Genomic DNA, 72,089 nt, shown 5'->3' with positions numbered 1-72,089 from the left:
CTTGGCAAAATGCTTTGTTTTCATGCACATCAAACAAAGTTTCTTTCATATTTATTTTTGAAAAAGACTTAGACTCTGAGGCTAATATATTGAATATAATTTTTCTCCAATCATTTCAAAACAAGTGAATCTTGAATTAATAATATTATAACAAAAATTTGTTACAAAATAAATAATTTATAAAAAAAATTTACATACATGTCTTGATTTAATTGAACACAACCATTGCTGGTAAAAAAAATGAATAAATTTTTGCTTCAACTCTTTGACTGCTCCATACTTAATTAAATCCTCTTTTTTGAAAATGGAATAAACTCCTGTGTAAGATTAATTATATAAGTTGTCCAAAAAAATTTATTCTTTTCTCATATTTGATTAAAAATATTTATTCAAGCCGCACATTTAGATTTTCTGTTTAATGGGCCACCATGAATTTTGGGCATAAGTTTCTCTGCTTTTGTTTTTTGTTTTTGTTTTTTTTTTAAATCTAACCTACAGTGTTGCCGTTGCCCATTTTGCGCAGAAAATGGGACTGCTTAATATAGACCTTTTTTTTTTCCTTCTAAATACATGTTTTGGACTATTGGGGTCAAATTTTGACCTTTTTTTAAAAAAAAATCAATTAGGATCCTTTGAAATATTGCAATTAAGACCCAAAGCTTTATGAAAATCACTACAAACCCAAGGCCCTCAATTATAGTAAAATTTTGCACGTCAATTACTAAAATACCCATTTTTCATTTTTTTTAACTTGCCACCATTATTGTGGCTAGTGGCTGCCAAATCTCCATTGCCGGCGAGAAGACCACACTACCACCAGAGCTCCGATGCATTGGTCAACTATAGGACCAACATTCAGGTAAAAAGGAAATGGAGCATGAACTTATTGAATTAACAATGTCTTTTAATCATATTGTTCACACACACACACATATATTTTATAGATTTAGTTTCAAAGCCCTTTTTTTTAATAAAAATTGTAAAGTTTAAAAGGGGTTAAGGATTATTCTTGGGAAAAATTACAATAAGATCCCACTCATCAAACTTAAATACTCCTAGATCCCATGAATAAGCCAAATTACTCTGAAATCCCATGGTCCTTAGGGGTAAATAATATTAAAACTAAAAAGACCCATTTGCCCTTGGAATATTAAAAGGGGAGAAAAGAAGGAAAGAGGAAAGAAGACTGGTTTTCGCACGTGATAGAAGCAACAGCAGCTGAGATGCATCTTGCAAGTGTCCTCGGAATGGCATATGGAAAGATCAACTTGTAGCTAGAAGATGAACCCATTCTTGTAATGATCTTTAGTTTGAGGTATGTAGGAGTCTGTGAAGGAAGAGGGCCCACATTCGAACATCCTTGCACCCAAGTTCGAGCTTCAATGAATCTGATATTGTGACCTCACGGAAGTAAATAAATGATGAAATTAGTTTGCATATACTCCCTGTTAATCATTTAATCTAGCATTTTATGGTTTGTTGGTAGAATAGGGTTTCCTCTTTCTCTCCTTATGGGTATATAAGTCATGGATGGTCTCTTTCTCTTTCTCTCTTGGTCGATATATCTGTCATAGGTGGTCATTGGGGTTGTATTAGTAATAGTTTATTCCAGAATCTAGTGCTACTTGGTTGAGTTGATGAGTCTGTCATATGATAGTAAGATATGTTGTTAATAGCTGAAGCATAAGTTGTCAATATGCTATGAATAGTTGTCAATATGTTGTGTGACGTGCAGGTTGAGAATACCTTGTATATATTGTTAATAGATGAAGGTTAAGTTGTTAATATGGCATGGGTAGTTGTCACTATGTTGTGTGCAGCATAGGTTGACAATATCTTGTGTGTGTTGTTAATTGCTAAAGTTTAAGTTGTCAAAATGTAGTAGGTGATTGTCAATATGTTGTGTATGATGCAGGTTGACATGAAAGATAGCTAGTACTTCTAGAAAACATCTATTATGTTTTTTTCATATAGGAGAAAAAATTGCATATGATGGCCAAGGTAGTATGCAATATGTGGGTAGGAGTGTAAGAATAAGAAGTATAAAAGAAGGGACAAGTTATAAAGAGTTGAGAAGAATGTTATCCGCAATTATGGGGTGCGAAAACATTCGAAGTGAGATGAAGTTTATACTCAGTATTGACAGAAGCACACTTATAGATCTTGTTGATGATGATGGAGTAGAACATTTAATTAAGTACAATGAAGAAAGTGAACATGTATATATAGTTGCAAATGAAAATGACACTGCACAAGCTTCAATAGATGACCCAACTGAGTACCAACATGTGTAAGTTGTGTTAATTATTTCTGTTAACATATATAATATTAAAATGTAGAATTACTAATGCGCTCAGATTGTAATTTTCTACAGGATTGATAATTTATTGGGAGGTTCAAAGGGAGGGTCTTTATCTCTACTTAGTTTGTATCTTGAGATTCAAGACTTGCCATTAGAATGTGCTGTACAAATAGTGCCTACACCAATACCTGAAATGAATTCAACGAAATGGAAGGACTTGTTTGTAGGTAAGGGCTAAATGTTTACCGATGCAGTTGCCTTTAAACAAACTTTGTACAAGCATAGTATTAGGCACAAGTTTTTATACAAGTTTAAGAAGAACAATATGAAAAAGGTCATTGCTAAGTGCAAGGTTGAGGGATGTCCATGGAGTATTGTAGCATATTCAATAGGAAAGCATAGTGACTTTTTGAGGGTAACAAAATTCAATGGCAAGCACATCCACAATGCACAAGATAAGCTTATTGTTTCACACCGGGCAAGAGCAGATTTAACTTCACTGATCATTGCTAATGCTTTGAGGTCTACTATAGACAAGAGTACGAATGAAATTAGAAGAGACTTGTATAGAGAGTACGGTATGCGATTGACATACAGTCAAGCATATGGGGGAAGAGAAAAAGCATTACAAGATATACATGGTCTTCCACAAGATTCTTATATGATAATCCCTTAGATTTCTATATATTAAGGGAAACTGATCCGACGACAGTTGCGAAATGGGAAGCCTTTGATAGCAACAGATTTGAGAGGTTATTCATTGCATATGGATTTTGTATTTTGTGTCTTCTAGAAGGTTATCGACACATACTTTATATAAATGGATGCTTTCTAAGCGGTCCATACAAGGGAACAGTGTTGGCAGCTTCTGCTTATGACACGAACAATGACCTATTTCTGCTAGCATATGCTATTGTGAGTGGGGAAACATTTGAAGATTGGTCTTGGTTTCTCGAAAATGTCAAAGATATCATAAGATCAATTGAGATAACATTAGTTTCTGATAGGCATAATGCCATTGTTGGGTTATGCAAGCTATTTCTGGTGGCGAGAGACTTGCATATTACTACTGTCATATGAAGGAAAATTTTAGTGCTGAATATGTAAAAATCAATAGAGGTCAGAGGAGGACATCAAGGAATAGCAAGGAGGCTGCACTGAAATTGCTTGATGCTGTTGCTTATGCTAGGCATGAGGAAGAATTTAATATTGCCATAGGGAACCTTAGATTGTTCAGTCTACAATTGGCACAATGGGTAGAAGCCCAAGGGGATGTAGATCGATGGGCACAATGTAAGTTTCCTTATAAACAATGGGATAACATTACAACAAATCTTGCTGAATTATTTAACGCTTGGATTGTGAAGGAGCAAAAGTACAATATTGATGTTTTAATACATGAGCATCAGGAGAAGTTGGCAAACAAGATGCTAGCATCCAAAATGGCTATGATTAATTGGAAAGATGGGGTAGGACCTAATATAGAGGCAAAACTGATGAAGCAAGTTGTAAGGGCTGAAAATTTGCATGCACAATTTTATGGAGAAAATTAGATATTAGTACAAACCTTTTATTTTAATGGAATAATTCATTTGACTGTAGTTATTGCAAAACACGAGTGCACTTATTTGGCATGGCAAATGAGTGGAATACCTTATGCACATGCATTGCAGCAACAAAGCTGGTTCATGAAAATGTGTACATATTTGTGGATGAATGCTATAAGTTGATATCACAGCAGAAAATTTATGCTCACAGTATGAGGCTTGTGTCCACACATAATATTCCACAGCTAGGTGCACTAACAGTAACAAATATGTTAACCTAAACATTCTTGGAGCCACCGAAGACCAGAAGGCCTCTAGGAAGACCTAAGACGAAAAGACATGAATCTCAATTTCAAAAGAAAAGGCTTTATCATTGTAGAAGATGTCATGAGGCTGGTCATACTTTCAAGACCTACAAGAACCCTAATCCATGCTGATTAATGTTGGCAAGATACAATTTTTTTGATTATGTAGCTGATATTTTGTTGTAACTATATATGGTATTTTTTTGTAAATACATATGGTACTTTTTTATAAATACATCTGAAAGTATAGTATATCCATACAGCTCATGTAGTTATTTTTAGAATAGGTTGTCAATATTATATTAATGCATGGATGATGATGCTTGTACACCTGTTCTACATGTTCAAGTTGTAAATACTGGTGTAAGTCTTGTTGAAAATGAATGAATAGGAAGTTGTCATTCCTCTCACATGACTTGTGAATCCCCCTTTCCCAGTTGTCATTCCCCCTTACCTAGTTGTTAACGATAATTGTCCTAATTAAAAAGGCCCTTGTTATACCTGGAACATAGTGAGTTGTGAATGCACCTCACCTAGTTGTCATTCTCCCTTTCCCAGTTGTCATTCCCCTTTACCCAGATGTCTATTAATAACTATGCATAAGGAAATGACAAGTCAATATGAAGTAACTGACAAGTGCAGACATACACAAGCCTGTGCTAGCTTTTCCTTCACATCTGCTTGTCCTATTTTTTCCTCTTCTTCATAGGAGGCTTCTTGCCCTTTTTAATATTCTCTTCCTCTTTCTTTCTCCACTCATACTCAAAAATACTCACCAATGAATCCAAGACATAGAAGTTCTTTGTCTTGGTCTCAAAGACATAGCACCACCAATAGCCAACAAATAGGGCAAGACCAAAGACGAAGTCACAATCTCCAATATTATATCCCAAGTACTCAGGTAGTATCTCTCTGCTGTTGTCAACAATAGTCTAGGACTAGGGGTTGTTTACCATTTTTCCCATGAACTCTGAACCAAACACGTGCCTCTTAACTTGGCCTTCATTCTCTTTTTGATCTCCAACCAATGTCCTGGCAACCATTGTCATCAACTGAAATTGGAAAAATAGAATTACAAGAGTAGTAAGTTAATATTCGTATAGTGGAAAAATTATTTCATTTACTACAGATTTTATACCTTATCGCTGATCCATTTGGTTCCACCAAGACATTGAAGCTCAGCACGAGTTAAGAAATATCCATACATCTGCACAAAGGTCCTATTGAAGAAAAGAAAAACCATTTGATTAATAACAAAGTTTAGGTGGTGTGTTTTTTGATTAAGTGTGATGACTTACCTCCCTCCCTCGTTTTCATCACACGATATTGTGCACATCTGAAATAAATGCTCCTTCTCAGCTAGTTTCCTCCTCTGACTAGGTCTAACCCAAGGAGACTTCATGGCAGGTCTTTTGTACTTTTTTGATCTTCTACATTCTCTTACTTCTACAATCTGCAGTTCTCTGATCCCTTCTACAGCTTCTTTTTCTTTTGCTTCATCTTCATGTGTACTTAATTCTCCCACTTCCCCCTTCTCTTCTTCCCCTCTTTCATCCATGCTCTCATCTTTCTCTTCACCCAGTTCAGCATTCTCCTCAACTCCTTGCTCATCTCCTTCTTCACTTTCTCCAGAGCTTTTCTTATTAGCCTCTTCGTCCTTTCCTTTGCCTTCTTCATCATCATCAGCCTCTTATGAATTATCTTCATCAGCTTCCTCTTCCTCTTCTTTGTCCTCCTCTTCATAATCCTTATGTACTTCTTCTATTTTGTCACACTCTCCTTCTGTCTTCTCAACATTTTCTGAATCCTGTAGAAGCTTTATTTGTAGGTTCATCAGCTCCTCACCAAGTGTAGACACTACTCTTGCATACATCTTCCTTATTTCCTACAAAACAAATTATATGTCAGCATGGAAAAATTGGTAAATGAATGCAGGATCACATTTTATACATATCAAGTGACTTAAAACACATGTTGGATAAAACTTAGTAGAAGAACTAGCATTTGTACTATTAGGATCATGCAATATGTCACGGATGCTCTTCTTCTTTACCTTTACCCTTTCGACAACCTTCTCCTCATCCCAATATGTGAGGGCATCATCAAGCTTAGGTGCTTCTTCTTAGCCAAGCAGAAAATACTAGAAGCAATAAACCTATATAAACTTTGACACGTTACTTTGAAGATATAATGATCTGTATTCTGTCAAGTTATAAATTACAACCACACACTTACCATGAGGAAATAGATGCATCCTCCAACATTCTTCCTTCCAGTTGTCTTCCCTTTATTGAGTTGTTGCTTCCACATGTCCACTTCATTGCATAGTTCAGTCAACACATACGTTGCCCAATCATATTTACCAATTCCTTTACGTGTTTCATGTACAACCTTCAAAACGCGATCATTAACCCCTATATTTGTTGTTAGACAGAGCAAAGTTCTTAAAGTATACATTAGAAACAACAACTCGAACTGTGTATCCTCTTTTTCGAATGTTATCATTTTCAAAATATTCTTGTAGGGCATTCTAAAGTAAGTTTCCTTCAATTTCTTGAATGATTTATCATTGATATCTACTTCTCCAGTTATCTCTTTGCCTTTACTCTTTATACCTAGCAAATTTTATACATCCTTTGTATTTATTTTTCTTACTTTCCCTCTAATGCATATTTCTTGGGTTGGAGGGTCAAGTGCCCACATCAACTCTCCACAGATATCTCTGTGTATTTTCTTGCATCCTATGCTCAGTAGTTTGTCAAAGCCAATCTTCTCGCACCTTTTTCCTTAATTTGTCCTTTCCCCTAACATATTTTGCAATTTCTGAAAATTGACTGGGAGAGCAACGAGTGTGAAAGGGTACAGTATATTTTATAGCTATCTCTCCTTTCTCTTCCTTTGCTTTCTTTGAGTATTCCTCATTCTTTGCTGGTGACAACTTGTCCCATGCTTTTGTCAAATCTCCCTGTCCTTAACCAATTGATTTATATTTCTCCTTTTTTTTCTTGTAGAATTCTTCTACAAACTTTGCATAACCAGAAATATTGGCCTTCCTTTCTCCCTTCATCTACAATCAATTGAAAATTCACACAATTTAATATTAGTGAAAATTAGAATCACAACATGTATGACACACATTAACCACCTACATGTACAACTATATATACATGCTTGTAAATTTCCTAATACAAGTTGTTAATGTCCTAACCTTACTTGTCATCAACAAATAACCATTCAGTTGTCAATATCTTGTACACTACTTGTCAATTTCCTAAGTCAAGTTGTTATTGTCCTCACCCTACTGTAGACGTGCATCAGGTAACATGGATGAGTCTTTTATGAATCCTACTTGTCGATTCCCTAGATTTTTCTGTGTAAAAGTCATGTGTCATTTTGTATATAGGGCGAGTAAAAAATTTTTAAGGTTCAGTCACCATTTGACCTATGCTTTGTGCTTGTAAATAATGTAGGAGTTGCAAGATAGAGTTTCCAAGGCCAAGGATTCTAATGAAGAACTGGTGACAGTAGAGAGGGAAATAGTAGATTTTCATGGAGAGATGGTTTTGCTAGAGAACTATAGTGCCCTTAATTACACAAGTAATTTTAAAGGGCTCTACATTAGCTTTAAGATATGGATTCTTGTTTTCTTATTGGATGATGAAATCTTTTAATAATGTAAAATCATTTGCAAGGATGCTAAGCACAAATAAGATATATAGCTACATGACTATTAAGGTAATGTGGAGTATACTTTCAAACTTTCATTTCCTACAATATCCTATTGCCTCTTCTGGACAAAAAGTTTTTAGAAGACGATTGGAAGAAAATAACTACTCTGCAACAAGAAGCCAAGTAAATTCATCAACGAGCTTCTTTCTCCTTTGTTTTTCTTAGCATTTCAAACTTAAACAAGGCTACTTGATGGAGAATAAATAATTTCATGATTCAGTTCTATGACTATGGTTATAGTGGTTCAATTGGTATGTAATGTGTTTGTGTGATGTTTTATAAGCATTGACATTTATCATGTTGCTATTTATGTGTCTAGACCAATGTCCCCACTCCATGCTTTAGGTCAGCATGTGTGAGTTGTCAATTTCCTGAGTGAACTTCTTAATGTTCTAAACCTACTTGTCATCAGCAAATAACCACATACTTATCAATGCTCAGTACACTACTTATCAATTTCCTAACCTTACTTGTTATCACCCAACAACCACTCACTTGTTAATGCCCTGTACACTAGTTATCAATTTTCTAAGTAAACTTGTTAATGTCCTGACCCCACTTGTCATCAGTAAATAACGAAAATATCAAACTTTTAACAAAATTAAGTGTTGGAAAGAATATCTCATACAAGTCACTGCAAGCCACAGCAAGAGAATCCACGTTGGGTATTTCAAATTGTTCAATAGTGTTTACTTCAGATATTTCATCAGGCAGACTTCCAACAATTTTTATAAGTGTTATCCTACTTTGAGAGTTTCAAGTTTATCTTTTTTAACTAAAGGTACAGTTAGAAATAAATCTTGCAAGCATTCACACTACAAGATTTTCAAAGCTCAAAATCCCAATCAAACAAGTATAGGAGCACAAGAGGTAAAATTTGCAATATAGATAATTAAATCATACACCCATGCATACAAGATCAACAAGAAGAAAAGTTTAATGCTTATGCTTCTCACCTTAATCAGCGTTCACAGATAAGGGAAGGAAAATAGAGAAGTCGATGGAACAGGGGAGAAGAGAACTCATGAATCAAACTTCCAATAGCGACAAACCACCCCCTATACTCTTCTACGACACACAGATCAAAAAGCGGGAGAGGAAAACTTGATGCATCCACGCAATCAACACTAGAATTCACAATCGAAGAAGAAATGAGGACCTTGAATGGCAAAACGTGCACAGGAATAATGGCGGAAGGTTTCAGTTTCAGCCAAGGTGCGAACGAAAGATGAAAATGGAGGAGAAGATGATGCTTCCTGATCAGAAGGACTTTTCCTAACTAATTTTAGGCAAAGTGGAAAGTTTCAATCATGCCTCAGAATTCAAAATAAGGGCCCCTATCACGTGCAAAAATGGGTTTCTGCTTCCTTTTTCCTTTGTTTTTCCCCTTTAAATTAGCCAAGGGCAAATGAGTCTTTTTAGTTTTAATATTATTTACCCCTAAGGACCATGGGACTTCATGGTAATTTGGCTTATTTATGGGACCTAGGAGTATTTAAGTTTGATGTGTGGGACCTCATTGTAATTTTCCCTTATTTTTGTCCCTAAACTGTATAGGAAATGTCACAAATGCCATTAAACTCAAATATGGATCAATTCTGTCCCTCAACTTTCAAAATGCCACTAGTACAAAATATAAAATTTATGGGGTACTTTTTACATCGGTTGGAAGGAAAACGGTGTAAGAAATAAAGGCGGTGGCATTTTTATAATTATATTGAATTATTTGACACTTTTTACACCAGGTGTCCAGGCACCCGGTGTAAAAAGTGTTTTTTAAAATCCCACTATACTTCCTCCATTCATCAGTTCACTCTCCTCCCTCTCGTGCCCTCCCCCTTGTCTCCCCTTCCCTCGCCGCCACCTCCCCCTCATCTCCTCCCTCGCCGGCCCCCCTCCCCCCCATCCGCCCAGCCCCCTCCCCCTCCCCCTCCCTCTCGTCCCGTCGCCTACCCTCTCCATCTCCCCCTCCCCCTCGTCCCCTTCCCCAAACCCTCCCTCACCGCCCCCTCTCCCTCCCTCTTGCCCCCCCTCAGTGCCTCTGCCCTGTCACCACTCTTCTCCCTTCCTCACTCTCTTAGTGTTGAGCCGTTGCTGCAGCTGCCGCCACCCAGGTATGTGTTGAATATAAAATCTTAAATTTTATAATGCTTAAATTTAGTTTTTAATGATATTGATTGTTGCTGGAAGTGTTGTTAGTGGCTTCATAAGGCCTCAGGTTGTTGCATGTGATCATTTATTTGGTTTGAAATTGTTAATTTTCTCGTGTAAAATTTTCTAAAACTTTTAGGAAGTCCAATTTTTAGGGGAGACTCTATCAAATTTTTTTTTGAATTCATTCTTTCCTCTAATTTGCTTAAATTTAATTTTTAATGATATTGATATTTGCTAGGAGTGCTGTTAGTGGCTTCGTAAGGCCTCAGGTTGTTGCATGTGATCATTTATTTAGTTTAAAATTGTCAATTTTCTCGTGTAAAATTTTCTAAAACTTTTGGAAGTCTAATTTTTAGGGGAAACTCTGTCGAAATTTTTTTTAAATTCATTCTTTCCCTAATTTGCTTAAATTTAGTTTTTAATGATATTGATTATTGCTGGGAGTGCTGTTAGTAGTTTCATAAGGCCTGAGGTTGTTGCATGTGATCATTTATTTGGTTTAAAATTGTCAATTTTCTCTTGTAAATTTTTTTTAAAAGTCTTGGGAGATCCAATTTTCAGGGGAGACTCTACCGAAATTTTTTCAAATCTTAATTTAATTAGGAACTTAGTTTCTTGAAATAGTTTGAAGGTAATAACATTAGTTATATTCTTTAGGAGGTGACACATGGATCGTAGTTAGATGAATGCTAGACGAACGAGTGACGAGTATGATAATGGGGTGAAAGAATTTTTAGAATTTGCTAAGAAAAATGCTGTTGACAATAGTAAAAGGTTCTATTGTTCTTATGTTAATTGTTTCAATGAGAGGAGACTAGGTATTGCCAAAATAAGAGAGCATTTAGTTTGTGATGGGATTTGCAAAAATTATACAATATGGATTTGGCATGGTGAACGATTGAAAAATTATAGTAACATATCTCAATATGTAGGAGTTGATAATCTTGATGATGAAGTAGAAGTGAATGAAGATCGATTAGAGGACATGATCCATGATGTTGGGGAAGAGGCTTTTGAACGAGCACATGTGTATGATAACTTGTCCAATTTGTGAAGAAAGCACAAACTATCATTAACTTCAACATGGAAGGAAGACAGTCTACCTTGGCCATCGGAGGTTTCTTAGACGAGATCACCCATATCGTAGATTGAAGAAAGCTTTTCATGGTCACCAAGAACACAATGATGCTCCGGATGCTTTGACTGGGGATCAAGTGTATGAAGGTGTGAAAAACATTAATATTGTCTTCGGTAAGACTAAAAAGAATACTTGTGCAAAAAGCACATGGAAAAAAAGGTCTATCTTTTTTGACCTCCCATATTGGCGCAATCTTGAAGTAAGGCATTGTATTGATGTTATGCACGTGGAGAAAAACGTGTGTGATAGTATTATTGGAACACTTCTGAACATACCAGGTAAGACTAAGGATGGTGTGAATGCAAGATTGGATTTGAAAGAAATGGGAATACGAGAAGACTTACACACAAGACCAGAAGGTAAACAAACTTATTATCCCCCAGCCTCTCATACATTATGCAAATCTGAGAAAACAAGTTTTTGTGAGTGTTTACATGGAATCAAAGTTCCTTCAGGGTATTCTTTAAATATTATGAAGCTTGTATCTATGAAAGAGTTGAAACTGGTAGGCTTAAAATCTCATGATTACCATGTCTTGATGCAACAGCTATTACCTTTAGCTATTTGAGGCATATTGAAAGAAGATTTAAGACTTACAATAACTAGACTTTGTTTCTTTTTCAATGCTATATGTAGTAAAGTTATTGATCCCCGTAAATTGGAAGAGTTAGAACAAGAAGCTTGTACAATCTTGTGCCAACTTGAGATGCACTTTCTTCCTACATTTTTGACATTATGGTTCACTTAATAGTGCATCTAGTAAGGGAGGTAAAATTGTGTGGCCCTGTTTATTTGCGATGGATGTACCCAGTTGAGAGAAACATGAAAATACTGAAAGAATATGTCAGAAATCCATTTCGACCCGAAGTATCAATAGTTGAGAAATATGTTGCTGAAGAAGCTATGGAGTTTTGTTATGATTACTTGTCAAGTATAGAATCAATTGGACTTCCTAAATCTCGTCATGAGAAAAGGCAATATGGTCAAGGCACACGTGGAGTATCAGTGAAGAGCATGAATCATGATGAATTACAAGAAGTACATTTATATATCTTGAATAATATTGATAAAGTTAAAGATTACATATCTTCTCATAAAGAACTTTTAAAGGCAAAAAATTATCGAATGAGAATGACAGAACAAAAGTTATTGAAAGAGCATAATAGGACTTTTGTGAACTGGTTCAAGCAGAAAATTTTGAATAAAAGTGGTGTTTCTAAAACAGTTAAATGGTTGGCTGGAGGTCTTAACTTTGATGTTATATGTTAGAGTGCCTATGATATTAATGGGTATTCCTTTTATACAAAGTCCTTGGATGAGAAGAGTACGGTGCAAAATAGTGGAGTTATCATAATGGCTGAAGCCGTACACTTCTCTAGTTCAAAAGATAAGAAACCTAAACTAGCATCTAGGACTTACTTTGGGGTTATTGAAGAGAATTGGGAGGTTGATTATACAAAATTTAGAGTTCCTATTTTCAAATGCAAGTGGGTTGACGTCAATAGTATTCGTGATGATAAGTTTGGATTTACAATGGTTGATCTTAAAAAACTAACTTTTGAAGATGAGCCATTTATTATGACAGACCAAGCTAAACAATTTTTCTATGTCACGGATCCAGCAAATAAAAATTGGTCAATAGCACTTAAAGGAAAAAGGATGATTGATAGTAATGACGATCATGAATCAAATTTTGATATTTTTGAAACTCCTAACTTCTCAAGTGAGCTACCAATTTTGGATGTGGTAGATGAAATAGATGATGAACATGCCATAAGAAGTGATCACCATGAAGGGATATGGGAGAATATCCCTATATAAGTTTAGTTTTGAAATTAAAGTATGTTAATTTAGTTTAATTAAATTTATGTTATGGGATTGTTTTTCTTAATTATCTTATCTTTGATTATTTTTTTAATTAATTTCATTTATTTGAATTAATAGGAATATGGAGAATCAAGGTGATGACACTCAGAGCCAGCCCACTACAAGCCAATCAATTGGTGATGTTGCTCCTAGTGGGGTCAGGGCACCCCTAGTGAGGAGCCGAGTCAGAGCCAGTCTGTGAGGAGGGGGAGACGTGGCACACAATTGAGAGATCTGACTTTAAGTAGGAGTACTGGGCGTAGGTTACCAATTCAATTTGACTGGAGATGGAATCCGATAGGGCCACATAAAGCCAAGTTTGTTAGTTTTCTTGGCCTCCTATCGCGTACCAAGCCTCCTATTGTGTTTGAGGACTGGCCTGATGTGCCAGAACATGTGAAGGAACAGATTTGGAAAAGTATTCAGGTAAATAATTAAAAACTAAAATTTTTTATGGTTATATATTATTGGGCAATTATTGATTTTTATCTTATGTCTTCATTGTAGCTCACATACGATGTTCCATCTAATCAAGATTGTCGACACAAGTTGATTTCTTACTGTAGAACATGTTGGAGAAATTTTAAGACTGATCTTACTAGAAGATATACCTTTATCGAGGTGCCAGAGGGTCAGGCTCATCCCAATCCTCTTGATACATACCAGTTCCTTGATGAAGATACTTAGGAAGAATTTATCAGGATTCAAACTTCTGAAAAGGCTATGGTTTGTTGATTTTTAATTTATTTAGATTTACTTCAATTATAAAATCTAAAATTCAATTTATTAACAGGAAAAATGAGCTAAAGGGTGAGAAATTTCTCAGCACAATCAATGCCCCCATACCCTGTCTCGTGGAAGTTATGCTAGAGCTGATGATATACTGATAGCAGAGAAACAGAAGAAGAGAGAAGAAGAAGCCAAGTCCAATCCTTCCATACTCCTTTCTCCACCATCACCTGTCTCTCGAGAGGAGAAATGGAGATATGGACATCAGTACAAGAAAGGAGGCTATACAAGTGAGACAGCACGGGAGATTGCCGAGAGGATTGTAAGTAAAATTATTATTCCTTGTCCCTTTAAATTTCTATACAATTGTATATATTATTAATTAATATTGTTATTTTTATATTATAGGATGCTCTTAAGGAGCAACAAGCCTAAGGAAGCTTCATTTCAGAGGGCAGAAATGATATCTTAACAGTTGCTATAGGCAAGCTAGAGCATCCGAGTCATGTGAGGGGTGTTGGATATGGTGTGGGCATTAAGGACTACTTTGGAGCACCTGCACATCCCAATTCAGGAGGTGTAGTGACTAGAGAAGAGCTTGATACATTAATATCCACTGTGAGGTAGCAGATTAAGGATGAGTTTGAAGCTTCATTTGCAGCTCGGCTTTTACAAATGAAAGAGCAAATGAAGGAGGAGATGATGAGCATGATGAGCTCACGATAGGAGACAACTGCTGAACCAGTTCATACGTCTCCTGCATTTCATAGTACAAAAGGGAGTAATGTTCTTGAGCGTGTGTCAGAGGTTCCTTCTGGTGACAACATTGGTGAACCATGTGAGATATTTCTAGAAGATCTTAATAAACGCTTGGTTGCTCTTGGTAGCATCTACAGCTTGGGGTCAACCATCCACCACAAGCAAATTCAAGATGATCAAGTAAGAGTGGTGGTTGCAAATCTAAAAGTGCCAGATGCTTTGCTTCCATTCCCTACTGATGAGGTGAAGACTGTGGTTAAAGCTATTGGCAATTTTATCCTATGGCCCAAGAGACTTGTGAATCTGGTTCAAGCTGTGGTACGAAATTTCATGAATTTTTATTATGTAGCAACTTCCTAATATATGTTTTTTTATTAACTATTTCTTGCCTTTTTATTATGTAGAAGCTTTCCTTGCCGAATCTCCCAAAGCTTCCACAACCCTCGTTGACTCCGCATTAGCGAATGATCTTAATGGCATATGATTTATCATTCGAATTCAAGAGTTTAGAAATGGATCCGGAGGTTGTGGGTAAGAAAGACATGATAGTGACAATTGAACGGGAAGATTTGGTAAAACTTCTGTCGAATAATCAGCTTACCATACCACACATTGAACTATTTATGATGTAAGTATATTTTTCTTTAATATAATTGCATTGTTGTAAGTAAACTTAATCATCAAATTTAGTAAACTAATATAATTGCATTGTTGTAGGTATCTTCATCATTTATGCATTACATCGGGCAAAGGTAATAAGTTTGGATTCCTTTGCCCTCATCACATGATAGAGAAAGGTAATACTCCAGAGTTAAGCACCACGTACCTCTAACAGAGAATATGTGAAGTCAAAAAGGACGTTTTTATGGCTCCATATGTGCACTCGTAAGGATCAATTTGTAATTAATAGTTTTTTAATATGGATTTACTTTAACTTGTATCATATTTAGCAGGGACCATTGACAGTTATTTGTTCTTTCAATGAAGAGCAACACTGTCATCTTTTTATGCTCCCTCCATTACAAACTTGGGAAAGAAATGAAGAAGACGATAGACTTGTAAGAATACTTTTACTAAACTATTTAATTTAATTTTTTTTGAATATTTTTATTAACTTGGTAATCTTGATCATAGGGCAATGAGAACATATCAAAATGTAGTCTTACAAAAGCATGGACATGAGCTCAAGGATCTCACATGGATTGAGCCAAAGGTGATGCTATACTTTATTAATATGTTCAATTATTAAGATTTCTTACTAATTTTTTATGATTTGTTTTTAACAGAGTCATAGACAACCGGTGAGGATGAACTTGTGCGGTCTATATGTCATGAGACATATGCTCAATATTATCACATTAGGCATGACCGAATTTATAAAAGAGGTAAATATATTTTTAAAAATTTTATTTTATTATGTTATTTGAGATTGATTAATATGCCTATTTTATTAATCAAATTTTAGATGTTCAACAATTCGGATGCATTTTCTAAAGCTAAAATTGAAGACATCCGCATACGTTGGGCAACCTATTTTGTGGAGAACTTGTGAAGTTTTTTGTTACTTTTAGACATGTTTTAATTTTGATAGTTGACACAATTTAGACAATTATTAGTTTTTCTAATAGTTAAATAGTTTTGTATAGTTGATAAATACTTGATAAATAATTGTAAATGAATTGAGCTGTCTGATTTGGCAATTTTTATGCATAGGAATAGCAATTTTGACAATTTTGACAATTATTAGTTTTTTTAATAGTTAAATAGCTTTGTATAGTTGATAAATACTTGATAAACAATTGTAAATTAATTGGGCTGTCTGATTTGGCAATTTTTATGCACAGGAATGGGTAAAATCGATAAAATAAATATAGTATAAAAAAATATTTTTTACACCGGTTATTACCATAACCGTTGTAGAATATAATATTTTTTACACCAATTATGGTAATAACCGGTGTAAAAAGTTAAAGTAATTTTTTTTATTTTCTTGTATATAATTTTCAATATCGGCTCTATAACCGATATAAAAAATTTAATTTTTACATCAGGTTTATAACCGATGTAAAAAGAGGGACTTTCTACATCCCTTGGAACAACATCGCCTCTTTAACCGCTGTAAAAAGTCATTTTTAACTGCTATAAAAAGTCATTTTTGTACTAGTGTGCCTTCCGTCATCACCCTGATGTCTAAAACACTTAACGCCTGTTATTCATCAGTAAGTCCTACTATTTTTTAATATTTTTATTAGGTTAAGAGTCATTTTGCCAATCAACTCAAATATTTTATAATAAAAATATTAAAAATGTGAGGCCCATTAATGGTAAACTAATAGTGAGAAAACGACAAGGTGATAAAAAGGGGAATCTTTATGGTTGAGAGATATAATTAATTCATAGTTGAGTTTATGTGCGTTTATGACCTTTTGTGTACAATTCCGGAGCAAAAATGACCCTTTATCCATTTTAAAAATATTGCTGTCAATTCCTTTTTGTTAAGTTGTCAAAATTGGAAAAATTACTTGTCTATTCAAAGACCTATGCAATAACAATTTTTTCAAATTCAAACTTCAACTTATCAATATTTAAAAATAAATTGTCGAATATAAAGATTAACTTCTTCCATTTTTGCGGTGATTTTTTTAAAAAGCTTTGGGGATCATAATTATGTCTTTTTTAGAGGGCCTGGTTAATGGATATGTTGTCAGTATCGAAAGATCAATTTGTTTGATTTTTACAATGATTTTTTTAGAAAATGTTGAGCCATAATTGCAATTAGGGTGAATTTCATTATAAGACCATGAATGCGACAATATTACAAATGAAGCCCAATTTAATATGAAATTTCACTACAAGATATAAGAGGACTCAAATGAAATAAATTTTATCAGTTAAAATGATCAAAATGCCCTTGATTAAGGGAAAAAAAAAGAGAGACAATGTGAATCATTACTTAAACATGACTTGTTAAATGCATAACATGACTTGTTAAATCACTTACATTACCTATAAATTTATTAGGTCCCAATTAAATATGTAATGGACTTATCAAGTAACGTAAAGAAATTAACAAGTAATGTAACGTTTTTAACAAGTTAAGATAACGGTTTAATAAGTTACATGTATTTAATTAGGGCCTCATAAATTTACAAGTAATGTAAGGAATTTAACAAGTCATATTACACATTTAACAAGTCATGTTAAGCAATTATTCACATTTTCTTTTTTCATTTCTATTAAGAGCACTTTGTTCATTTAATCAAGAAAATTTATTTTATTTCGTTAGTCCTCCTATACTACAATAAAATTTCAGATTTGATTGCGTCTTATTTGTAATAGGTTCTATAATGACATTCGCCCTTGCAATTATATCTCTTTAGAGGGTCTTCTCTCTTTGTTTTTTCTTTTTTTTTTGGAAAAACATCAAGTATATACATGACTTTCACTTTTTAAATCGAGTTGTTCTTGAAAATTTTTATGTTCCATTCAATTTTTTTCCCAAATAATGAAAATTATTTTTGGCAATATTTGAAACTTTTATCTGCCAACGACTATTGAGAGAAACGTTTCATCAACCAAAATGCTGTGTATAATAACATATTTTTTTAATAACATAGGGAGCAAGCTTCACTGACAACATAGATTATCTCCTGGCGAAGCTATTTCAGTTATATTCAATTTATATTCTTTTGGATGTGGTTTATACATAGTTTATCTTGTATCAATATAATAATTTTTTATTTTAATTTTTAATTTCATATCATAAAATGGTTTTCAAAAATTAATTTTCATTCTTATATGTTACATTAATTTGTATTTTGAATTTGATTAATTTACTTAAAATTTTCATAAATCAATCCTTACACTTATGTTTTAAGGCCAAATTTCATTCTTTTATATAGTTTATAAACACAATCTTTTAAATTTTCTACTCGTGTTGCTCACGGAAATTTGAGGACAATTTGGCTCAAGAAATTTAAAGAGGATATCTGCCTTAATTCTCAATTTATCAATGGAAGGCTTGTGAGGAAGTAGTCTCATGCATTTCAGTTTCCTTTCCTTTTTGTGTGCTCATCATGATCTTTTTAATATTGCAGTTCAAATCAATAACATTCATAAACAATATTTTTCTCCGACAGCATTCTTTGGTTATGGTTTCAATACCATCATCTTGGAATAATTTGCCCCATAAGTTTTAACATCACTTTCAAGTGGTTCAAGAAGATTTCTTTTTTTTTTTGGGTATTTAACTTTTCTTATTGATTTTTATTGTAATGCTTGACTTTTTTCAGTAAATTATGTTGATGTTAACTTTTGACTTACTATTTAAAAAAAAAACAAGAGAAAACACCATCTCCCTTGTCCTGCTATCCAAAGTTAAACAGTGTAACGATGAACGTGCGATTGTCCAAGTCAGTACTATGGATAGAGTTGTTGGGTACGCATGCGAAACAAGAGAATTACAGAGAAAAATTAAAATTAATGCTTCTATTTTAATTTTTTATATTTTCAGAGCTAATCATATTTTATAATGTATTATGGTTAAAAAGGATTTTATTGTATAATCATGATAAATAGGCTCATCAAGTAAATTTATATTGAAAAATCCAAAAGTGATGCCTTTTTGCCCGAGGCATCTTTATTTGGTTGCCTTGAATATGTGTGGCGCAAAAAAAAGAAAAGAAAAACCTAAGTCTTCCATTGAAAAAAGAAACTAAGTCGTGTCGAAGACTCGAAGCTGCTGTGAAAACACGTATACTTAAACAGTCTCTGTCTCTCTCTCTTTCTTGTTCCTTCTATAAAGCTGTAAAACGAGTCCATTGTAATGCAAAACGTCGTTCAAGTGAAGATTAAGCTAACAGTGGTTGTGTCGTTCCTTTTGTTATTCTTATTCATCCAAATCGTTTTCACTACCAACGCCACCTCCTTCACTCGAGTCGATCATTTCGCAGTTAACTGTGGTGAATCCATCTGCACTCTGTGGACTCATCGAAACTGGACCGAAGACATTGGCTCTACACTGTTCTCTCTCGTTGAAACCAATAACACAGCCCACTCAGTCAAAGTGCACTCACCAGTTAGGAAAGCAATCCCTTACGGCGTCGGCCAATCTCTCGCTTCGAATTCTCTTACTCATTTCCGGTGACCAACGGCCCAAAGTTCATTCGCCTCCACTTTCACCGATCTTCCTACCAAGACTTTCTTCATTATGATTCTCTCTTCTCCGTCAAAGCAGGATCCCACTGCCTTCTCAAGAACTTTAACACTTCACTTGCCGCCGACCATGCTGGACAAGAAACCATTTCACAAGAGTACGGCGTCAACATTGAACCAGGTCACAGGCTAAACATAACCTTCATGCCTTGACTATCTCATCCAACGGCCTATGCTTTCATCAATGGGATCGAGGTCGTCTCTATGCCCACATTTCTTTATTACATCAACCCAAACAACCCACATGGAATGTTGCTATGTGGTGGCCGGAAGGTTTTGATAAAAAACAACAGTGCTCTCGAAGCTGTGTACAGAATCAACGTTGGTGGGAGGCCGCTGATACCTCCCATTAACAATATTGGCATGTTTCAAAATTGGGACCCGGCTAATCCATACATGGAGATGAAGCGCCCATACAGTGTATCATCAACTTTTGACAATGTACGTAAGTCTAACCTACAAACATGGTCAATTTGCACCAGATGAATTGTATAAGACTATGCGAAGCTACGGGATGAAAGAAACGTCCAAATTTAATGTGACCTGGGAGTTTCGAGTGGACTCAGAGTTTTATTACATGGCAAGATTGCATTTTTGTGAGTTTGACGAAAACATTCAAAATGTTGGAGACAGAGTTTTTCAAATATTCATAGATGATGCTTTGGTTAAACCTGTAGCGGATGTGATGATATGGAGTGGTAAGGAGATTCTGGTTCTTGTCCATAGGGACTACGTGGTTTCCATGCAAGGTGAAGGAAGCTTGAAGAAACTGAATCTTTTAATCAAGTTGCAACTAGACCCATATGCAAGAAGCACTTACAGAGAGGCGGCATTAAATTAAAATAATATTTATTATTTTATTTTTAATTAAATAATTTGAGATAGACGGCATTTTTTTGAGCTGGAAATGCCACCTCTCTCATTCCTAGTTTTAAATATGATTAAATAATTATGACTATTTTTAATATATAATAAATAAATTATCAATAATTATTAAACTATGTTTAATAATATGTATAAAATATTAATATTAATATTAATTATTATTAATTATGTGATATATAATTAATAAATTATGCATAATTGTTAACTATATTTAATATTTGATATTTTTTACATTAATTTTTTATATATATTTATCAAATTATGTATAAATATTAAATTATATTTTATTTGTATTTATCTAAGAGAGGTGGCTTTTGGTGGACCCAAAAATGCCACCTCTCTTAGCTCTATGTTTCTTTTTAATTGTAAGTCTTTAATTTTAATTTTTCATCCCAAAATCTAACAGAGATGACGATTCTTGAGGTCCAATCGCCACCTCTGCGAATTTATTTCTACCCCATTTCAGACAACTTTAATAGTTTTTTGACCGCAGTCTCATTATAGTTGCTTTTAGTATCTATGTCTATGACTAGCTCCCTCCCTCAAACTTTCTTCCTCAAACCCTTTCTTAGATTCATTAGTTCAAAATTAAATTTTAACAACATATATTTCACCACAATTTGTTAAAAAACTATAGTGATATTTGATGCAGTGGCACTTTTGAAAATAACCTAAAAAATGTAGCATTTATGGTGACAATCCTCAACAAAACTGTCGCCAACGAAACAGTAAGAGAAATTAAATAAAATTTAAAAAATTAATTAAGTTAAATTAAACTATTAATTATATTCTTCATTATTTCCAATTAATTGAGTAACATTTAAGCATATTAATTGTGTCTAAAATAATTCATATTAAATGAATTTTATTAATAAAATATACTAATTATTAAAATTAAACTATTAATCAATAAATTTCATTTTAATAGATTTTAAAAAACATAAATTTATTAAACAAATTGGGTTAATGAGCAAATATGACTCTAAACTATTGTTTGAAAATCTTCCTGGACCTTGAACTCTTAAAATATGCAAAATAAATCCTAAACTTTTAAATTCATAACAAAATAAACCATGACCGCTAACTTTTTAACACCGTTACTATCCATGCATGTACTATTTAGGGTTTAATTTCCTATGAATTTAACCTTGACTATTATAGTACCCGCATGGACACTAATGGTGTTAAAGAAGTTAACAGTCAGGGTTTATTTTGCTATGAATTTAAAAGTTTAGAGTTTATTTTGCATATTTTAAGAGTTTAGGGTCTATGGTGATTTTTGAGCAATAGTTCAGGGTCCTATATGCTCATTAATCCAAACAAAGTTAAATAATGTTAAATAATTATGTCAGAATTCAAACATATTAAATATGTTTAAACTCAGACATAATTAAAATATGAAAGAAAAATTGGAACAAGTCATAATAAAAAATTTGAAAATCTTGAAAAAATTTTAATAATTTATTTTAATAATTTAAATTATGTCTGAATTTAGACAAATTCAATTTGTCTGAATTCAGACAACATACACCATGGCGAGAGGCACAAAGGCCCCTGTTGTTGTCATATGTCTAGTTTTACACAAAAACAAAAGTAATGAAAATTAAAAAATATTTTTATTATTTAAATATTAAAAATTTTCAATAATTATGTCATAATTCAGACATATTAAATATGTCTCAATTAAGAAACAATTATAACATGAAGGAAAAATTAAAATATATCTTAAAAAATTCAAAATTCTTTCAAAAAAAATTTAAAAAATTCTAAATATTTTTTTTTTGATAATTTTAATTATGTCTAAATTTAGACAAATAGAATTTGTCTGAATCCAAGGGTGCCTGTCGCCGTATGTCTGGTTTTAGATAAATAATTAATAAAAAATTAAAAGCATTCATTTATTAATTAAATATTAAAAATGTTAAATTATTGTGTTAGAATTCAAACATATTAAATATGTCTCAACTAAGACACACTTATAATATGAAGGACAAATTAAAATATATCTTGATAAAAAAATTTGAAATTCTTGCAAAAATTTTAAAAAAAATTCTAATAATTTATTTTAATATTTTAATTATGTCTGAATTTAGATAAATTTAATTTGTCTAAATTCATACAACATATAGTGACAGGTGTCCTCGGGCCTGCTGCAGTAAGTATGTCACACACTCGTGGTGACAAGCCTGAGGGCGCTTGTCACCATTTGTTTATTTATGTCAATAAGTTCCTATAAGCCTGTCGCCATAAATATCCTTATTAACCCTTAACTCTTGTTTCATTTTGTTTTTTCATCGCCACCCTTAGCTTTCTCCTCTATTACATTCTCCCTTAGCTCATGCATCCTCTTTTAGTCGCCTTTAGCTCGCTGTTCGCTTATTTCCCTCAGCTTGCTGCTTGTTCTTCTAGCTCGTTGTGCCTGTTGCCCGTAGCTCGTCATGCTCCCAGCTCCTACGTCTATCAGATCTCCATTACCTGTAGCTCATTCTCCCCTAGCTGGCCGTCACTCCCATCTCACCCATGCCCCCAGCTCGTGCGACCTTTAGCTCTCCATCACTTGCAGCTCAACTTGCCCCTAGTTAACATTGCCCCTAGCTAGTGTGGCCTCCCAAGCTTGCCATTGCCCCCATCTAATTTTCCTTTTGGCAATTTTTTGGTTGTCTTTTTCTTTTTTTTTTCTTTTAAATGGGATTTTATTTTCTTAATTAGCCTTTTAGCTTCTTCTTTTTTTTTTACCAACAATTAGCCTTTTAGCTTCAAAAAAATTAGTTTTTTTTTTGCTATTTTTTTTGCTTCATGTGTATATTGTTATTGAATTTGCAGCAAAGCCATATTTTAAGCAGGAGTTGAGACATATATGCAATATTTGGTCTAGTTTTTTCATAAAATTAACAAGATTAGAGTAGAAACTTTTTAAATATTTGTATTGAAAATGTAGATTTTTAGTTCATATGTTTGTACTAGATATATTTGTATTAGTTTCTAGAGCTGTTATTTATGTTTTGATGCAGGTTTTATAAGTAAGGGATGTATATAGTTATAGGTGATTTTCTAAAAAAAATATAGTATTTATAGCCAGAGTTATGACAATAATTGTGGTAAAAGATGCATCTATGGCGACAGCTGTGGCTACAACTATTGCCATACATGCATCTCCAAACACATCTTTTATTACATGTGAGCTTGGACCTGTGATGAAAGATACTATTTTTTGCCATAGGTAAGCCAGAACCTATGGCAAATGATATCCATTGGTCGATGTATTTTTCACCACAGGTGAACTAGGACTTGTGGCAAAAGATAGCATTTTTCACTATAGGTGAGTTGAGACTTGTGGTGAAAGATAGCATCTTTGGCCACAGTTCCATTTGACCTATGGTAAAAAATGTCTATTTACTAACACACGATCTTCTACTACACAGCGTCTTCTGTCACCAAAAATGTGTTTTAACTGTGGTAAAAAATGCTTTTTGTAATAGTGATTGCCTGCGCCTTCAGCTGTCTTCTTTTAGCTCCTTGCTTAGCTATGTCTTTAGCACCTTTCCTTCAACATTCCTTAACTCCTTATCCATACTACTACAACAAAAAAGAATAAATGACGGTTATTTTAGTCCATAAATGACGGTTAATATGTATCATTTATGTGGCTGACATTTAAAGTCCCCAAATGAATGATGGTTATAAAACCGTTATTTAAAATAAAATTTTTATAAAAGCCGAAGCCAAATGAGAATATAAATGATGGATAAATTATTTACCCATCACTTAAATTTGACAATAAATGATGGGTAAATAATTTACCTTTCATTTAAAGTATGGTTTACCATATTTTAAATGATGGGTAAATAAGTTACCCGTCATTTATTGTGACTTTAAATGACGGGTAACTTATTTACTCGTCATTTAAAGTATGGTAATAGATTTTACCATACTTTAAATGACAGGTAAATAGTTTGCCCATCATTTAAAGTCACAATAAATGATGGGTAAATTATTTACCCGTCATTTATTGTTGTATAAATGACAGTTATTTATATAACCATCATTTATTATATGATGTTTTTTAATACGGGAGTTATTTTTATATCAGTCTCCTTACAAAAAGAAATTAAAATAGTAGCAGACAGTCATTCTAGATTTGAATATCAACGAAATTTATTGTATTCAGTTTCAAAATTAATCAATAAACAAATGTAATTATATAAAGTAAACTATTTTTAAAAATAAACTACTTATTAAAAGTATAAACATCCTAGCTACTTCTTTAAGGTAGTTCTATTAATCTTCTTTGTATGAGGTCCACACTTGAAAAATATATTGGCACCATTCTTCAATTACCTCATTTATTTCTACATCCCTAAATTCTTCAACATAAGAATTGTCATAGTACTGCAATATATAAATGATCCACCATAAATTAATTTTAATACATTAATTTTTTTAAATTTAAAAGTTAATATTGTTGACATACCATCTCAGGAATTATGCTTTCGTTATGGATAATAATGTCCTTCATGAACCTTATGATGCAAAAGCCACAATCCAAGCTATTTTTCTTTTTTCTTGGACACTAAAAATTAAAGAATCAATGATTATGTATTAATGAATTAAATTTCAATTTAATAAATGATTCCAATTACCTTAATTATATTCCAAGAGTAGGTCGCATCAAAATTTATAAAGGATCTTAGAATTGATTGTTTTGTGTTAGTGCGGTATAACACAATCACCCTAATGAAACAGTAAAAAATATGTTAGTATGAAATTTAAATAATTAAATAAATATGTGAAATACTTTATGCACTTACGTATTAATCAACTCCAATAAAATTTATCTCTTCCCTGGTTCCCCTCCAAGAGAATCTAGATAATATATCTTTGGAGTGTTGCCGAATGGTTCAGCGGCGATCAACATCCAATGGTCCCTAATAGTATTAACAAGTGTTGCAAAATTATAATTAATTCATTAAATTAAAAATAAAAAAATTATTAAGGTAAGTGAGAATTACGTTACCCTTGACAGTATGGTATTATGAATAATGTTCCCTTTCAAGCTCTTGCTTTGAAATTTTTGCTTAATGCCTTTGCTTGTTCTAAAATTTTATCACTTTTAATTAAGGCATGTGCACCCACTTCATAAGGACTAATGAAGATGAACTTCATTTGTAGATCGAAAGGGACAATAAATTTGTCATACAAGCACCTATTATAAATACAAGAAATGGATTAGTTTATATTTAAAATATTAACTATTCATATATGGAAAAAAATTATCATATGTAGAAGCTGAGAATAGCGAGACTGGTCATATCATGTTGAAGCACTTCATCAATAACATCAAGTGAAAGCATATCATATCGGTCTTCACCATATACACCAGCCTCAAATAGGATTTGCAAGACTGGAGGATTAGACTTATGAATCATTACATATGCCTGGAGTAAATTTCTATGTTGACTTGACAATTGAGGCTCTTGTTCAGGCACAGCTTTATAGGAGACTGCCTTTTTAGAGGAGAGCCTAGATCGGGGTATCATCTTTTTTTTTATTGTGCATCTTTGCTAGTTTTTTTTAGAGTTGGCATCCTAACTTGACTAGCTTGCCATCTAATAAAATTACCCATTGCCTCTCCAACAAACCTTGCGTCCTCAGTGGGAATAGGTAGCGAATAGTTCAAATCCTTCGGCACATCAATAGCAATACGTACATAGGACGTAGGGAGTGGCATATTATGTAGCATGTCTCCCGGCAAATTAAACACTCGACCGATAGCAACCATATGATGATTTGGGCTATTTGCCAACAACTCACATAGGCTCTTACCCTATATTAATAAGTAATATACTATATTAAAGTTGTGGAAAATAGAAATAGTGAAACATAAGTTAAATAAATTAATAATATTTTACCTCAAGGAAATTTTTGACAGGCTGCATGACATTATAACTACCTTTCCCACTAGGACTAATATGAAACTCTACTTCCTGCCTCTCCTTGTCCTTTAGCAAAGCTTCAATCATGTCCCGTTGCCTAAATAAATCCTCTTTCAGGGTGGCAATCTTAGCCCTTACACCCACATCCTCTGTTGACCTTGCCTTCTTCTATAACTTGAATATTTGTTTTTTCAAAACACCAAAGCCATATCCCCTAACTTGACCAGGGTGTTCAGGATTACCCAATGCCTTGTCCAAGACATTATCATCAGGCATGCCACTTTTCTCAATCTTGACCTATGCAATATATAGTAAGAAAGTTAAATTAGTTGATTGAGTATAAAAAAAAGTTAATTCAATGTACTTACACACTTGTCGGCAAGCTCCTGAACATGTTCATCAACAATGTTTCCTTCTTTATTAGTTCGGTCTTCTATAAAGAGTATGTGACATGAAACTGAGCTTGCCCCTAAATCCTCTTGCTCGATCTACGAATTTAAATAAATTTGAATGTCAGTATAGTACATATATCTATGAAATAAGCTATTACATAGTATAAATATTAACTTACCATTTGTTGCTCAATTCCTGCATATCCTATACGCCCCTTCTTGTAAGGGTATAAATCTTTCTTATGCAACTCTTTCTTTTTGTGGCTCAACTCTTGTGAAAAACATATAGAATTATATTAATAAAATCAAATATATTGACAATAATAAAAAATTATTCATCTCATTGTTCTTACTTGAAATTGTCCCTCGAGACGTTGAGCAACAAATTCATCCCACTGTTCTTGTGAAACTAATGGTCTTATCAAGTTGGGGACCTCAGCACTAATGTTTCCTCCTGATTTTTTAATGTATTTCGCTCCCACAAAATACCAAAATGTCTGTATTGCCTTTCTAGCTTGTTGGATGACAAATTTCATCTGACTAGTATTAATTGCAAATGCTGACTATAAACTAAGATAATTAATTAGATTTTCGGTCAAGTAATTTCAATTAACTACAACGATGTGAGTAAAGTATTTTACCTCTACTTGCTCCCAAATATAATTTTTTATAGCTGGACTAACATCGTTCCACTACCTAATTGTAATCGGCACATTTGCTTTTGCCACAACCCCTATGTAGATGATGAATTTATTTATATTGGTCTTGATAGATTGACCTTTGAAATTCCATTCAACTTCACATTTCTATCTATTCACCTCAGCCATCAATGTCAATTCTCTTGTTATTTGATTTGCTTCTTACTAAATTTACTAGTCATTCATCTCAACGTTAGGATTAGCACTGCTAGGTCTACTGAGACCAGCACTCCTTTGAGAAGCCATTTACCTACAAAAGTAGAAAAACAAAATAAATAATAAATAACAATATAAAAAAATAAAGCACATAATAAGTAATTTACAGGTTTAATGTAAATCACACATTATAAAACAAATATAGCACATAATAAATAACAATAAAAATTTAAATCACACAAAACAAGTAACCAACAGGTTTAAATTATTCTTTTTCTTTTTCTTGTATGTTCCTTATCTTTGCTCTCCTTCTTTGCTCAAATGCTTCTACCTCTTTTTTTTTTAAATCTAAATACCTTCATTGTGATCATTTCTCATATAAAAGGCTTCATTCTCAATGAAGTAACTTTTAAATGATATCCCCATAAATGGATCATCTTCAACTATAGAATTATTCATATCTTCATTTGTTTTACTGCTCAATAAAACGATAGACCAATTTAATTTAGCTGGATCAGGAATAAAGAACACTTGTTGAGCTTGTGAAGTCAAAATAAAAGGCTCATCTTTATAACCTTCTCTATTAAGATCCACCATTGAGAACCCTAAGTCATTAACTTTAAGACTATTTTTACGATCAACCCACTTCTAACTAAAAATTGAAACTTGAAATTTGATGTAATCTAACTCCCAAATATACTCAATTACCCCAACGTATGACATTTTTGCATACAAGAGATTTTTGTCTTTAGTACTAGATATATGCATTGCTTGGGCTATAAGAGTTACACAACTATTTTGCATTGTGCTCTGATCATCTTTTTATTTGGTATAAAATGTGTACCCATTAATGAGATAGCCAGTGAAGGAAAGAACTTGCTTATTTGGACCTCTTGCTAACAATTTTAATTTTTTAGAAACTGAATCAGGATCGGCAGTTAACTTCTCAAGAGTGTGCTATTTTAGCCAAACTGTAGAACTCTTATTATGCTTGTTTGCATACCAAATCTCCGATCTATTAGGGTTATCCTACTTAAGCTTGGCCACGTGCATCTCTACATACTCCTCAACCTCTACAGAGTTTTGTAGTACATATAAATGTGCTTGTTCCTATTATAAGTTGGAGATTGTAACTACTTTATTGCCTATAATTCCTTCTCTATCAATTCTACCATCATGCCGAGAAGTCAGAAGACCAATATGGTTGGCATTTGATAAATACTTAATACAAAATTCAACTACCTCCTCGTAAATGTATCATTCAATTATACAACCTTCAGGCTGACTCTGATTTTTCACATATTCTTTTAGTATCTTCATGTAACGCTCAAATGGATACATCCATCTAAAAAAAAACTAGGCCACACATTTGTATCTCTCTAACCAGATGAATAGTAAGGTGCATAATTATATCGAAGAATGCAGGCGAAAAATACATTTCAATTTCACACAAGATTAACACAATTCGGCAATTTTGTTGGGCCAATCACTTTACTACACATAGATTTGAAGAAGAAACACAATTTTGTAATTGTGGCTCGAACCATATTAGGTAAAATAGAACATATAGCTACTAAAATAAAATTTTCCATCAACACATGGCAATCATGTGATTTTAAACCCTTCAACTTCAAATCCTTCAATGACACAAGGTCCTTAATATTTGAAGAGTAGCAAGCAACTCACAAAAAGTCTTCTTTTCTTTTCTAGATAGTGTATGAGCCGCTGCACGAAGAAATGTACAACTTCCCTTCTCTTGTGGAGCCAACTCTTCCCTTATCCCCATAGAAATCATATCAAGTCTTGCCTTGATGCCATCTTTGGTCTTTCTTGGAATATGAAGTAATGTACCAATCAAACTATCGCACACATTTTTCTTAATGTGTATGACATCAAGAAAATGTCTCACATATAAGGATTTTCAATATGGTAGGTAAAAAAAAAAGACCTTTTCTTCTACCTACATGTCCCAAGTTGCTTTGCAAAAGGTTTGCCAAACTCGATATTCAAATTCTTCACCTTATCAAAATGTTGCTCACCTATCAGTGGCAAAGGTGCCTTACTTTCTTTTGAATTTCCTTTGAAAGCTTTTTTCAAGCACCGATAATAATGATTAGGATGCAACCATCTATGATGTCCGAGATAGACATTCTTCATCCCATATTCTAATCTCACTGAATGTGTGCCCTCTTCACAAATAGGACTTCTGAGTTTTCCTTTGATACTATATCTTGACAAATTACCATATGCTAGAAAATCATTAATTGTGCCAAACAACAATGCTCTTAAATTGAACCTTTCTTCTTTATATCCATTATATACCTCAACACCATGCTCCCACAACAATTTCAAATCTTCAATTAAAGGAGCCAAATATATGTCTATGTCATTTCCTAATTGTTTTGGCCTTGAAATTAGAATGGATAGCATCATATATTTTCGCTTCATACATAACCATAGAGGTAAATTGTAAATTACCAAAATAACTGGCCATATACTGTGATTGCTACTTTAAAGCCCATGTGGATTCACTCCATCAGTAGATAATATGAGGCGAAGGTTTCTATCTTCTGCTCCAAAGTTAGGGTAATCGAGGTCAATTTTTTTCCATTGAGAAGAGTTAGCTGGATGTCAAAGCTTCCCATATTTGATCCGTTCATCCGTATGCTATGTCAAATTTTTTGCAATAATAGGTTCTAGAATGAAATTCTCCCTTGCAATTATATCTCTCTCAAGGGCCTTCTCTCTCTGTTTATTTTTTTGGGGGAAAAACATCAATCATATACATATGACATTCAATTTTTAAATAGAGTTGTTTTAGAAAATTGTTTTATGTTCCATTCAACTTTTCCTCGAATAATGAAAATTATTTTTGGCAATATTTGAAACTTTTATCTGCCAACAACCATTAAGAGAAACATTTCATCAACAAAATGCTGTGTATGGTAACACACACACACACACACACACACACATTTTAATAACATAAAGAGCAAGCTTCACTAACAATGACAATAGAAATCATCTCTTGGTTTAGCTATTTCAGCTATATTTAATTTATACACAACATACATACATATATATATATATATATATGTATATATTATTTTGGATGTGGTTTATACATAGTTTATCTTGTATCAATATAATAATTTTTTTTTAATTTTTAATTTCATATCATAAAATGGTTTTCAAAAGTTAATTTTTATTCTTATACGTGACATTAATTTGAATTTTGAATTTGACTGATTTACTTAAAATTTTCATAAATCAATCCTTACACTTCTATTTTAAGGCCAAACTTCATTCTTTTATTATATAGTTTATAAACACAATCTTTTAAATTTTCTACTTGTGTTGCTCAAGGTAATTTGTGGACAATTTGGCTCAAGAAATTTAAAAAGGATAGAAAGCTTTTCTACTATATTGCTATCTGCCTCAATTCTCACTTCATCAATGGAAGGCTTATGAGGAAGTAATCTTAGATGCATTTCAGTTTCCTTTCCTCTGTTTAAGGGGTGCTCATTGGTGGATTAACTTTTTGTGTGCTCATCATGATCTTTGTAATATTGCAGTTAAAATCAATAGCATTCATGAACAACATTTTTCTCTGGCAGCATTCTTTGGTTATAGTTTCAATACCATCATCTTGGACATTAATAATTTGCTCCGTAAGTTTTAACATCATTCTCAAGTTGTCTAGGAAGATTTATTTTTCCTTTAATTATTTACCTTTTCTTCTTGATTTCTTTTATAATTCTTAACCTTTTCCAGTATATTATGTTTACGCTAACTTTTGACTATATATATATATATATAAAACACAATCTTTCCTTGTCCTGTTGTCCAAATGTTAAACAGTCTAACAAGGAACTGTGCGATTGTCTGAGTTAGTACTATGGAGAGTGTTGTTGGGTACGCATGCAAAACAAGAGAATTACATAGAAAATTTAAAATTAATGCTTTTGTTTTAATTTTTTATATTTTCAGAGCTAATCATATTTTATAATGTATTATGGTTTAAAAGGGCTTTATTGTGTAATCATGATAAATAGGCTCATCAAGTAAATTTATATTGAAAAGTCCAATAGCGAGTCCTTTTCACCTGTGGGGCATCTCTATTTGGTTAATTTGAATATGTGTGTCACAAAAAAACCTAAGTCATCCATTCAAAAAAAAACTAAGTCGTCTTGAAGACTCAAAGTTGTTGCGAAAACACATATAGTTAACAGTCTCTATCTCTCCACTAACCAAGTTCTCAAAAAAGATTCCTTAAAACAATGACAAGTGAAGAGGATTCAGATCCATATGCGTTCAAGTGAAGAAGCTCTGCACAAGTGCTCTCGATAAATTCCAAGCCTGATCTTAACCCAAACTTCATCTTCTCTGCCTCAACATCTCCAGATGCTTGCATGGATCCACCTGTATCCAAAGAAGAAGTTGATTTAATCAACCGAAATGCTTTCAAGGTGGATGAAGAGATAATAGACAAGGAACAGTAAACAAGAAAAATAAGGTTCATCCTATGGATATACAATTTGAGAGTAACAGAGTAGGCAAGCTGACTAATGAAAACTTGATTCAAGGTATTAAAGCTTGCAAAGCTCCCATTTCTTATAGAGACTCATTGATAGGCTATAATGGGTACTATGGGATTAAAAAGTGAGTAACACTAAGTTCATTAATGATACTTTAGCTAAGGAACTAGATCAAAAGTGGTCTTCCTCGGAGGACACTAAGAAATTGATGGATCACTATCCCAGTGTCTAGATTTTCGATGAGGAATGAAAGAATATATGCACACCCTAGATGGATGCTCTGGTCATCAAAACATTAGGTATTTAACTTAATCCTAAATCTCTCAAGCCTAGATTAGTAAAGATGTGGCAGATTAAAGACTTTAAACTCATTGATTTGGTTAACGGTTATTGCATAATTAGAACTAAGGATCAAACAGTTTATCAAAACATCCTTAATGAAGGCTCGTGGACAATCTTCGACCATTGTATTCTAGTCTAGCACTGGTCACCAAGCTTCAACCCAAACACAAATATTCTTGGCAAGATAGCTCTTTGGGTAAGATTAAACAATATTCCCATCCAATGCTATGACAGAGAAATTCTTTCAAGAATAGGTAACTGTATAGGCAAAACTCTTAAAGTTGATGTGAACATACTCTCTGAAGAAAATATGCAAAATGAGCCTAGTAAAACGGAAAGGGGAAAATTTGTCTGAATAAGTGTTCAAATTGATCTCCAAAAGAAACTTGTGCCTAGGATTCTTATTAGAGATGACTTTTACAATGTTGAATACGAAAGCTTGAACCTTATTTGCTTTGGATGTGGTTGCTATGGCCATAACAAAAACACATGCCCACACAGCACTAGGAACAAAATGAAGAGAAGGAGAAGAGCAAGAATAATATAGATAACCCCAATCATGAAACTAAATGAAATCCAACCTGCCATCCTTCAAACTAGAAAAATCAAGAAAAGCAATTTCAATCTCTAAAAGGGTCATCAAAAGCTTACCCACCGGAAGAAATTTGTGGGAGTAGATGAAATTCTGATGTCCTACTCGCGCACAAAACTCGAAGCACCAAATGGGTAATAGACTAATTCACCAAAATTGAGGATCTAACCTCCAAAACAGATCTAGATTTGATGTTCTAGCCCACCTAAAGCTCAGGGATGATAGCAAAATGAGCTACCCAACTACCTCCAATGATCCATCTATAAAACCAATAGCTATGGTTGTCAGAAACGTATGGAGAAAGAAGGATTTGGTAGGAAGCAAGAGACACCAAAATGAAGAGAAGGACATGATGGCTAATGCTTCTAGAGATGATGAGAGCAGGCGAAGACTAGTTAAAGGAAAGAAAGGTACTCAAGTTGGGCTAAGCTTCAATTGGAATAGCCTAAAATCTATCACTTTAGGCTCCTCTAAACGTGTCCACATCGTAGTCAAAAGGCACAAAAAGGAACTGGGCTCTTCTAAAAAGCCCAATGAAGCAGATAATAGAAAGCCCATCCGGAATGATCCTCCAGCTAAAATTTTTTTCTCTCTGAATCCAAAAGTCTGGTCTCAAGGCATAGAACATAATAATTTGGTTGTTAATCATATTTCTCCTTCAAATTCGAGTATTGATCTAGAGCTGAGGGAACATCCTGATCCTGATATCTCCATCAACATTGTTCCTAAAACCCAGCTAAACATTGATCCTTCCATGCAAATTCAAAACAAGTCCTCTTATGATAAAGTTAACAATGATGATATCTCTTTCGAAGGTAATGAGGATGATATCATCGATGATGACCTAATGGATAAAGAATTTAATAATTCTCGCATCAATAATGACCTTAGAGACGATGAATTCAGTGAGGATGGGGATGAGGTCTAATTTCACTTGTGAAAGCCTTATCCATTTTTTATTCACTCCTTTTCTTCATTTATGGATATTATTTGTTGGAATTATAGAGGAACTTGTGGAAAAAGTTCTCCTGAATGCATAAGAGAAATTACCAAAACTATTAATACTCAAATTCTTATTTTAGTTGAAACTAGAGCCAATGGTTCTAGAGCTGATAAAATTGTTAAAAGTTAGGCTTTTCTGATTGAATCCATGTTGAAGCTATTGGCTATGCTGGTGGTATATAGATTTTATGGAATAATGACAATATTTATATTAATTATCTTTACTCTAATGTCCAAATTCTTTATTGCAGGGTTAATTTTATTTCTAATAACCACTCCTATCTTTTATCCTATGTTTATGGTGATCCTAACCCTTATAATCATTATGTTCTTTCGGATTCCATTAAATCCCTTGCTTAGAATATCTCTGACTCTTGGCTTATTGTAGGTGATTTTAATGCCTACATCTCTTGTGAAGACAAATGTGGTGGCATCAGATATAATTAGAGATCCATGAAACAATTTAGAGACTGTAACAATTCTTTCAATCTCCTTAATCTAAATTTTTCTGGTGACAGATTTACTTGGGGGAAAGGAAATATTAAAGAAAGATTGGATTGGGCTTTTTGCAACATGGAGTAGAGACTTAAATTCAACCAAGCTAGTTCCTATCATCTCCTAAAATATGGCTTAGATCATAAACCTATTAGAATTCAACTGCATAATAGAGAACATCTTGGTTAACACCAGAAACCTTTTAAATGTCATGCAGCTTGGATGCTTGAAGAATCATTTTACCCTATTATCAAGGAATCCTAGCAAAACAATGACTAGCATGAAGGAAAAATTAAATTTGTCAACTCTACCACCTTATGGAATAAAAAATATATTGGCAGCATTCCCTCTAAAGAAAAAAGGATCCTTCATAGACTAGAAGGAATTGACCGTCAAAGGATCGACAATGATAATTACTTTCTCAAAAAACTTGGAAAATCTTTATGGGAAGAATTTAACAAGGTCACCTTGCAAGAGGAGTTGATTTGGTTTCAAAAATCTAGATGCAAGTGGTTAAAGTGGGGAGATCAGAATACTAAATACTTCTATGCTACATCTGTTATTAGAAGGAAAAGAAACCATATCCTATCTCTTAAAGCTAATGATGATACTTGGATTCAAGATCAAAATACTCTGAAAAGCATGGCTGCTTCTTGTTTTAATAATTTTTTCAAGGAAGAAACTCAAGAAAAACCCAAACTTGTTATGAATAACAGCTTTCCACCTCTCTCTACCATTCAACTTCAATCCATTCATAGGGAGGTGATAGAAAAAAAGATTAAGGCTGCTGCCTTTGATAGTCCTGATGGTATCAATACCGATTTCATCCACACCTACTAGAATGACCTCAAATCCAACATTTTCTAACTTGTTAAAAAGGTCTTCATCAACCCAAACACCATCAGTGAGTTAAATGATACTTTCATTACACTCATTCCTAAAATTGAAAATCCGAATTGCATGAAGGACTTCCGGCCTATATCCCTTTGCAATATTAGCTATAAAATTATCACCAAGAACCTCTCCAATCGCTTATGTTAGTATATGAACAATCTTATTGGAGATTCCTAATGCAATTTCATTCATGTCTGGCAAAGCAGTGATAATATCATTATTACTTAAGAAATGATTCACTCCATGAGAAACAAAACTAGGAATAAAGGTTTCATGGCTCTTAAAGTTGACCTTGAAAAAGCCTTTGATAGACTCTCATGGGATTTCATTGATGACACTCTCCATTCCATCGAGCTGAATAATCATTTTAGGAAATTAATCAGAGTCGCCATTTCTACTTCATGTATGAGAGTTCTTTGGAATGGCGAACCTATAGAAGAATTTACACCCTCTCATGGCATTAAATAGGGAGACCCTCTTTCTCTTTATTTATTTATCCTTTGCATTAAACTTCTTAGTCACTATATTCTTAGTTCAATTGATAATAATGAGTGGAAGCCAATTAGACTCACTACTAATGGGTGTAAGGACCAAGGGACTAAACCATAAGGTCTCCCTTACTAATCTACTATTTAACTCCAAATCATGGCAATCAAGGGATTAACCCTCAAAAGACTACCAAATTGTAAAATTTCATAAAAGGAGAATTTCTCCAATCTCTTTTTGAAAAGAATCACAAATTCAACATGTCGAATCAAACATTATTTAATAATCTCAAATCAGAGTTTTGAAAGTAAAACAAAAGCTTGAAAATCAATTGGGACCCAAAATAATGAGTTTTAAAACTCAAAAATAGATTTTGTGCAGAAAATGACATGTGCGCCGCAGTTGTCTTCTTTGTGCCATGTGCCGCAGTGCATTGCACGAATTTGACAGCATTAGTGCTGTCATTTAACAGCATAGGGAGCGAACTTCCGATGCGTTCCAACTCTTCATCTAATGTCCGATTGAGGTGATTACGGTGTCTACACGGAGCTTTCTCCTAGCTCTAGCTAATGGCACTAGTTTCACACTCAAACTCATTTTCTACAAAAATTTGGACACCAAAACCCATTTTGACCACTTTTTCACAAAAATTCACAAATAGGTGTCTCAACTCAACCACAAGTACCAATAGCCCACACCAACCATTTGACCACACTCAATGGACTCTTTCGGACTCGTGCAACACACCACACACAATCAAAACACTTATATCACAAAATCACCACTTAACCCTAATTTTCATCAAACATAAATGGGGAGGGAATGTTGCATAAAATCAACAATTTCATTCCAAATCTTTCAAAATACATATATTTCTACTTGCACAAGTATTTTGGCCTTATCCATGGGTTTACAACTAAAACTCACTAACCCAGGGCACAAAATACACCAATTATATACAAAATCATGCAAGTAGTGCATAAATCATGTCATGTGTTCCTAGTTGGCAATTACATTAACAAATACACATGAAGGTAACAAAAAGAGGTATACAGAGGATTATACCGCAATCCTAGGCCTCTGTGTGTTTTCCCCGATTTGGATATGATGAGTTAGGTCCTGAAAATATTGAAAATTGAGGGGTGATTACAACCACTCAGTAACCAAGTTTCACTTAACCTATACAGTTGCATATCAATTGTAATTAGATGAAAATAAGAAAATAAGCACAGATATCACAAATAAACACTCAGCCACAGTTCACAAAACTAACAACCATGTGACCGAGCTTACCACAACACACTTTATCATGTTAATTCACAAAACATAACACGAGGCCGCAAAAATAACAACCATGCGGCCTCAACACATGTCAGACCATAAAACTAATAACCATATGACCAAACTTATATGTATGATCATATGCCAACCTTATATCCTTCTGTTACCTCCGATATGAAATTGGTGGTTATTACGTGGCTACGTCCTTCATAAACTAACCCAGTCTTCCACTTGTGAGGAGCTACTAGGCCAGGGTGAACTTACTCACTTATGTAATCCGATTTCCCCCAATACTAACAACCATAGGGTGTCATACCCCTAAGCTAGCCTCCTTATGAACCGGTGGAGACTAATTAGATTCAAGTCCCTCACAGAACAAGTGGGACAGTGTTGAATCAACCATGGGATAAGGGCTACCTCCCGATTCCAACGGTTGGTGCCAAGGCTAGTTCCCGATTTCAACGGTCACTGCCAGTACCATGTGGATTTAAATCAATCTACTCCTCTCCCTAGGCAAACTCCTGCCAATGATCATGCTATGCACACTTATCACATATTATACATTTCAATAATTAATTCATGGAAATTAATCTCATATAACCATATTCAATTTCTCCACATAATCCACATAATACATTACAATTCTCCACCCATAATAACAAATCACAATCAATTATGTAAAACACAAAGGGTGGCATAATTAAAGTTTTCTTTCCAAAAATCATTTCGCAAATTAAACACTTTGCTAAAAGGCATCATTAATTTAAATCATAATTCACATTTCACAAATACAATTAACATTCACCTATAAAGATTAAATTTCCCTTGGTTACCTTAAACCTTTAAGAGGTCAAAGGTTTACCCCTCTCTATACCAACTTCCCAAGCTTGAATGGTGCCAAAAATGAACCTCACTACATCCATACCACAAGAATATCATCATTGTCTAAATCTTAAAAATTTATCTACATATAACTTCACGCACTCTATTTTTATCAACTCATAGTCACTTCCTATTCATACCCAATAGGCTCATTAGGTTCTATTAATACACATTATCATTAATAATACCTCAAACCATCATTAATGTACATAAACCTATCCCAACTACCATATTTATGTAAATTTTCATATATTAAATGCTCTCATGGACTAACCACTTTCAAAATTATCAATGTGGTGTTCCAATATATTAAACAACTCCCATTATACTTATTTTAACTAATGGAATTGGACCTATACTCCTATGGATCGAAAATTCATCTTCCAACTCAAACCTTACCATAAATCATCATAAATGAGGGAGAGAAAGGAAGAATGAGGCAACATAAACTTACCTTAGGTGTTTGGAAGCTTCCATCTAGCCTCAATGTGATCTCACAATGTGCCCTAGTAGAGCAAAAGAAGAGCTCTTTGGTTTCTCCTTCCTCTTTTCTGTTTTTCTCACACTGATACTGTAAAGGGGTGTCTTAAATTAGGACTTAATCATCAGACTAACTATAGTAAATTAAGGATTAACCCAAAAGGATTATCCTATAAGAGATTAACCTAAATAAATTCTTAACATGTATTTTGACAAACGATTCAACCCAAAGGGATCCTAAATCTTTAAAATATTTTAAGAACTCATATCATTCAATTAGATATATGCGGAAGCATGATAAAGGAAACACATCAACATGGGAGAAAAGCTTCCCCCTTTATTTTCTCTCTATGCCTTACTCCATAATACAAATATACATATTTACAACATAACACTTGGCCACTCAAACCCTTCCATAACTGGCAGCGGGGGGCCAAGGTCTCAATCACATTTATCACAATGACTATTACCTAGTCATCATACTATATATATCATCTATTCATCAATAGGCCATCATATGCATAAATTTTCCTTTCCATTTACATATGAATAATATCAACTGCTCACCCCTGAACATTAAAAATACAAGGGGAGACCATAACAACATTCAAGTTCTCCAATTAAGCAGATATTAACTATTTCCACTTGCACAAATATTTTGGCCCGTTAATGTAGCACAAGCATCAAACCACATTCCCAAGGGCCCAAAATACATTTCCCCCAACACAAAACCCATAATGCAAGTGGATCAAGAATATATTATCCTAGTTGGCAATATCATAAACTAAATACACATATCAAAATAAAAAGAGAAAGGCCTACAGAAGTGATTACTATCACTTGGCCTAATGCTCCTTTCCTCTATTCTTCTGAGATGAGCTAGCTCCTGTAATATGTTAAAAGAGAGGGGTGATTACAACCACTCAATAATCAAGGTACATCTAAGTTATACAAATGCATGATAACTAATCATGAATGCAAGTGGCTAATAAATTTATCAAGGTGACCATGTAAACAATCACATTAATAACATGACATTACCACTTAACTCATGTGAATAATGTCAAGAATAAAGTCAAGTACAAAGTTTGCACAAATGGCCTTATATACATTATTTGCATAATTACTACATGTTCTCATTTCCACAATTATAATCATATTCTCAACATAGCCATCAATCACTCAAATGGCATGATAATAATAATATGCATGATCAATCTCTCTCTTATATCCCCCCTTATTTCCTCTGACATGAAATCTGTGGGCTAACAACCAGAAGGGATCATCCATGTGGTGAGACTACCCAAGGCCTTAATCATATCGTGAGGGGCTACCGAGCCAGGGTTACCTTACTCACTTATGAACACGGTTTCCCTCTTATTTATCAAGCCAGGATTATTGGTTAATAGCCAAGTACCATATGGATTTTGCATAACCGCTAACTCCTTCACTAAGGCGAACTCCCGCCATATGATAATGCTCATGAGAAAATGCATTTCAAAAACTCATATATATAATTCACAATTTTCCCACATGCTCATCAACTTTCTTGCTCAACAAACATCAAGAATCATCCTATTTCAATCATGCCTCTTGCATCAATTTTTATATTATCACATAAAACCACATTAGCATCATATAAAACTCAACATGCTCATACAATTCATCACTGTGCATAATCCACAACTTATAACCAAGAGTGTACACATAATCATCAACCATCAATCTCATTACTCACACCAAGTCACAATTAACTTGGTCACAAGTCATAGAGTCTCAACAAAGCCACATGCATTACAAACAACCATTTCAAAATTTAGGCATATATATATATATATATATATTCTTTTATTTCACCAACATAATTAATTAAGTAACATACAAATGCATAAAATAGATTTCCCTCGGTTACCTCAACCCTTGAGAGGTCAAAGGTTACCCCTCAAGTTACAACACTTCCAATGCTTTCCAAAGCTTGAATGGTGTCAAAAGAAAATTAATCTACAATTGATCATATCCTAATGTGTCAATAATATTATTAACACAATTTTCACTCATACTCTAACACCTAAGTATTTATTTTATTTTATTTCATTTTTTTAAGACCTTAGTCTTAGCCTCTTGAGTTCTAAAATTTAATTTCATGTATTTGAACCTATCTACTTGGTTCAATAGTCTCCTTCACAATAATTTCATTCAAATAATTTTCTAATATCAAAATTTCCCTTTTTATTCCAAAAAATTCGCACATAAAAATACCCAAAAAATGCAAACTTAATTTCAAGCCTAGAATCATTATTCTATAGCCATAATAATTTATTTCTCATATCAAATAATCATCTAAATATCAAAAAATCAATTTATATTTGTCAGATTTAACCAAAAATCGACCCATAGGGATCTAGGGATAAACTCAAATGCCTCAAATTTCAATTCTATCAACAAAATAATACTCTAGAATATTTATTACACTACTAACAACCTCAACAACCAGATTTACTCATCAAAAATTCATCCCTCTTTCAAACCCTAGGTTTTTCAAAATCTTAGAATCTACAGTCTCAGGGGAAAAAATGACTAAGAAAATATTTAGAAGACTTAAATAGTCTTAGAATACTTAAAATCTCATATGAAGTATTCTATTATGGAGCTTCACCTTCTAAATCAGCTCCAGTTGCGTTGTGGCTCACTCTCTCGCTCGCTCACTCTCTGTGCGCGGACGCTGAACGAAAAGGAAGAGGAAGGAAATGAAAAGCCAAAAAGGCTTTGTTGGCTTTTAAAAATCATGTGGGTCCCATGCTAATTCACGCCTCTCTCTCTTTCTTTTGTCTTCTTCAATGCACGCACGTGAACGAAATTCATTCGCCTCCCTTTTCTCTATTTTTTTTTTGCATTATTTACACCTCAACACCCACACAAAAGCAAAAATTACTTCCCTCCCCCCTCTTCAATTTTTTTTGTTCCTTTTCCTTCTTCTTTTTTTTAATAATATTATCATTACTATTTCTATTTACTATAAAATCATAACTTAGGATTTAATCTAAATTAAATCCAATAATAATCTTCTTCTAAAATTATTTATATCTAAATATTCCTCTAAAATTACTCATTTGCTTTAAATTAACTTAATTAACCTTAGGTTAATTTTTGGGATGTTACAACTCTCCCCTCCTAATAGGAATTTTGTCCCCAAAATTTGAATAATCATAAGGAACATATCTTACTCAAACAAATGAGGATAGGAATGTTTCATCTTCTCCTCGGTTTCCCAAGTTGCATTACTAGGGGCCATTCCTTTCCAGAATACCTTCACGAGTCGAATGGTCTTATTTCTCAATTGCTTCTCCCTTACATCCATAATTCTTTCTGGTTCCACTCGATAGGTCATGTTCTCCCTTAGCTCAATCTCTTTAGGTTCTATTATATGAGACGGATCGGGTTGATATTTCTTTAATTGAGAGACATGAAATACATCATGAACTCCTGACAAATGAGGTGGCAAGGCAATTCAATAGGCCAAAGTCCCAATTTTTTGTAGGATTCGAAAAGGACCTATGAATCTAGGAGTCAATTTCCTGGCTTTTATTGACGTTCCAATGCCTGTCATCGGTGATACTTTCAAAAACACATATCGCCTACCTCAAAAGTCAAAGGTCTTTGTCGCCTATTTGCATAGCTCTTCTATCGACTCTGAGCAGTCAACAATTTTTGTCAGATTGTCTCAATCTTTTGAGTGGTTTGATCAACAATATCTGGACCCATAATGCTTCTTTCACTCAACTCGGTCCAACAAAGTGGAGATCTACACTTTCTACCATACAACACCTCACATGGAGCCATCTGAATGCTTGAATGATAACTGTTGTTGTAGGAAAATTTCGCTAATGGTAGATGCTTGTCCCAACTACCTATCTACTCAAGTGCATATGCTCGTAACATATCTTCAAGTGTTTGATTTGTTCTTTCAGTTTGACCATCGGTCTGTGGATGATATGTTGTATTGAAGTTTAATTGAGTATCCATAGCATCATTCATTACCTTCTAAAAGTTTGAGGTGAACCTTGGATCACGATCTGAAACCACATCCTTAGGCACTCCATGTAATTGCACAATCTCTTGGATATACAGTTCCGTGAACTTATCCATGGTATAACCTTCTCTGATAGGTAGAAAATGGGCTAACTTCGTCAATCTATCAACAATGACCCATATTGCATCGTACCCTACCTATGTTTTAGGAAAACCCATAATAAATTCCATGGAAATGCTTTCCTACTTCAAAGTTAGAATTTCCAACAGCTGTAATAAACCGCTAGGCCTTTGATGCTCTATTTTCACCCTCTGACAAGTCAAACACTTGCTCACATACTTCGTCACATCACGCTTCAGACCACGCCACCACCAATACCGCTTCATGTCTTGATACATCTTGGTTACACCGGGGTGGATGGTGAATTTGCTTCTATGAGCTTCGGTAAGAATTGTGTCCTTCAACTCTTTCACAACAGGAACACAAACCCTCCTATTGTAGACTACAAGACCATTATCATCAAAAGTGAAATATGTGCCAGTCATCTTCTCATCTAAGTTCTTTCGAACTTCTAACAAGTATGGATCTTCAAATTGAGCTACTCGTAACTTATCCCAAAATTCGATTGTAAGCACCATAGTGTTCAAATTGAACATAGCATAATCTGGGATATTTTGTGGAAAACTAGAGAAATCTTCCAATAACTTCTGTTCATGAATCATCATACAAGCTACATGCACGGTCTTCCTGCTCAAGGCATCGGCCACTACATTGGCCTTCCCCGGATAGTACTTCAGTTCAAACTCATAGTCCTTTAAGAATTCCATCCATCTTCTTTGCCTCATATTCAGCTCCTTCTGGTCTACCAAATATTTAAGACTTTTATGATCACTAAACACTTTAAATTGTGCACCATAGAGGTAGTGTCTCTAGATCTTAAGAGCAAAGACAATAGCTGCTAGCTCTAGATCGTGAGTAGGGTAGTTCATTTCATGAGGCCTCAATTGTCTCGATGCATAGGCTACAACTTTGCCATCTTGCATAAGAACACATCCAAGACCCTTAAACAATTCATCCATATAAACATCAAATGATTGCTTAGGATCAGGGATAGTTAAGACTGGTGCAGTGATCAACTTCTTTCTCAAGGTGATAAAAGCCTCTTCACACTCTTTGGTCCACAAAAAAGGTTTGTCTTTCCTGGTCAATTTAGTCAATGCCGATGCTATTTGAGAAAACCCTTCAATAAACCTCCTGTAATAGCCGGCCAACCCCAAGAAACTTTTGATTTCTAATACTGAGGTCGATCGTTCCCATTTCAACACCGCATCGACCTTGTGAGGATCAACTGCAATACCTTCCTAAAAAACAACATGCCCTAGAAACTTCACTTCATTAAGCCAAAACTCACATTTACTCAACTTGGCATAAAGTTGCCTCCCTTTCAGAATCTATAGCATTAATCTCAAATGCTCTTTATGCTCTGTTTCACTCTTAGAGTAGATCAGAATATCATCAATAAAGACAATAACAAACTTATCTAGGTAAGGCCTGAAGATTCTATTCATATAGTCCATGAATATCGCCGGTGCATTTGTTAGCCCAAATGGCATAACTAGGAATTCATAGTGCCCATACCTTATTTTGAAAGCCGTCTTAGGTACATCCTCTACCTTTACCCTCAACTGATGATACCCAGACCTCAAGTCAATCTTTGAGAATACCACCGCTCCAGCCAATTGATCTAAGAGATCATCAATCCATGGCAACGGATATTTGTTTTTGATTGTCACCTTATTAAGCTGGCGGTAGTCGATACACAATCACATACTCCCATCTTTCTTTTTCACAAAGAGAACCAGTGATCCTTATGGTGATACACTCGGTCTTATGAAGCCCTTAGCTAACAAGTCTTCTAGTTGCTTCTTTAACTCTTCTAATTCTGCAGGGGCCATTCGATACAGAGCCTTTGAGATTGGCTTGGTACCCGGAGCTAAATCAATTGAGAATTCAACTTCTCTCTCTGGTGGCAAACCATTCACATCTTCTGCAAAAACATTTAGAAATTCTTTCACAACTTTTATCTGATCAATCTTTTGTTCTTTGTCTCCTTGCACTAAACAGAACACCATGAACATTTGGCATCCTTCTTGATCTGACTTCTTGACTTCCATAGCAGACAAGAACTTAAGCATTTCTGTGTCCACCATAATGGTATGCACAGACTTTTTAGGGACTACAGAAGTAGCAGTATCCACTGGCAATAGGACTATCTTCTTGTTATAGTCTAAAGTCGCTCCATTAGTTGACAACTAGTCCATTCCCACAATCATATCAATGCCCAATAAAAGCAAACAAATTAAGTCAATAATTGTAACCCTATCACCAAACTTCAAATTAACATTAGAGCACACACGACTGGTCCTAGCAGAGGCCCCAGTCGGTGTAGAAACATTCATAACAACATCTATTTCACACACAAACATTTTAAGTCTAGTCATACAATCTAGTGCAATGAAAGAATGCGTAGCACCTGAATCAAATAATGCTTCACCTTGTTTGTCATTAAGGACAATCATACCTTTGATCAATTTTGGAGAAGCTTCTGCTTCCTCTTTAGACATCGCGAACACATGAGCAGGAACAATAGATCTCCCATCAGTCACAGCCTCTGGGCAATTACGGGCGATATGACCCATCTTGTTACATTTGTAGCATGCCCAACAGTCTCCGACGTGGAATCTTCCACACTTATCACAATGCGGTCGTACCACTGGTGGTCCCATGACAGATGGAGTTGGGTCTTGCCTTGAAGCTTAGCTCTAGCCTCCGAAGCTCTTGGAATGGAAGCTCTTGGATTGGGATCCTTTAGATTATGATCCCTTGGAGAAATTCTTCTTACTGCTTCCTCCACCTCCACTGTAACCCTTAGAGAATCCCAAGCTATAAGTTGACTTCTTGCTCACACCCTCAGTGGGGCCCATAAAAGAGGAATATCGGCCTTGGCCATCTGGCCGGTTACCGTCATTTATCTGGCTTCTTCTATCAACAGCCCTGAACTTGTTACACATGACTTTAAATGAATTAATATCATGAGCCGTTAGTTGCTTGCTATACTCAGGCCTCATCTTATCAAGGAATTGCTCACACTTCCATTCTTCATCAGCATGACTTTTCAAGTACAAGGAATATTTAGAGAGCTCATTGAATTTGGCTATGAACTCCTCAACATCCATATTACCTTGTCTTAAGTTATGGAACTCAGTTTCTTTTGTTGCCCTTACAGTTGGCAGGAAGTAGTAGGCAAAGAACCTCTTCTTAAATTGCTCCCAGGTCAATTCAGATCCATCAATAGGCTTAACACTTTCCCACCATTGTTTTGCCGCATCTTTAAGCTTAAAAGTAGCCAACTGGACCCGTTGTTCAGTAGTACAGGTCATCACAGAGAAAATGGACTCTAATTCATCAATCCATTTCTTGCCAGCTCGGTCTACCATAGAACCCTTAAATGATGGAGGGCTCAATCTTGCAAACCTCTTGAATGCATGGTAACCTCTTCTACTTTCTTTTTGCCTTTATTTTTCCTTTTTCTCTGCCGCACAAAGTTACTTTGATCACTCTGTTCAAAATCCTTAGAGGACTCTTCCTCTTGTTGATTGTTGACTTCTAAATTCACTTCCCCTTGCTTCTCCTTAGGGTTACCAGCAGCTTTCACAACGACTTTACTATTTCCCTCAGCAGCCTTCCCTAATATAACTTGGTCATAAAAATCCATTCTCTTCTGGATATCTATCAATATTGAAGTAAGGAGGGCTATATCATTGTTATTACCAGTTGTAGGAATAGGTTGAACTGGAGCTTGGATAGAAGGTCCTGCTTGAGTCAAGACTTGAACTTGCTCAGTCGGGTTTAGTAACTCTGGCACCACCTGTCCTTGTTGGACTTGAGCCGGTGCTGTTTCATCTTGCACCACCACTTGATCCTCTAGTCTTGGTGGAATTGCCGAATTATTAGTTGCAGTGTTCCTGGTTAGCACTATATTCTCCCCTTCTAAGGATGGAAGTAATACCACAAATGAAAAACAGTTAGTGCTAGCTCACAGAGGAAAAGAAATGTGTATAATGATAATTGCCAACTCTATATGCAAATGCAAGCACAACATAAGTACACAATCATGTAATAAGTCACACACCAACCACAGTCCAGTTCTCGAAACTCGAGAACCTGATACTACTTTGTAAAGGGGTGTCCTAAATTAGGACTTAATCATCAGACTAACTATAGTAAATTAAGGACTAACCCAAAAGGATTATCCTATAAGAGATTAACCTAAATAAATTCTTAACATGTATTTTCACAAACGATTCAACACAAAGGGATCCCAAATCTTTAAAATATTTTAAGAACTCATATCATTCAATTAGACATATGCAGAAGCATGATAAAGGAAATACATCAACATGGAAGAAAAGCTTCCCCCTTTATTTTCTCTCTATGCCTTACTCCATAATACATATATACATATTTACAACATAACACTTGGCTACTCAAACCCTTCCATAACTGGCAGTGGGGGGCCAAGGTCTCAATCACATTTATCACAATGACTATTACCTAGTCATCATACTCTATATATCATCTATTCATCAATAGCCCATCATATGCATGAATTTTCCTTTTCATTTACATATGAATAATATCAACTGCTCACCTCTGAACATAAAAAACACAAGGGGAGACCGTAACAACATTCAAGTTCTGAAATTAAGTAGATATTAACTATTTCCACTTGCACAAATATTTTGGCCCGTTAATGTAGCACAAGCATCAAACCACATTCCCAAGGGCCCAAAATACATTTCCCCCGACACAAAACCCATAATGCAAGTGGATCAAGAATATATTATCCTAGTTGGCAATATCATAAATTAAATACACATATCAAAATAAAAAGAGAAAGGCCTACAGAAGTGATTACTATCACTTGGCCTAATGCTCCTTTCCTCTGTTCTTCTGAGATGAGCTAGCTCCTGTAATCTATTAAAAGAGAGGGGTGAGTACAACCACTCAGTAATCAAGATACATCTAAGTTATACAAATGCATGATAACTAATCATGAATGCAAGTGGCTAATAAATTTATCAAGGTGACCATGTAAACAATCACATTAATAACATGACATTACCACTTAACTCATGTGAATAATGTCAAGAATAAAGTCAAGTACAAAGTTTGCACAAATGGCCTTATATACATTATTCGCATAATTACTACATGTTCTCATTTCCACAATTATAATCATATTCTCAACATAGCCATCAATCACTCAAATGGCATGATAATAATAATATGCATGATCAATCTCTCCCTTATATCCCCCCTTATTTCCTCTGACATGAAATTTATGGGCCAACACCCAGAAGGAATCATCCATGTGGTGAGACTACCCAAGGCCTTAATCATATCATGAGGGGCTAGCGAGCCAGGGTTACCTTACACACTTATGAACACGGTTTTCCCCAAATCACACACTATGGGGTGTCATACCCAAAATTAGCTCTACCCAAAACTCTAGATAGGCTAGCAAGGTCAAGTCCCTTAATAGGAACAATGCTACAGTACCTTGCATGGTAAGTAGCAGCTATAACCCCTAGGATTATTGGTTAATAGTCAAGTACCATATGGATTTTGCATAACCGCTAACTCCTTCACTAAGGCGAACTCCCGCTATATGATAATGCTCATGAGAAAATGTATTTCAAAAACTCATATATATAATTCACAATTATCCCACATGCTCATCAACTTTCTTGCTCAACAAACATTAAGAATCATCATATTTCAATCATGCCTCTTGCATCAATTTTTATATTATCACATAAAACCACATTAGCATCATATAAAACTCAACATGCTCATACAATTCATCACTGTGCATAATCCACAACTTATAACCAAGAGTGTACACTTAATCATCAACCATCAATCTCATTACTCACACCAAGTCACAATTAACTTGGTCACAAGTCATAGAGTCTCAACAAAGCCACATGCATTACAAACAACCATTTTAAAATTTAGACATATATATATTCTTTTATTTCACTAACATAATTAATTAAGTAACATACAAATGCATAAAATAGATTTCCCTCAGTTACCTCAACCTTTGAGAGGTCAAAGGTTACCCCTCAAGTTACAACACTTCTAAAGCTTTCTAAAGCTTGAATGGTGTCAAAAGAAAATTAATTTACAATTGATCATATCCCAATGTGTCAATAATATTATTAACACAATTTTCACTCATACTCTAACACCTAAGTATTTATTTTATTTTATTTCATTTTTTTAAGACCTTAGTCTTAGCCTCTTGAGTTTGAAAATTTAATTTCATGTATTTGAGCCTATCCACTTAGTTCAATAGTCTCCTTCACAATAATTTCATTCAAATAATTTTCTAATATCAAAATTTCCCTTTTTATTCCAAAAAATTCGCACATAAAAATACCCAAAAATTGCAAACTTGATTTCAAGCCTAGAATCATTATTCTATAGCCATAATAATTTATTTCTCATCTCAAATAATCATCTAAATATCAAAAAATCAATTTATATTTGTCAGACTTAACCAAAAATCTACCCATAGGGATTTAGGGATAAACTCAAATGCCTCAAATTCTAATTCTATCAACAAAATAATACTTTAGAATATTTATTACACTACCAACAACCTCAACAACTAGATTTACTCATCAAAAATTCATTCCTCTTTCAAACCCTAGGTTTTTCAAAATATCAGAATCTATAGTCTCAGGGAAAAAAATGACTAAGAAAATATTTAGAAGACTTACCTAGTCTTAGAATACTTAAAATCTCATATGAAGTATCCTACTATGAAGCTTCACCTTCTAAATCAGCTCCAGTTGCGTTGTGGCTCGCTCTCTCGCTCGCTCGCTCTCTGTGCGCGGACACTGAACAAAAAGGAAGAGAAAGGAAATGAAAAGCCAAAAAGGCTTTGTTGGCTTTTAAAAATCGTGTGGGTCCCATGCTAATTCATGCCTCTTTCTCTTTCTTTTGTCTTCTTCAATGCACACACGTGAACGAAATTCATCCGCCTCCCTTTTCTCTGTTTTTTTTTGCATTATTTACCCCTCAACACCCACACAAAAGAAAAAATTACTTCCCTGCCCCCTCTTCAATTTTTTTGGTTCCTTTTCCTTCTTCTTTTTTTTAATAATATTATCATTACTATTTTTATTTACTATAAAATCATAACTTAGGATTTAATCTAAATTAAATCCAATAATAATCTTCTTCTAAAATTATTTATATCTAAATATTCCTCCAAAATTACTCATTTGCTCTAAATTAACTTAATTAACCTTAGGTTAATTTTTGGGATGTTATAGATACAAATCTGATATATCAGATTTTTAGCCGTGCGTCGTGGTGCATGCTGCCCTCCGCCACTGCACGTGACACAGAGGGGCCCGTTACTTTCAAATTTATCTCTGTGCGCCACGGCAGATTGACCACGCATTGCAGCATGTGGCACAAAGGACAATTCTTCACTTTTTCTTCCTCTTTCCTTGCTCGGGTGGCCCGCCATTGATTCGAAACCACTTCTAGGATTGAAATCACCACAAATACACCAAGTTAAGCCTCTCTGGCCACATACTTATTAACTCACTAATTACCCTCATTAGGTTAAAAAACCAGGATTAAATTTTCCTGGATGTTAGAATAGACCTCCTATTTCTCATTTATTTTTTGTTGATGATTTGTTCCTCTTTATAGAAGCTTCTATTAACCAAGCCATAATTATCCACCAATGCCTCTTTGACTTTTGTGATGCTTCGGCCAAAAAGTTAACATTGAGAAGTCCAAGTTCTATTATTCTCACATCAGTTCTGAATTAGGAATACCTCTCACGGGAAACCTTAGCAAATACCTTGATATCCTTCTTATCCATGAAATAGCATCCAAGCTTACGTTTACGCCCTTACTTGACAAAGCGTGTTCTCGCCTTTCTAATTAGAGAAGTCATTTTCTCAATATCGCTAGTAAAGCTATCCTTATTAATTCTGTTCTCTCGGCCATTCCTAGCTACTTTATGTAAACCATGCTATTGCCTAACAATGTCTTGGCTGAACTTGAGAGAAACTCTAGAAACTTTCTTTGGGACTCTTCTGACAGACACAAAAAACCCCATCTTCTTTCTTGGGACTATGTTACTATAGAGAAATCTAATAGGTCCTCGGCATTAAAAAGCTCAAGTCCCAAAATATTGCCTTTATCATGAAACTTTGCTAGAGACTCATCCCTCAACCTAATTGCCTTTGGGTCAGGATCCTTCGAGAAAAATATAAATGTCTTAATCCTACTATTCCTATGGTCTATAAACCAAGCTCCTCGTCTTTCACTTAAAATAGTATATGTAAAGTTTAGGATAAATTCATGGTGCATATTGGTTGGAAAGTTGGTAAGGGTGACGAAATTTCATTTTAGTATAGTAAGTGGTCCCCTCTTCTAGAACCTCTTGTTAAGTATGCTTTTCCTAGTGTTGAGCATATTTTCCATGTAAGAGTTTCTGATCTTCACAACCCCACAGGAGAATGCAATTTTAACCTTTTAAACCGACATCTCCATCCTGAGGTGATAAGACAAATTGTGCTGGTTCAACCACCTAATCCTTGCGGTGATGATGATGTACTTTTTTGGAGACCTTCTTTTGATGCGAACTTCTCTATCATATCTACTTACAAAGCCATGGTCTCTCAAAAAGATCAGACTAATAACAACATTTGGTCTAAGATTTGGAAGTGGCTTACTTATGAAAAAATTAAGTACTACATTTGAAAAGCTACTTGGGACAGACTCCAAATCAACTCCAATTATTTCAAAGGGAATGTCCATTATCAACACATCTGTACCTTTGGTTGCAACTCTCCAGACTTTTCTATTCATGCTTTGAGAGATTGCATTGAAGCTTGCAATATTTGGATTAAACTTGTGAAAACTTCAAAACTTAATACTTTCTTCTCCCTTTCTATGCAAGATTGAATATCTTAGAATTTGAAAGTCAAGATCGACAACCTAAATACAAGAAGGATTCCTTGACAAAGGCTATTTGCTCAAGTCTATTGGAACATCTGGAAGGCGCGTTGCAAAAAGATTTTTTTTAAGATACCATTCAGGACATCAATATTGCCTTCTCTAGTACCCAGCAAGTTGTTAATGACATAAGGCTTCAATTAAAAGTTAACATTCTTAATTGTGATGGAAAAAGATTTGAAGCACGATGGGGACCTCCTGATCCTGGTTGGATCTGCGTTGATGTTTATAGAGCTGTCAGCTCCAATGGAGCTGCATCTTATGGCAAAATCATACATGATGATAAAGGTAATTGGATCAAGGGTTCCTCCAAATACCTTGGCTATCAATCCAGCACCACGGCTGAACTTTTAGCCATCTTAGAAGGACTTCAATTTTGTTGGAATATGCGGGTTTCTAATATCAATATACATTCTGACTCTAGGGAAGCCCTTTCATTATTCAGCATAATTTCTCTAGCAATCATCCTCTCTCTAAAACTATTAAGAAAATTAGGGATTTTGTCATGAGGGATTAGACCATTACTTTTGACCACACGTTTAGAGAAGCGAACAGATGCGCTGACTTTCTCGCTCACCAGACCTCTTAAGATAATTTAGACCTCTTCATTTTTACTCATCCACCGGCAGGATGCAGATCTTGCTTAGATTCTGATATGATTTGATTTGTACTCCCCTCCCACATAGGTTTTCCATGGCCTTGTATTAAAAAAACAATCTCTGTATCTTCCTCTTTCTTTATTCCTTCCATAAAGCTATAAAACAAGTCTATCATCAAGCAAAATGTTGTTCAAGTAAAAACTTAGCTAGCAATGGCTATGTGGTTCCTTTTATTATGTTTATTTATCCAAATCCTTTTCACTTCCAGTGCCACCTCCTATTCTCCAGTCGATCATTTTGCAGTTAATTGTGGTAACTCTAGCTATATTCTATGGACTTATCGAAATTGGACTAAAAACACTATTCTCTCTCATTAAATCCAACAACACCCCTATTCAATCAAAGTCCAAGCACCAGTTAGGAAAAAATCCCCTACGGCACAATCCGAGTCTCTCAATTCAAATTCTCTTACTCATTTCTGGTGATCGAAGGCCCAAAGTTCGTTTGCCTCTACTTTTACTAATCTTCTTACTAAGACTTTCTTCATTATGATTCCCTCTTCTCTGTCAAAGCAGGATCCCACTACCTTCTTATGAACTTTAATACTTCGCTTGCTGTCGACCATGTTAGGCAAGAAACCATTTTACAAGAGTACTTTGTCAATGTTAAACTAGGTCACAGGCTAAACATAATCTTCATGCCCATCCTATCTCATTAAAAGGCCTATTGTAATATCCCAATATAAATTTTAATAGTTAATTTGGGTTAATAGAAAATTAAAAAAATAATTTTAAAAAAAATAAAAAAAATAATAATAAAATAATATTATTAAATTATTATTATTATAATAAAAAAAAAGGTGTAAAAACAAGAAAGAAAGGAAGAAAACGTGAACGCAGCCGCCGCCTCAACAGTAAAATATAATAATAAAAAAAAGAAGAAGAAAGAAAGAAGAGAGAGAAAATAATAAAAAAAAATGTGTGGGACCCACTGAATTTTTATAAAAACTCACCTTCCTTCATTTCCTCATTCATTCCTGCGCGCGAGCTGAGGCGGAGAGAACGCGAGTCACCGGTGCGAAATATCTAAATTTTTAAGGTAAGAGTTTTTAATAGGATATTTAGGGTGTGATTTTAAACTTTTCAAGACTAAGTAAGTGTTCTAAAATTTTTTTTTCTTAGTCATCCTTTTTCTTTAGTTTCTGAGTTTGTAGTGGTAGAAAATTTAAGATCTGGAAGAGGGATGAATTTATGTTGAATAAATATAGTTTTTGAGGTTGTCAGTAGTATAATAAATGTTATAGAGTATAAATTTGTTAATGATCTTTGAATTTATGGCTTATGGATCAAATTCTAGACTAGATCTGAAAATATATGTTGATTTATTAAGGTTTAGATGATTATTTGGGATGAAAAATGAATTATTATGGTTATAGGATTATGATTCTAAACTAGAGACTCAATTTTTAATTTTTGGGTATTTTAGGTACGAATTTATAAAATAAAAAGAAAATTTTGATAATAGAAATTAGTTTAAAATTTGATTTTTAGATTATTAATGTTTATTAATAATTAAAAGAGGAGTTAAAAATTATACTTAATAGTATTAACTATAGATTTGTATTAAGATTGAGATTAGGAATTATGTTATATTTTTAATTCTATTATTAGAATTATTTTATTAGTTTCAAAAATTGAAACTAATATTTATAAATAATATGTTATTTGTAGATTGTATTACTGGTGAAGATTGTGGTGAGAGAGAAATTTTAAGGAATAATTTATTGAAAAAGCCACAAGGTAACCATGCTTTTAATTTGTGATTAGTGTTACTTCATGTTAATTGGGTGATTATTGAGAAAATTATGAATTTTTTAATATTGTATAATTGTGCAATATTATTATGAATTTGTTTGATTATTGTGGGAGGTGTTGGGAGACTTGCTATTGTTGTTGTATTTATGTGCCACGTGGTACGCCCCTATTGGAGCTCAATAGGTGGCTTGTAAGGGCTCGGGCTAATCTACCTTTGGCCGGGTAATTTAGCACCGAGTGAGGGCTACGGCTCGAGGTTAATGGAGGGATATAAGGATGGTTGTTTGTGTGTATTGTAATATTTCTTATACTTGTTGGAATTATATTATTTTTAATTCTCACTTAGTAAGCACACACTTAACTGTTTGTATACACTATCATAAATTGGCTTTGGTTACTGGGACTTTTGAGTCTCATTATGTGTTAACAATTTTCAGGAGAAGAGCCACGAGTGACACGTGGAGGAGTCCCAGAGGCTTAGTGGTATAGATCCACTGTCTCTTTTGGGTATTTAATTTATGATTTATAATGTGTTATATTGCCAATACTAGGGCTTTTTGTTTATTGTCAATTATATGAATATATAAATGTAATCATGCCTTTCAAACTATTTCTATTTTTGGTACAATTTGGATGACTGTAATTTTAATATTTGGTTTACTTTGGATTGGTTAAAATGACATGATTATAAGGCCAAATAACTGGCTTGTGTTGAAAATTGACTAAATTGCTTATTTTACTTGTTGGGAGTATAAGGATGGACAAATGTGATTTAGTTTACTTGTTGGGAGTATAAGGATGGACAAATGTGATTTAGCCTAATGGCATGTGGGAGGTAAAAATTTATCTGAAATGTTATAGTGTGTGAGTTGAAGCCAATTATAAAATATTTTATATTGAAATTATTGATATAAAAATGTGTTGGGTGGCTGTAACCCAACTATGGTTGAGTTAAATTATTTTTAAAAAAAAAATTTTTTTGGTATGTTACAAATTTTGGCATCAGAGCTACATGTTTCAAATTCTTATAAACTATGAAATTGTTATACATTAACCTAGTTTATTGGCAATATACATTAGTAAATCATAATACTTCTCCATTATTTTTCTTGTCTTGAGATTAGTGTTAATTTAATTATGTGACTTCCATCCTTTAGGAGGGGAGAGATGGTGTCCAAAACTAGGAGAGGTGGCGAAATTGTCGGTGATTCTATAGAGCCAATAGGAAATGACATACCTTCACTGCCACAACCGGAGCCCACACAGCAACAAATTGGGCAGGGCGAGCCCATACAGTCACAACTAAGGCAGGATGAGCCAACCATGAGGCAAATGATGGATCTACTATATAATCTTAGTGACCGCATGAAGAGACAAGAAGAAGAATTGGCCGCTTTAAGACAATATAAGGAGAATTCCAACCGAGAGGGAAATGGCCAACAAGAAGGAAGCCATACCAAGGTATTTAATGCGAGCCAATCTGCTGATGAAGGCTCACCTTCCTATTCTCACCATGAGACTAGTCCGAAGAATGTGAGTCTCCACTCTGAGCAACAGACATCCACGATCACAAAGATCTGGAGTACTTTTCGTAAGTTTAATCCTCCTACTTTCGATGGAAATCTTAAGCCAGCGGTGGTTGAAGAATGGATAGATCAATTGGAGAGTATTTTTCGTATGGTTGTGTGCACTTCTAATCAAAAGGTGCAGCTGGCAATATTCCTACTACAGAAGAGTGCTAAGAAATGGTGGGAAACATCAGGACCGAAGGATGATTCCTCTCTTACTTGGGAAGATTTTAAAGCCATATTGTTCGAGAATTATTTTCCTACTGCACTGAGAGCAGAAAAGGAGGCTGAGTTTCATGCATTTCGTCAGGGTGATCTAGATGAGGATGAATTTATTGAACAATTCTCAGAATTATCTAAATACTCTACTTACCTCCAGAAACATGAAGACACGGAGTGGATGGCTGAACGATTACTAGAGAAGGCGAGGCCTGATCTAAGGGAACAGTTAGCCCCTTTTGAGATCAAGACATTCAGTGAGATGTGCAATAAGCTTCGAATAGTTTCTCGGAGGAAGAGAGAGGCTAGATTAGAAGCTGATAGAGAGAGGAGGAAAGAACCTCATGGGAAGCCCCCTATCCACACCAGACCCATTGGTGGAGTAGAGAAGAGGAGCAGTCAAATCTTTGGAGGCTTTAGAAATCAGAAGAAGAAGGGCTACTATCATAAGGGCCAGAGCTACAGAGGGAATCAGAGTGGAAGTCAAGGGTCCTATAGGAGCCCAGCTACCTTTAATCCTACTCCTAGTGCTGCTAGTAATCAAGCATGCAGTAAGTGTGGGAAGTTTCATTCTGGTGATTGTTGGGTTTGTTACATCTGCCAGAAGCCTGGTCATATTGCCCGATTCTGCTATCAAAATCAGAATAGGGGTAATGATCAGAGACCTACAGTACCAGCACGAGTGTATGCCCTCTCTGGGCCAGAGGCTGCTAACAACCCTAATGCTATCCGAGGTATAATCCGAATCCTTGATAATGATGTTTGTGCTTTGTTTGATTCGGGTGCTACACACTCTTTTGTGTCTGATGAATGTATGAAAAGATGTAAATTGCCTGTGTGTACCTTACCTTTTGATGTGAAGATTTCTACTCCTGCTGGTTTGACTGTAAGGACTGCTAAGGCATGTCTAAATGTAGAGGTTGAGTATGAGGGTCGAAAGACCACCATAGACCTCATTTGTTTGTCTTTGTCTGGGATTGATGTTATTGTGGGGATGGATTGGTTGTCTGCAAATGGAGCTGTACTTAATTGTCAGAAAAAGAGTGTGTCACTCTCAGCTCTTACTGTAACCCCTGTAGAGTCCCAAAGTCCTATGTTGTTGTCTGCAGCTCAAGTAGAACAGTGTATAAGAAAGGGCTGTCAAGCTTTTATGATTTTCTTCTCAATCAAGGCAGAGATTGAAGAAGGTGTAGATCAGATTCCAGTAGTGAGAGAATTCCCTGACGTCTTTCCTACTGAAGTGATCGGTTTGCCTCCAGAACGAGAGGTTGAGTTCTCGATTGAACTCGTACCTGGTACGGGGCCTATTTCTAAGGCACCCTATAGGATGTCTCCATCGGAGTTAGCTGAGTTGAAGAGACAAATTGAAGAGTTGTTAGAGAAGGGGTTTATCAGACCGAGTGTATCACCATGGGGGTCACCGGTACTGTTTGTGAAAAAGAAAGATGGAAGCCTTAGATTGTGTATTGATTATAGACAATTGAATAAGGTAACCATCAAGAACAAGTACCCCTTACCTCGAATTGATGATTTGTTAGACCAATTAGTCAATTCAGCGGTGTTTTCTAAGATTGATCTAAGATCAGGGTATCATCAATTGAGGGTTAGAGCAGAGGATATCCCTAAAACTGCTTTTAGGACTAGATATGGGCACTATGAGTTCCTAGTGATGCCGTTTGGGTTAACAAATGCCCCAGCTGTCTTCATGGATTATATGAATCGAATCTTCAGGCCTTATCTCGATGAATTTGTTGTAGTCTTTATTGATGACATACTTATTTATTCTCAGGATGAGGTGGACCATGCTAGACATCTTAAAATTGTTTTGGAGATATTAAGAGAGCACAAGCTCTATGCCAAGTTGAGCAAATGTGATGTTGTTTAGGAAGGGGTTTAGTAAGATAGGCAGTGATGAAATGGGAGCAACCTCGAAGTGTGACAGAGATTAGGAGTTTCTTGGGTCTTGCAGGCTACTATCGTCGTTTCATTAAGGGTTTTTCACAAATTGCAATGCCCTTGACTAAGTTGACCAGGAAAATGCTCCATTTATTTGGACGAACGAGTGTGAAGTTGCCTTCCAGGAGCTAAAAAAAAGGTTGACCACCACACCGGTGCTCACCTTACCTGTTCCAACTTCTCCTTATACCTTATATACTGATGCTTCTAAGAAAGGTTTAGGTTGTGTATTGATGCAGGAGGATCGAGTAGTGGCTTATGCCTCTCGACAGTTGAGACCTCATGAGGAAAATTACCCTACTCATGACTTGGAGCTTGCTGCTGTGGTATTTGCTTTGAAGATTTGGAGGCACTATCTTTATGGTTCTTCTTTTGAGGTCTTCAGTGATCATAAAAGTTTAAAATATTTGTTTGATCAAAAGGAGCTCAACATGAGACAGCGCAGATGGATTGAGTTTTTGAAGGATTATGACTTTGAGTTGAAGTATCATCCAGGGAAAGCTAACGTAGTCGCCGACGCTCTGAGCAGGAAGCTTGTACATACTGCTCACATGATGGTCAGAGAACATGAATTATGGAGTAGTTTTCATGCAGTAAATGTAGAAGTAGTCGAAAATCGTTTGGCTGCTCTACATATTACTGAATTTGAGAATAATTTTTAGGAAGAAATCAGAATTTCGCAGCAGAAGGACGATTATTTGAATAAGATTAGGGTAGAGATTGGGGCTAGAAAGGCTGAACATTTTGATGTGACCGATGATGATGTCGTAAGATATAAAGGTAGAGTGTGTGTGCCTAATGATACTCGATTGAAAAATATCTTACTTGAGGAGGCTCATCAGAGTAAATATACCATTCACCCAGGAGCAACTAAGATGTATCATGACTTAAGACGTGGTTAGTGGTGGCCAAGGATGAAGAGAGATGTAACTGAACATGTAACTCGTTGTTTGACTTGTCAGAAAGTCAAAATTGAGCATCAGAAACCAGCCGGGATGCTACAGTCTCTTGATATTCCAGAGTGGAAATGGGACAGCATTTCTATGGACTTCATTACAGGATTGCCTAGAACATCTTCTGGTCATGACACTATATGGGTAATCGTAGATCGACTCACCAAATCAGCTCATTTTCTTGCTACTAATATCAAATATTCTCTTGAAAAATTAACTGAAATCTACATAAGAGAAGTGGTGAGATTGCATAGAGTGCCGACAAATATTGTATCTGATTGTGATCCGAGGTTCACATCAAACTTTTGGAAGTCATTACAGGAATCCATGGGTACTCGTCTGAGTTTTAGCACCGCTTACCACCCCCAGATCGATGGGCAAACAGAACGAACCATACAAACTCTTGAAGACATGTTAAGAGCTTGTGCCATTGAGCTTAGAGGTAATTGGGATAGTCACTTGCCATTAGCTGAATTTGCCTACAATAATAGTTTTCATTCTAGCATTCAGATGGCACCTTATGAGGCATTGTATGGAAGAAAATGTAGATCGCCACTATGTTGGACAGAATTAAGTGAGAGAACTGTTTTGGGGCCAAACATTGTTGATGAGACTACCCAAAAGATTGCTTTAATCAAGCAAAAATTACTCACAGCTCAAAGTAGACAAAAGAGTTATGCAGATAAAAGGAGAAGACTGCTTGAGTTTGAAGTAGGTGACCATGTATTTTTGAAAATCTCTCCAGTAACTGGTGTTGGAAGAGCTATTAAGGCTAAGAAGTTGACACCAAGGTTTATGGGGCCTTTTGAGATCTTAAAACGAGTTGGACCAGTAGCGTACCAAGTAGCATTACCACCCCAAATTGCTGGAATACACAACGTATTCCATGTGTCATAACTGAAAAAGTATCAACCAGATCCTTCCTATATAATTGAACCCGAGGAAATTGAACTCAGGGAGAATTTGACATTCAAAGCTGAACCAGAAAGGATTGTGGATTACAAGGACAAGCAATTAAGAAACAAGACTATTAGATTGGTTAAAGTAATTTGGAAGGGCACGACTCCAAGTGATGCTACGTGGGAGACCGAGGACAGTATGCGACGTGATTATCCTCGTCTTTTTGATTAAGTGAGTAGTTAATAGTCACTAATTTTAAATTTTGAGGACAAAATTTCTAAAAGGAGGGGAGAATTGTAATATCCCAATATAAATTTTAATAGTTAATTTGGGTTAATAGAAAATTAAAAAAAATAATTTTAAAAAAAATAAAAAAAATAATAATAAAATAATATTATTAAATTATTATTATAATAATAAAAAAAAGGTGTAAAAACAAGAAAGAAAGGAAGAAAACGTGAACGCAGCCGCCGCCTCAACAGTAAAATATAATAATAATAAAAAAAAAGAAGAAGAAAGAAAGAAGAGAGAGAAAATAATAAAAAAAATGTGTGGGACCCACTGAATTTTTATAAAAACTCACCTTCCTTCATTTCCTCATTCATTCCTGCGCGCGAGCTGAGGCGGAGAGAACGCGAGTCACCGGTGCGAAATATCTAAATTTTTAAGGTAAGAGTTTTTAATAGGATATTTAGGGTGTGATTTTAAACTTTTCAAGACTAAGTAAGTGTTCTAAAATTTTTTTTCTTAGTCATCCTTTTTCTTTAGTTTCTGAGTTTGTAGTGGTAGAAAATTTAAGATCTGGAAGAGGGATGAATTTATGTTGAATAAATATAATTTTTGAGGTTGTCAGTAGTATAATAAATGTTATAGAGTATAAATTTGTTAATGATCTTTGAATTTATGGCTTATGGATCAAATTCTAGACTAGATCTGAAAATATATGTTGATTTATTAAGGTTTAGATGATTATTTGGGATGAAAAATGAATTATTATGGTTATAGGATTATGATTCTAAACTAGAGACTCAATTTTTAATTTTTGGGTATTTTAGGTACGAATTTATAAAATAAAAAGAAAATTTTGATAATAGAAATTAGTTTAAAATTTGATTTTTAGATTATTAATGTTTATTAATAATTAAAAGAGGAGTTAAAAATTATACTTAATAGTATTAACTATAGATTTGTATTAAGATTGAGATTAGGAATTATGTTATATTTTTAATTCTATTATTAGAATTATTTTATTAGTTTCAAAAATTGAAACTAATATTTATAAATAATATGTTATTTGTAGATTGTATTACTGGTGAAGATTGTGGTGAGAGAGAAATTTTAAGGAATAATTTATTGAAAAAGCCACAAGGTAACCATGCTTTTAATTTGTGATTAGTGTTACTTCATGTTAATTGGGTGATTATTGAGAAAATTATGAATTTTTTTAATATTGTATAATTGTGCAATATTATTATGAATTTGTTTGATTATTGTGGGAGGTGTTGGGAGACTTGCTATTGTTGTTGTATTTATGTGCCACGTGGTACGCCCCTATTGGAGCTCAATAGGTGGCTTGTAAGGGCTCGGGCTAATCTACCTTTGGCCGGGTAATTTAGCACCGAGTGAGGGCTACGGCTCGAGGTTAATGGAGGGATATAAGGATGGTTGTTTGTGTGTATTGTAATATTTCTTATACTTGTTGGAATTATATTATTTTTAATTCTCACTTAGTAAGCACACACTTAACTGTTTGTATACACTATCATAAATTGGCTTTGGTTACTGGGACTTTTGAGTCTCATTATGTGGTTAACAATTTTCAGGAGAAGAGCCACGAGTGACACGTGGAGGAGTCCCAGAGGCTTAGTGGTATAGATCCACTGTCTCTTTTGGGTATTTAATTTATGATTTATAATGTGTTATATTGCCAATACTAGGGCTTTTTGTTTATTGTCAATTATATGAATATATAAATGTAATCATGCCTTTCAAACTATTTCTATTTTTGGTACAATTTGGATGACTGTAATTTTAATATTTGGTTTACTTTGGATTGGTTAAAATGACATGATTATAAGGCCAAATAACTGGCTTGTGTTGAAAATTGACTAAATTGCTTATTTTACTTGTTGGGAGTATAAGGATGGACAAATGTGATTTAGTTTACTTGTTGGGAGTATAAGGATGGAAAAATGTGATTTAGCCTAATGGCATGTGGGAGGTAAAAATTTATCTGAAATGTTATAGTGTGTGAGTTGAAGCCAATTATAAAATATTTTATATTGAAATTATTGATATAAAAATGTGTTGGGTGGCTGTAACCCAACTATGGTTGAGTTAAATTATTTTATAAAAAAAAAATTTTTGGTGTGTTACACCTATGCTTTCATTAATGGGATTGAGGTCGTCTCTATGCCCATCTTTCTTTATTACACCAACCCAACCAACCCACATGGGATGTTACTATTTGGTGGTCAAAAGTTTTTGATCAAAAATAATAGTGCTCTCGAGACTTTGTACAAAATCAATGTTGGTGGGAGGCAAATACCTCCCATTAATGATATTGGCATGTTTCGAAATTGGGACCTAGATAATCCATGCTTAGAGAGGGAGTGCCCATACAATATATCAGCAACTTTTGCCAATTTAAGTCTAACCTACAAACATGGTCAAAATTATTTCGCACTGGATGAAGATGACTATGCAAAACTATGAGATGAAAGAAACATCCAAATTTAATGTGACTTGGGAGTTCAAGTGGACTCAGTTTTAGTGTATGGTAAGATTGCATTTTTGGAAGTTGGATGAACACATTCATAATGCAGGAGACAGAGTTTTTCAAATCTCCATAGATGATGCTTTAGCGGAACCTATAGCAAATATGATGATATCGAGTGGGAAGTAGATTCTGGTTCCCCTCTATAGGAACTACATGGTTTCATGTAGGGTAAAGGAAGCTTGAAGAAACTTAAATCTTTCAATTAAGTGGCAACCACACCGATATATTACTATGAAATTAGGCATAAATGATAGTTATTTTAGCCTATAAATGACAGTTAATAACTGTCATTTATTAATTTATCATTTAAAGTCCCGGCCTGTAATAAATAACGGTTATATAACCCTCATTTAAAATATATTTTTTTTCATTGATACTGTAAGAGGAGAGAATAAATGACAAGTAAAATATTTACCCATAATTTATTATCAGTATAAATGATGGGTAAATTATTTACTTATCATTTATTGTTAAATAAATGATGGTTATCATAACACTTGCCACGAGTGTTAATAAAAACACACTACAACCAAATAATCTAAGTGTAGTTAAGGAGTTAATCCTAAAACTAACTTAGACAATAAATCATTTAAATTGCCAAAAAATCTATATAATAGCAAACAAAAAACATTTAAAACCTCTTAGAAAATTTTGAAAGATTACTATATAGTGCACGTAAGCAAATTAGGCAAATAGGGGCAACTAATTACTATCATGATAACCCTCCCAAGCAAACTTTTGGGAGGTCACCATCTAGCGTCCAATTGAAGTGATTTAAAAACTCACATGTCATTTTAAAAAGTACTAATAGTGTTTCAAATTTTAAAAAGATCCAACAGTCAGATTAACATTTGGACATGTTACAAGTTTGGCATTTTTGCTGTCATGACAACACCTTTGAACCAATTTCTGGAGTACACCATTTTGTCATCCAACCTCCTATCGGAGCAATTTTAGAGCCCACAAGTTACATTCAAAGAGTACTACAAGTGTATTAAATTTCAAGAATATCCAACGGTCAGATTAAAATTTGTACACATCCCAACCTCAGTAACTATTGTTGTTCCAAACTAACTTTTAGAATGTGTCATTTCTCTATCTAATGTTAGATCAAGGTGATTCTAAAGCTCACACAAAGAATATAAATTTTTTTATGTGTGACCCAAATTTTAAGAAAATCTAACAGTCAGATTGAAATTTGGACACTCAGATGCAAAAGTACAGCTTCTCAATAAAAACTATTTTCAAAATTGTCTAAATCTCATCCTAAGGATCACAAACTTGTGGGAACACTTTGGATATATCAAATAGGACTAATAGAACATTCAAATGATATAAAATTTGATGACTCGGGTGTCATTTCTCAAAATGAACTCTAAGCCCATAAAATGCACAAATCATACAAGAGTAGTCAAAAATCAATCCAAACACCATATACACAGATGAATACACATTCTAAATATTTTCACTTGGCTCAAAGATTCTCATGGTGCCCACGCACCCACTCTCTCTATCCATGATGTATGTTTTCCCATAGTACACAATTTGTAATGCAACCACTTTGCATTTGCTTGTAGAATCACATACATTCACATATATACCAAAATAAACATTTGCTTGTAGTGGAAACTTAGTCTACTAAATGAATCCATCAAAACCACACACTATAACTAAATTTCCTAGTTACAAGTCTACAAGTAGACAAAAATTCATACACAAACACATAATTTACATATATTCACACACATATATAGTCACATCCTATTGGCACCTTAACCCTAAATACATTACAATGTACTTGCTCAAAAGAAAGGGGTTGTAGTTCTTTATAAATTATAAGAAAACCCCTAGCTTGGCTCTTTTCCCTATCCACCACTGGATCCTTCACCTAGACCTGTAAATATTGTAAAGAAAGGGGTGAGACAACCACAATCTCAATAATAAAGAAATCGATATTCTTTATTACAAGAAAAGCCATGGTCAAGTAAATAAATAATAGATTCAAAATAACATATAATTAACTAATTAAAATGCTTGAATGTATGAGATAGGTCGATATGGCCTTTCCTAACCAACAAAATGCCCCCTGACACTCTCTAACTTGTAGGTAAACCTTATACCCACTATACCTCCACAGGCACAAAATATAAACTAAGGTATTATCTAATCCACCGAACCACATGTGCCCTTTTGACGTAAATCTTGAGCAGTCGAAGCTAACTCTCTCCTAGAGCCAGCTCAACTTACTCTCTATATAAGGGCTACCTTAGCCTAGGCATTCAACCTCACACTTCATATGCTGAATTCCTTCCCTCATTGAGAGGTGTCGAATACTCAATCCACTAACCAATTTAATATACTGAGCCCGCAATATGAAAGGCAACACTGAGTACTAACAGTGAGCCATAGGATATCACAAGACCATATCTTTCTATTGGTGAACTCCCATTAAGATTATGCCTCTTACCCTTTTCTATCATTCTCGAGTATTAACCACTTCAATCCTTTAACGTAGTATAACACTCATAATTCATTCCTTAAGTAGTTCCTTAGCCTATCTAAGGTATCAAACCTAGTTTCACTCCTTAAGTGCAACTCCTCATTTTTATGACCACAATGCATGCTAATAATCTTATTTCTATAAATAACATCATTATTAAATAGATAGTAAATATAAATGCATTATTATTAAAGTAATGCCCTATAAACCCTTCTAAAACATATTTTATTTGCATTCAATTGTTTTAAACATGTAATACATGCTAGATAATATTATCTAGTCAAAAATAGCCAAACAAAGCAATAAAAAATATAAGTGATCAAAAGGGTTTCTCAACCTATTACCTCAACCTTTTTGTATCAAAAGGGTTTCCCCTTATGCAAAAATAAGACTTGGCTTATCTCTTAACTTCCAAACAAATTCCACCAACAATCCCTACAACATATAAGTGATCCACATCACTTCTCATGGAAAATAGCATAAAAGAAGACTATAACTCATATCACACAAGTTAGGTCAATGAGCTATAATCCATCCCGATTGTCCATATATCAAACCAACCATTCACATAGTATCACTTAACCACTAAAGCCATTTATTAGCCACCACTAGGCCAATTTTGAAACCATACAATTTTTAAACAACCAAAAACCTTCACTTAATGTTACCAACTTTCACAATTAGCCCTTATAATGAAAACCAAAACTTAATGTAAATCTTATTGGATTCAAATAGCACAATTTTAACAAAATCAATAGACTTAAACTATTAAAGAGAAAAACTCAATCCCTTAGGATTTAATTTTTACTCTAAAACTCCCTTTTTTGTCAAATTGCCCATGCAAAATATTAGAACACCATATAGAAACTCAAAACATCTTTTCTAAGATCCAAAGAAACCAAAGATTACAATAATTAATACTATAAAAATAACTTACGGGAGTGCTTATTTTGGGCCTATAGGAGCACTCCTGAAGCGCACTTGTAGCTAGCGCTCTTGTATATACAGGAGCATTTTTAGAGCCCTCCTATATGGGTTGCCTACAGGAGCACTTTTACTCATGGGCGCTCTAGTATAGGTAGCTTACGAAAGTGCTTTTGTTCATGAGCGCTCTATTATGGGTAGCCTATAGGAGTGCTTTCTAACATGAGTGCTCCCCTATGTACACTTTTTTAAAAAAAGTAAAAATTTTCTTTTTTCACATTATATTTTTTTCAAAAAGAATCCTAGGCCCACAACTAAAAGCATGTTAGAGCTAAAAGACTTAGTAAATTATTAATACCAAAAACACAACAAATATAAATAATTTTAATACCAAACTCTTCTAGCTCCATAGTTCTAACTTGACACTATATATGGTGCTAACAAAAACCTATGAAATGTTCTGATATTTAGTCCTATCTAAAAACAAATACTTTGCTATGATCCACTAAAACAATCTTGTGTAATTTAAAATTAACAAGAAATAAATAATGACTTTAATAAATGAAATAACCTATTACATATATTTGAAGAGATGAGCCTTTAATTGATGAAAATGACTGAGACAAAGCCACTAAATAGTTTGAACTATTTTGGACAACCCATCTTCCTTAAAATCTACAATCACATTGAAATCAAATTAAGATTACCAAAGTTGTTTGAAGTGATGGCATAAACTAACTAGCATGTTTTTCTTAAGCTCATCCTTAAAATATGCAAAAACACATTGAATAATTTTGCAATCATTTTGGCCAAATTCTAATTAAAAAAATTCCTAAGCAATAATTTGTGCCTTTATCAATTGTGTCTAGTTTCTATCTACAAACCACTTCTATCATAAAAGACTTGTTAACCCAATAAGCCTAAGAAAAAATGAAATATGTAAGCCCAACTATAAAAAAAATTGAAAAATATGAAAAATTTAAGTATATAATGTCTAATATAATATAAAAAAATTGTTTACTGCATATTTTCAAGCCTAAATTTTCCATCAATATGTAAATGAAGCCCAAATTGTTTACAAGATATAGAATAGCACACAATTAATTTAGTTAGTTGTCATATATATAATAATATAAAAACAGTGACACATGACTTTTTATATATATTTATTTTTTATTTTTTTTTCTCTCTGTAACCCACTTCCACAATTATTAATTGCAATAGTAAATTCATGTACTTTGTCTTTTACGTACAAACAAGTATGTGTATTCCAATCTTAGTTTGAAGAAGAAGCAAGAACTTCAAATTAACTATAACATCCTCAATTTTAAACCAAATTAAATAAGCTCAATCAAATTAATTAAGTATATTAGCGAGGTGTGTGGCCAGAGAGGCCTAATAGGCATGTTTGGTTTCAATTTCAGCCCTAAATGAGGGTCTGAAGGAGAATCGGGTCACCCGAGAATGAAAGAGAAAGGATTTTAAAAAAATGAGATTTTATGCCATGCGCTGCGACTTGTGGATAAGTTGTTGCGGCGCATGTGTGGCAACACACCTAGGAGATGCTATCTATGACATGCATTGTAGCACATTGTGCGTCTGTTGTGGCACATGGTCACTTTTTTATTGGAATAAGGTGGCAAAACTGATGCAATAGAGAAGAGAAAAAATGAAGAAACGAGGGAGGGGTGAAAGAGTAGTGCTATGGCTTTGAGAATCTAAGTATTTGGAGTATTTTGGAGCTCCTAAACACCAAAAGTAAGCTTCCTACACTTAAATCTTTCTCTCTTCTTCTATTTTCTTAATGGTAAAAGTTAGGGTTTGGTTGATAATGATGATTTTTGATCTATAGAGATACTATGGGTCCAAACCCATTGACTTAAATAGAGTTAATGGGAGTAGATTGAGCTAAGTAAACTTGTATTTATGAATATTTGATGGTTGGTGGTTGAAGGACATTAAATGTTGAAAATCCTCATAAATTTGTTGGTTAGGAATAATGTGATCCCATTAATGATCATTAAAGAGCTCAATAATGTTAATGAGGATTAAAGGAAGCTAAAAAACTCTATGGGTATTTTTATATGAGTCAAGAATGAATTTTGAGCATTAAGAAGTGTTGACTTATTAGTGAAAAATTAGTCCAAATGTGGATATTGATGATTTGCATTGAAAATGCTTGTAGAGTAACTATCTTTGGCACCATTCTAGCTTCTTGGAAGTTTAGGAATGAGTATTTGAGGGGTAAAACCTTTAACCTCTCAAGGGTTTGAGATAACCGAGGAAATTCTATCTTGTACTTTTAAATGTTAATTAGTTTATCGATCAATAATTGATAATTGAAATGTGTGATATTTTATTAAAATGCCAATGTGGCTTGTTTTACTTAAAGAGCCCATTATTAAAGTGGTGATTTAATGTAGGACAATGATTTTGAAATTTTGGAGTTTAATGATTTCTAATGAGTAAGGTACAATGATTATGGAAACATGGAGTACAATGATTTATGTAATTAGGAGTTCAATGAATTGAGTGGCTGGGAGTTCAATAATTTTGAAATTTATGAAGTTCAATGATTGTGAATGTGTGAGGTACAATGATTTTGAAATTTTGAGTTAAATGACTTGTTTGATTTGGAGTTAAATGAAAATGTATTTAAGGAGTTCAATGATTTGTAAAATTGAGGAGTTCAATGAATTTGGTTATGTGGAGTTCTATGAATTATGTTAAGTATGAGTTATTGCATGAATATGCATTGCATGATCTTGAGAGGCTAGAGTTCGCCTAGGAAGAGGAGTAGAAAATTAAATCCATGTGGTAGGGCTCCCATCCAGTTGATAGCTTGCTCGAATTGTTTATATACTCATTGTCCCACCTGTTCAATGAGTGACTGTCCCACTGGTTTAATGAGGGACTTGAACCTAGCTAGATATCTACTAGTTCAATGAGGAAGCAAGTTTAGGGAAGTATGACACCCTATAGTGTGAGAAATAGGGAAAACCATATTTCACAATTGAGTGGGTGAGCCTTGGCCAAGTAATCCCCTCATAAGTGTTTAGCCTAGGGAAGTTATGGATTATAGACTATCCCATTATACTATAGCCCATGGTTTCATGCCAGACAAATAAGGAGGATATAAGGGAGGTGTGATCATACATATAGTGAGTAAGGGCACATGGTTGTCTATATTGTGACCCTAATGATGATTATCATGAATTGAGTCTTAATCTATTCCAAGTATATATCTTTGATTTCATGACAAGCTCTATTTGATATGAAAATTATTAAAAAGCATAATTTCCCAAATATATGATACTATGCTTGGAAACATGAATTCATACTCACAAACATTTTATATGGTTTGGAGAATTAATTTTATTTGCTACTTGCATTTAAATTAATTGACATGCATTAGTATGAGTTAGTTTGACCTTGGTTACTAAGTCATTGTACTCATCCCATTATCTTCAATATTACAGGGAATAGCTCAAGAGGATTGGGTAGAGGAAAGCAACCAGAGGCTTAGGACTACGATCCTAATTAGTAGGCCTCTTTATTTTTGAGTCATTATGTGTATCTAACAATTTAAGTTGCCAACTAGGAATAGTCCATTTAATCCTTACTTGCATTATGTGTTTTATGAATTGTAATTATATTTTGGGCCCTGGTGTGTGAGTTGATGATATGTTATTTGTGATAAGGCCAAAATACTAATACAAGTAAGTTGCGCATATTATGCGTTGATTTTGAGTTACTTGATGAAAAGGTGCTTAAACACCCTTATATGTTTTGAAATTAAGGGTTGAGTAGTGAAATTGTGATCTATAAGTGTTTAATGTGATGTGATGCATTTCACAAGTTAGTTTTGATATTTTTCATGTGGTCTAATTGGTGTCAATGACTATTGGCTTTTGGTGTATGAGTTGGACACTTATTTTTGAGAATAATGTTGAAAAAGCGTAAGTTTTGAAAAGAGTGTCCAATTTTTGATTTTGTAATAATTTGATTATGAAACTAAAGCCATTGATTAGAGCTCAGAAAGAGCTTTTTGTAGACACCTAATTCATATCAATTAGACATTGGACAAAGGATTGAGGCACGTCAAAAGTTGTCCTAAAAGCTATCAAATTGACAGTAAAATTTACTGTCAAAAATCGTGCAAATGAGTCATGGCGCATGGCACAAAAACAAACAAGCCATGGTACATGTTCAACGAGTAGCGGCGCATGCTCTAAAATTTTGTAGAATTACTTTGCTTTCAATTGTTCTTGCAAATGCACTTATAATTGAAATGATCCTATGCTCTGCATAATTGTGAACTCTGATTTATTTATTTTAAATATTTTAAAAATGATTTTTGTTTTGTAAACTTGGGATTCCAACTTTTTCACCCATTAGTAATTTGGTATTATGTTAACTATCCTAAGCCAATCTCATTATTAATTTTGATTGGAACTAATCATGGGTTAGAAGGAGGAGGATATTACATTAATTGAACATAATAACTACTTATAACTATGGTGGCTACCTTGTCAAGATCAATATTGAGAGAAATTTTATCTTTTCAGAACAATAATAAAAACAAATATCAGGAAATAAAATCATGTGTCCTCACCTGTATGTTAAATCCTTATAAAACTCTTCTACTGGCAACTACAACAGCTTTGAGTTGGACTTGGAGATTGTGAGCCTAAGATAAAAAGGAAATATGTAAGCTTGCCATAATTAATAAAGGCTAATGAGAGAAATAATTAATTTTTAGCTTAGCATCAAGAAAGGAACAACAGACACAATCAACAAACACGCTTAGAATTTGACTAAGCATGACTCAGAAATAATTGTGAGATCCCCAAATAATAATTACTTATATGAATTTTTCATAATAATGAACTCCTAATCCTTTAGGAGTTCTACTAAGATAGGTTTCTTGTATAGTAGCCTTTGGTTAGTGAAGAAGCATACACCACATGATTTTGGTTCAATAGAAATTTTTGTCTTTGTCAATAACCATATCATCCTAAAATGCTAATATTGTTAGAAGAATGCCTAAGATCAATTTTATCAATATCTTCCTCCAGCAATAACTCCTTGGGCTCAAAGAAGTATTCATGGAGTATAACTCTTCCATACCTTGTGCTGCAAATTAAGAAAATGAGGATGGAAAGGATCAAATTTCTCATCATTTGATCTTAGAAGCTCCAATACCATGTCAAAGACTCCATTTCAAGCTTAACCTGTCAGGACTTAGGAAAACGCTAAAGATTTATTTTATTAACATCTCTAATAGGTTTGGTTCAGCTTTATCTTTTTTGGTAAGCAATGATAGCTGCTTCAATTCATGGTTAGTACCGAAACCAAATTAATCTATCCAATGAAGATCCCTTTATAGATTATAAATAATAATAGAGACCCTACCAATTATCATGTTTAGTAGGTGCTGAAGTTAAGTGCTAAACTCACTTCTTACAACAGGAAACAGTGTTCAGCTTTCATTATGCACGTTAACAATACCATTGTCACAAAATTAAAAGGAACAAATCGGCCCAACTAATGCCAAAAATTTAATTTACTCCTATATGAATAGCTAGGTTATTAATTATTATCGATTTGTCTTAAACTGTTGATCTAAGTTTCATACAATTCTAGGCAGCCACACCAAGAATTTTACATTGTACAATGAATTTGCTTTTCATAATCAACAAATAAAAACAATCCTCATGCACAGAATCCAATTCTAAAAAGCTGTGTTTTTTTTTTTAACAAAGCAATATAGATAGAGCGAACAATGATTTATCACACAATTCCATTTAACCACATGAAAAAGTGATATATATATATATATATATATAAAGACAAAGATAAAACAGCTAAATCAACCTCACTAAACGCTGAGAAGTAGTTTTAACAGCAAATTAAATTAATAAAATGAATGAA

The 72,089-nt window shown here is 34.1% G+C and overlaps 2 protein-coding genes and 1 long non-coding RNA gene across 4 annotated transcripts; 2 read left to right on the top strand and 1 right to left on the bottom strand.

Moving 5' to 3' along the window:
• Positions 1–45,702: 45,702 nt before the first annotated feature.
• LOC129285311 (uncharacterized) lies at positions 45,703–46,326 on the bottom strand. Its single transcript, XM_054920977.1, has one exon. It carries the CDS (start codon positions 46,324–46,326, stop codon positions 45,703–45,705), a length of 624 nt encoding a protein of 207 aa, XP_054776952.1.
• A 7,202-nt stretch (positions 46,327–53,528) lies between these two features.
• On the top strand, positions 53,529–55,021 carry LOC129309448 (uncharacterized). Its single transcript, XR_008592916.1, has 3 exons — positions 53,529–53,640; positions 54,273–54,341; positions 54,794–55,021. It is a non-coding gene; the product is annotated as an uncharacterized LOC129309448 (long non-coding RNA).
• A 492-nt stretch (positions 55,022–55,513) lies between these two features.
• On the top strand, positions 55,514–62,003 carry LOC129290757 (uncharacterized). Of its 2 annotated transcripts, none has more exons than XM_054927748.1 (3): positions 55,514–56,877; positions 61,253–61,321; positions 61,776–62,003. In XM_054927748.1, exons 1-3 carry the CDS (start codon positions 55,524–55,526, stop codon positions 61,817–61,819), a joined length of 1,467 nt encoding a protein of 488 aa, XP_054783723.1. In that variant the 5' UTR covers positions 55,514–55,523; the 3' UTR covers positions 61,820–62,003. The 2 variants fall into 2 exon arrangements, 1 of the variants encoding a protein (XP_054783723.1); XR_008588566.1 differs by lacking the exon at positions 55,514–56,877 and adding an exon at positions 60,510–60,621.
• Positions 62,004–72,089: the final 10,086 nt, after the last annotated feature.

This window comes from Prosopis cineraria, unplaced genomic scaffold, assembly GCF_029017545.1.
Source record: "Prosopis cineraria cultivar Desert tree isolate PC_DT_omini unplaced genomic scaffold, ASM2901754v1 PC1, whole genome shotgun sequence".
NCBI lineage: Eukaryota > Viridiplantae > Streptophyta > Magnoliopsida > Fabales > Fabaceae > Prosopis > Prosopis cineraria.
This window is presented reverse-complemented; position numbering and strand designations above follow the sequence as displayed.

Coding starts and splice junctions, on each gene's coding strand:
- LOC129285311 (XM_054920977.1), bottom strand. CDS start 46,326: ATGGTAGACCGAGCTGGCAAGAAATGGATTGATGAATTAGAGTCCATT.
- LOC129290757 (XM_054927748.1), top strand. CDS start 55,524: ATGGTGTCCAAAACTAGGAGAGGTGGCGAAATTGTCGGTGATTCTATA. Junction 56,878..61,252: donor CAACCCTAATGCTATCCGAG/GTATAATCCGAA, acceptor TGTTATTTGTAG/ATTGTATTACTGGTGAAGAT. Junction 61,322..61,775: donor TTTATTGAAAAAGCCACAAG/GTAACCATGCTT, acceptor AACAATTTTCAG/GAGAAGAGCCACGAGTGACA.